The following is a 64,532-nucleotide window of genomic DNA, read 5'->3' on the forward strand; positions in this document are numbered from 1 at the left end:
ATCTCGACAGGCACACAACCCCTTATCACTACAGCCGGAGAAGCAACGGCTACAAAATCATGTTCCTCCACACGATCCACAGGCACTATAAATTCGGCTGGGTCGTCAACATTTTCATCTATTCCAATCATATTTATCGTGGCCCCATCATGGGTCGGGAGTGGATTGTTAACCACATTTGGTGTTGGTGGTTTGACCGTGATCTGTTTTGCTTCAATAAGATCCTCAACCTTATGCTTCAATGCGTAACAATGATCAGTGGAATGGCCTTTTACCCCCGAATGATATGCACATGTTTTAGTGGGATCAAAGCTTCTGGGTAATGGATCTGGAATTCTACCTTCCACAGGATATACTAAGCCTGAAGCTTGCAGTCTTTCGAAAATAACGCTCAGTGGTTCTCCCAATGGTGTGAAATTGCGAAACGGTTTATTTGGGCGAGGTTCGGATGCATTGTTTGGATGATGAGGTTGTGATGGTGGAGCTGGATATGTTGGTGGTCGTGGAGCTCGATATGCTGGTTGTGTGTTGTAAACGGGGTAGGATATTTCTGGTGATTGAGGTTGGTAAGATGACAAAGTTTGGTCGTATGGATATGGAGAATATTGGAAATACTGTGAGTGAGGAGCGTTAGGCTGGTATCGTGGTGGTTGTTGATGGCGGTACGAGGTGTTTCCCAAAGCCATTACCGAGGCTGCTTCCTTTTCTTTTTTCTTTCCGTTTCCGAGAGTACCTGTTTGTATAGCCCTACTAGTGGACTGCAAAGCCGCAAGACTTGTTATTCTCCCTGTCTTAATGCCATCTTCGATCATGTCCCCAGCTTTGATCACTTCTGCAAAAGTTTTTCCACCCATTGTCACCAAACGTTCATAGTATTCCGGTTCTAGTGCTTGAATGAACAAAATAACCATTTCGGTCTCCTCCATGGGTGGGTGTACCCTAGATGTTTCTTCTCTCCACCGTATAGCATATTCTCGAAATGATTCGATCGACTTTTTCTGCAACTTTGTAATTGAGATTCTATCAGGAGCGATCTCAACATGAAACTTGTAGTGATCCACAAAAGCATTTGCCAAATCATCCCAAGTACGCCATTTGGTTGTATCTTGCTTGGAATACCATTCCAAGGCTTTTCCACTCAAACTTTGATTGAATAGTTTGACTCTTATCCCTTCATTCTTTCCTACGCCAATCAACTTTTCACAATAAACTTTCAAATGAAAGAAAGGGTTTCCCGACCCATCAAACTTCTCAAATTTTGGGATCTTGTAACCTGGTGGCAATTCTACCTCAGGAAATGCACATAATTCTTCATATCTCACGCTTTGATTACTACCCAGTCCACGCAAACTTCTCATGGCATCTTCCAAACTTTTGAGCTTTCTATTTATCATTTCATCATTAACTGACCGTGCCTCATTTTCAACTTCGACATAATGATCAACATCTGGGCGACATTGTCCTTGAATCTGTGTCATGGGTGGAGCTGTGGTATAAGTATACACTGGCGGAACTTGATGTGTGTCATGTGCTGGCGGTATGAATTGAGCTTTTGAAGAGGTGGTTGTAAATAAAAAGGGAGCATTTTGAGTGAGGTGTTCGGAACGAACTGGCTGAGAAGTGGTGAAATAATTTGCTTGGTTAAATTCGTCCAAATTTGGGAATGGAGGTGGCACAGGCAAAGTCTGACGAACTCCCTGGGACGGAGTCATATGTGGCGGTGTTTGAGAAAATGACCGGTTATGAAGTACCATATGACTTAGTTCGGCAACTCGTCGCTCCAGACGAGCAATGGTCTCCAAATGTGTTTCTGGTTCATTAGAGGATGTGGGATCACTCGTGATTGGTAAACTAAGAGATGGCTCAGATGAAGTGGTTGCATTGATCAAACTTTGCTCCATTTTAGAACGAGTCCTTTTAGTTAACCAGGCGATTAGTGATGAGTCAGAGTCTGATTTCTTGGCTCTAGACCGCGTGAAATATGGATGTTCCGCCAGTTCCCCTTTAGCACAAGTCAACCTTTTTTGAAAATAAATTTTAAAAAGAAAAAAGATAAAACAAGAAAAAGAAAAAAGAAAATGAGTCAGTATACGGTAAGGACATATTATTGCATATAAACACATTATTGCACATAATACATCGCGTTTTATAATGCAAGGGACCTCTTTATGCCAGAGGTAGGCCTAACGAATATTTGAAGGACAAACATGTTTTTATGTATCATCCGCAACTCCTCCTAACGGTAATTTACAGAAAATAAAAAAAATATTACATGCCAAATTGATAATACATCTCAAAATTAGTCTAAGATATAATACTTCAACTCCACTAATTTCTTTGGTTGTCTTCGACCTCCGGTATTAATTGAATGCTCCACGCAACCTGCGACAAAAGGTTAGTTTCCTCGAAATATTTGTCTATAGAGTACTAGGTCCACATATTCTACATATTTGTCCTTCAAATAATGCACATAAATAATGAGAGCGTCACTTAGAGTCATAGACCCATTTGGACATTTGGTAAGGTTGACTAATGAACTTAATACACCAAGGGTATTAAGCCTCCTAGGTTTAAAATGATGCATGTCCTTACAGGGTTTTGGCTTCGCTCTACCCTAAGTAGACTAAGAATGGGTTTACTAGACGCAAGGTTCCCAAGCGGACTGCTCGAGTGAGAAGGCTACGCGGTCCCCGTTACTCGGGCACCCCGCGCATACGCCAACTCTCCTAAAATTTGGATTGTACGAAAGAAATTTGCGGGTGCGCAAAACACACCTCGCGTGTACGTGTGATAGTGTGAGTTTCCAGAAGTGGAAGAAATATGAACGGAATGCCAATTTAAGGAAAGCAGTAATGTACATATTACATAGAAAAAATGCACATAAGGAATGAAATACAAACATTTAGAAGTATATAAAGCAACAATATAAGGAAAAAAAAGCAAAACAAACAAAATGTCCACAAATTAGTTATTAACCTAAGTTGTTATGGTTAGAGCCTAAAGTCCCCAGCAGAGTCGCCAAGCTGTCACACCCCATTTTAACCGGGTTGATTTTAGGGTATGACGTATTGGTGATTCCTGTTTATTTTTATTTGAGGAGTCGCCACCTAATTAATTTAACGGTGAATTAGGACACCTAGGGGTTAATTAAGGCAAAGTTAAAACTAAACCTCAATTAATAGTCTGCTTAACCAGTGTGATTCTAGGTAAGGGTTCTATATTATCCTAAAGGAAAGGTGTTAGGCATCCTTTAGAATCCGTTAACTACGGTTATCCGACCAAACTTAGGTTAATTAATTGAGAGTAAATATAATGTTTAAATTCGTAAATGTTGCTAAAATTTTAAAAGGAAAATAATATTAGTGAAAATAAGATTTACAGAAAATATAATATAAAAGAAAACTTAAAATGCCATTTTTTTTAAAAAAATAGGACTTATAAAGGTTGTTAAGGCTTCCAATGAAAGTATGACAATGCTATTTAAAATATAATAACTTTTTAAGAGAAGATTTAGTAGATGTGAACTTTAGATAGAAATTATATTATGTAAAAAAAGAAGCCTCGACTTGTTTTTAATATGATGAAAAGGGGGCATGAGTTTTCTCTTTTTATTAACCTATTTACCTATATTCGGCTAGGAATATGTATAATTGAATTAATCATAAAAATAATATTTATAAAATATACTTGAGTTTATATTTGCGTATTAGTGACGCTTTAGAAAATGTATATGATAGTAAGAATAAAATATGATTCCATTAACTCAAAATACATCGTTATGCTATTTGCAAATTAATAAGTAAAATAAATATTAGATGCTATAAATAGTTTTGACATAAAAGAAAAATGAAGCTTATGGAATTAACTGGTCTTTCTTAAGTTAACTACCCTTTCACTAAAAACTAAGTCTCATATTAATCTAGTAAGGTTCATTTGGCTAAGAAAACAAACAAGTAAAGTGTTAGTTGCGCAAATACAAATCAAATACATGAAATGAAATAAAGGAGCAAATGATATTAAAATGGGCTCAGCCCATTTTAGGACTGGTGAGAAACTGTTCACGCTATTGGGCCTTAGCCCAGAATTTCCGTTTCTTTTGTTTTGCTGCGGACTGGCTGGACGCGGAAAAGATTTCGTTAGGCTTTTAGCCCAACACCGGATGTGGAAGAAGAACGAGCCTCCTCGAACTCGTATATGATGGTCATGCATAAAAACGAAAGAGAATGAGGATTAGTATCTAACCGATGAATAAGTTAGAACATATCAAATATGAATTCAAAAGAAATATGTGAGTTATGTATATACTGTGTATATCTTATGAAAAAGCATATAAAATCTTAAACCAATGCCGAGAATAAACATACTTTAGCAGTGCAAGGAAAAGGAAAAAAAAAAAAAAAAAAAAACTTATATTCTCCCCAGGTTCCCAGAAAGACACCTCAGAGCAACCACATCTTTATTTTAACTAATCTTTCAAGTGGGCTTGAACATGTTATTATCAGTTTAATAAGCCTCTTACTTCCAAAATCCATCTTAAGTAAAACATAATAGCACATTTGTCAAGCAGAAGAAAAACAACCAATCATTAAGCCAATTGAACCTTATGCTTAAAAATGCACTAACTAAACATACATCTGACCTTCTTTTGTGATAAAAGTAAGTCATTGAATCATACTGAATTCTATCAAGGCAGTAACTGCAGTAAAGTCTTAACATACGGAACATGATCAGACCAACTAACTAGCAATGACCATATGCTAAACCAAACACAAATGAAGCAAACAGCCATAAAGCAGATAAGCAGAGGTTGAATAGAACTTGACAGAAATGGGAAGGAAGGTATTCACTTACTGGAAATGAATTGAGCTAAACTATCATACCCACACATGCTTGAACAGATAAACAAACTAACATAGAAAACATATCTAAATAGACCTGAATCGAACATAACATATAAACACAAGGACATATTTAACAAGGGGGCATCATTCATCTGGCATAGCTACCATATAGACTTACTTAACCATACCAGCTTGCACATAGAAGAACATTTAATTGAGGGAGAGTGGATCAAACAGCATATGACCAAACACTTGTGAGTAAGAGATCGAATGCGAACAACCAAACAAGACAACACAAGCATGATAAGATTAACTGCATCAATACACCTGGCAGATTTCTAAATCATCCTTTGAACATAGCTACAGACAAAACATAATCGATAAATCCTTGGTTTATAGTCTAACTCAGATACTATCAAACAACCATACTCTCCCGGAATATGCTTAACCAAACTAAAAAATACTTATAGAGAATATTCAAGGCTCGAACAGGTTGAGCTGGACTCTTTTCAACATAATAGATGTATCAAAGTAGTCTAAAATTGGTACTCAGGATAAAATGGACTGAACTAAGCCACATTGGACATGAGTATTTAAACAGTTCACCCCTAACACGAAACCAAACTAATCACAAATAGGAACATGTGTAATGCTACCAAATTAAACCAAAACAGAATGCAAGCCAACTGAGACGACAATGTTGAATGAATACATCAGCACCTACTGAACTATGAGACCAAAATTAATTGACCAAAGGAAGCTACTCACATGCTTAGACAAACTAAACTGAATTGTCATACTTAACCATACAAACAGACCAACACAGAAAACCTGCAAACCAACTTATATGTCTAACAAAATCAGCTCATCTAAACTGAAGTATTCTAATCTCAAAGTAACAAACCAAAATAACACAACGAATAGCGAAAATAAAAAAAATAAAAATAGCGAATCACCTTCTTCGGGCGCAGCGAACAGAGTGCGGGGCCTTCGATTCACGCTCGAACACTTCAATTCGATGACGCGAGACTCGAATTCGCGACCAACACAGAGTAGACAAAAAAAATTGTTTGAGTATTTTTTTTCGATTCGGTGTTTCGTGATATTGTGACAGCTAAAAGAAATTACTTTGCAAGGGATTCCTTGAACCGAAAATCAGTTATTGAGGAAACTTTCTGAATCAAAGGTTTCGTTCTTTTGGGGGGTTTCCGATCAAGCTCCCCAAAAAAAGCCAAAAAATCCCCCCCCCCCCCCCCCTCTAATGGATCCTGAAACCACACTTATAGACTGATTTTTGTTTGAGTTTCAGAGGAGAGGGAACAAAGGAGAGTGGAGCGCAGAGGCCCTGGCATAGGGAACAGGAAGGAATGGGAAGTAGCAGTGGCGACAGAGGGGAGTGGGGGTAGCAGCGAGCATGGGGGACAAACGGAGGTGGGGATGGCAGAGGAGCGTGGTGGGAAGATGAAAGTGGTGACGACAGAGGAGAGTGGGGGTGTCAGAGGCGTGGGATGGAGATGGAGGGAGAAGAGAGACGAAAGGGAAGAGAGAGAAGGGGGCGGGGGAGGCGGATGGTGGAAGGTGAGAGAGAAATGAGGGGAAACCCTAAAAGGTTCCCCTTATTTTCAATGAAATGGGTCAGACCCGGTTCATTTACAGACCGGGTCAATTTTTACACCGGGTATTAAAAATGGGCTAATGAATTAAAAATATGGACTGGTCTAAAAATTGAGATAAAAAATATGATCCAGTCGAAAAAATGTTAGGAGTTAATCGGACTTTGATTTGAGGTCCGGTAAGTCAAAATACGGACCAAGTGCAAGAAATAGTTTGGCTTTTAAATTTGAATAAAAGACCCATTTTAATTAATGATATACCGAGGGTGACAAAATATTACTTAATACCAAAAATGTGTGATTATTAGACTCGGGTAATAAGATCATATGGTGTTATAATAGCCGTGTAATAATATATCTTATTTTTTCTTCGAAAATCCGCACTAAAATAAATACTTTTTATTTAATTATGCAAAGATAAATGCGATGCGTGCGCGTAAGCTGATAAAATGCCGAAATGCTAAAAATTGTGAATAATAATAATAATAATAATAATAATAAAATAAAATACGGTAAATAATAATAATTGATAGAATGATACAATGGCGGTATTGATAAGAGGCTAATAATTATAGTAAACATAATATTTATTTATTTTTTCAAAAAATATTAGAAGCTTAAAAATAGGTATTTTGGCAGAGAGACGGGACAAAATTGGGTGTCAACAAGTATCATAAAGGACAAAACATTAGTACAGAACACACGTTAGCTAAATACGGAAAAATGAACAATACCGACAAATCAGGGTTTGCATCTACTTTCTTGTTTAGATCCCCAATAGCTTTAAGCATCTCTCCAAACTTTGAATCAACATGAAGCCGAAATGCCTCTAACTCCTTTTTCAAAACAACATTGCTAGATTCACCATCACCACGACTACTCTGACCTATATCTCCCATTGGCGCTTGCGTGCAAAAGAATCCATCGCTAAAACGTTGACTTTGAGAAGGCTTAGGGGAAATTTCAAATGGTAATCCTTCTTAGTCTAATACCAACCTCTCGTCCTCGGTTGGAAAGACATTCCTCAACTGCAATTACAATTAACAAAAAAACTAAAAATCTTCACAAAATTATAGCATCAAAACTAACAAATATCTAACATGTACAGAACTAGAATACCTGATCAGGCTGTAAGCCAAATGTCCGCAAACACACATAATCATGGCTTAAACTCTTATCTATTTTCCAGTTTAGAATACGAGGGGTCAAGCCAAATTCATGCTCGGCAAAAAAACTTCCCAAAGTTGGGCAACTCTCGTACATCCAGATCTGTAATGAAAGAGGAAATCCACCATGTCGATAATATGAAGGCTTTGTCCTAAACTTGTTCGAGCACGATTCAATAGCTGCCTTAAACACGTCTATCCCCTATGGATAGTTATAGAACTCACCACTCTCAACCAAATCAAAATATCCCATATCAACAACTTTGGTCTTCAACGTAGCAAACAAGAACGTGTTTACAAAGTACAAAATTGCAATCTTCGCCGAGTCAGCATCGGACCTCCAACTTTTTTTTTATTAAAACATTGCTCAAGCTGAGCCCATGTCACATTGGCTGAACTCTTAAAGAACTTTTTCACCAACCAATTGGGCGCTGATTTGATCGTGATAGATGTACTGCCTTTACATTTTAACCCCGTAACAAGATCAAACTCACCGAACCCAAAACACAGCTTGGTACCACTCACCATAAAGTAAAATGCATCATCTTCCAAGCAATGCATCAGTTATATCCCGTATTTTTTAACGTCAGATTATTTGCTGAGGTGGGGCCCACACATCGAGATTTTTTTGGGACATCTGAAAAGTCATATGAATCACATATGTGAAGTTAAACACAACTCAAGAAGGACCCTTGGGCCAAATCAAAGTGGAAGTCCTCCAAACGAATATTTTTAAGAAAACGTTTTCGGGTGATCTGACTTCTAGGGGCAAAAACGGTATTATACGTTTGGAATTTGGAAAATACCAAGAAATAGAAGTTGTAGATAATTGAATTAGCTTTCCAACCATAGGTCGTGGGTTCCCAGGTGACATCGGTACAAGGAGATATGGACGTTTTAAGGTCGAAAGGTCAGTGGGCTAGGCCCAACTCGGGATCAACCGAGTTGGCCCAAAAAAATAAAAAACGAATTAAGGCCCAAAGGAGAGGGGTGGCCGGCCATCTTATGGCCCAAGCCCACAAAATTAATAAATTTCCCATGTGATAATTAATATAAAGGATCATTAAATTGTCTTGAAACATTTAGAAGTTTCAAGACAATTGAGAAAGAGAGAAACAAGAGAAAGAAGAGCAAGAATAAGAAGGCCATTTTCGGCCAAGCTCTAGACCAAAATTTTTTTTTTTTTCAAAAATCATTTTATACCAATTAAAGGGTCCTTTACAACTTGGTGTAATTATTTTGGAAGAAAGAACACTTGTTTCTTCAAGTTGACAACTTGGTCAAGTGAAGAAGATTGTAGAAAAAGGTAAGAATTAATCTCTTTTTATTATGTTATGAAGGTTGGTTTATGTTGTAGTATGTAGAAATGAGTAGAATTTATGGAAATATGGAAGTTTACAAAGTGGGTGTGCATATATGTAAGTGGACATATATGTATATTGTTGTATAAATAATATGAGTTGAATTTTATGTTGTATTCTAGTTGTGGTTATGGTGAAATTTATATTGGAAATGGAAGAAAATGGTTCAAGTTGGCATGAAAAATTATTGGGAATAGTTATAGGAAATTATATGATTTTAATGAAGTTTTTATGTAATTATAGAAGTGGAGTTTTAAATGTGAATTATTATGTTAGTTGGTGAATTTGGAAGGATAATAGTCCATATTGGCATGAAAGATTGGTTGTTAAGTGGTTATGAGAAGTTTTGTGATTTTATGGTAGATTTATGTAATTATGAAAATGAAATTATTAAGGTGCAAATTATGATTATGGTTGATGAAATTGGAAGATGGAAATATGTTATGAATATGTAGATTGAAGATTTGAAGTTTTGGATGGATTATGGTTTTGGTGGAAAGTTTGTATATTTTGTGTATCTTGTGAATACTTGGTAGAAATGATATGAAATGCTTCCGAATTAGATTGTAATGATCTTGATTAGTAATGAATGTAAAAACATTGAGATTGGTTTGGAAATGTGAAGTTGGAACGAAAGCTATTGCATTATGTTGGAAAGAAGACTAGTTGTGTTATATTGTGTTTTGTAGTCATGGTTGTTGTCATTGTGTTGATAGTTTGGCCGGGTTGAATTCCCGGATTGTTGTTGATTAAAAAATTGGCTAAGTTGAATTTTGGGGAAGGTGTATTTATAGGGGAGATGCTGCCCAAATTTTTGTAGACAAGTATTGGTTAAGATTGAAATCTTAAAGCCTTACAATTAACATTTGGTAATTGTGACCAAATTGTAGATTTTGGCGAACTTGAAACTTGATTTTGGAGACGTGTATGAATCAGAAAAGGTATGTAAGGATTCACCCTTCCTTCTATGGCATGTCTTAAACGTAATAAGTTGGATACGAGCCTCGGGGACAACTATATTCTCCGAAATCCGCACCCAAAGTTTCCCCTTTTTCATTCAGTAGAATTGAATTAAATATTGTATGAAATGTTGAAAAATTGCCTAAACATCTAGAACTTGCACAAATAGGACCCGACTACCTTAAAACTCTCACAAGTGACGTCATGAAATGTAACGTATGTAAATCGTGTACGCCACCTCATTTGACCCGAGGTGGGCCCGTTATTCCCGGATTTTCTTAATTGTTTCGTTTATCGAACGATAAGTATATGTACATGTATATGGGGAAGATTGGGAAAGAGAAGGCGCTATAGACGCATAGCCACCTGATCAGTTGGAGTATGGTACATGATATCGTCCCGGACGCGGGATATATGGTTAAATGGATCGGAGCCGACGCCTCGGCAATATGATATGTTCTATGTTATATATATATATGAAAAGAAATGTTTTCCAAGAAAGCAAAGTATTATATGTATATGGATCGGGCTGCACGTGCCGCAGCAATACGTTATAGTATATGCACATATGGATCGGGCTGCACGTTCCGCAGCGCTAAGCATGCATGGTATCCACCAACGTGCACTTATATGTACAGGTTGTGTTTCTACTTCATGACATGCGCTATATCTCTTTTATGTTATTATTCATGCCTTACATACTCGGTACATTACTCGTACTGACGTCCCTTCTTGTGGACGCTGTGTTTCATGCCGCGCAGGTCAACAGGTAGACAGATTTGACTCTTAGAAGCTCCATCAGCAGTACTGTGGCAGCGCTCCAGTTGTTCCGGAGCCTCAGTTTCTTGGTACTACTTTTGTGTACATATTCGGGCACGGTAGAACCGGTCCTTCTTGTATATGTAGATGTACTTTGTTTAGAGGCTCGTAGACAGATATGTACAGTCAGATGTTTTGTACTTTTGTGGTCCTCGTCGTTGTATAATGTGCTAGCAAAGTTTATAAGTCCATGTCTACAATTATGCCATTAATGTTAGCGTTAAGCAACAGAAAAAAAAAGATACGGTATAGTCTATACGGCCCACCTAGTAGTAAAAGTACGATACGAGATAAGGGGTGCTCGGTACAAGTATCGGGTACCCGTCGTGGCCCCTAGTTGGGTCGTGACAGGATCTCCCTCATCAACAGATTGTGCAACACTCGCCCTTGCACCATAATTGGAGGCATGTCCAAAAAATAACCAAAAAAGGTATCTCTAAACAGCGCAAGCTGCTTAGTCGACAACTTGTCATGAAAATCACCGACAATATTGCAGTTCGTGTTGTAGTCAATCTTTGGTTTATAGTCACTATCCATCTTTATATAAAAATCACCAACCTACAAACACAATGATTATCCAAAAAAAAAAAAAAAAACTACATCAAAAACAACAAAACTCATTACTCTATCATACACATATACCAATTATCATATACCAAGTACTCTATGATGCCTAAATAATATATAAATATACTAACCGGGTATCATAGTGGGACAACTAAAAATAACTTAACTACTAAATCCTCTATGATACTATCAGAGTATCACAGAAGAGAAAAAGCTGCATTACTTCAAAAACACCCAGTACTCTGTGATGCCTAAATGGTATATAAATATACTAACAGGGTATCATAGAGGGACGGCTAAAAATAACTAAAACTACTAAATCCTCTATGATACTATCAGAGTATCACAGAAGAGAAAAGGCTGCATTACTTCAAAAACGCACATAGTATTCACGTATAACTTTCGTTTCACCATAAATTTGCATAAAAGTATAGAAAATCAAAGGTAAAAAAAAGATAAAAAAATAAGTTACCTTAATATCATCAACAATATCAGGGGTTGCAGGGGCTGTATCGGGTGTTGTTTCAGGAATTGATTCACAAGGAATATCTTGTGATTCAACAGTCTTTTTCGTTTTCTTCCTCACATTCTCATCAACTGAACCATCATGCACTACTTGTTCCTTCCATTTGCTTTTAACATTCTCAACATTTTTATTCGCCACTGCTTCATCATCATCCCCGAGTGTTGAGATTTTGGGTCACCCTGATTCAGTTTAGGGCTACCCACATAAACTATCGGTGAGTCACCAAGGTGCAATGAAAAATTTGGGGTCGACATCCTTGAAGAAATAAAGTCTTCTATACCTACACCTTCGTCTAAAGATTCAACAACATCAGTAAGAACAAGACGATGACCCCTCCATTGAGGTTAACATGCTTACGACCCATAAAAAACAACCAACAAAAACCACAAAAAAAAAAAAAAAAATACACGAAAAGAGAGCAAAAAAACATGGGAAAAAAATAATGATCTTGAATTTTTTTAGAAACAACTGTTGCTAAAAACTCTGTAAAACTAGGAACTTAAATGAAATAAACCATTAAATAAAAACAAAAAAGAAGGATAGGAATCAATGTACCCGTTAATGGAAGTTATCTGATGCAATCAACTCTCATTTTTTTCAATTTCAAAACTCCACCCTGAAAAAAACGAGCATCAAGAGACGTAGCAAAGTGAAGAATAGCGATTAGGACCTAGTTGGGTTATTTGGGCCGCAATACAAACGACTTAGTTGGGCCTCATAGGAGCGAATTAGGAGGGGGGCACGTTTGGGTAATATTTTTCAAATGGGCTAGGCATAAGTGAAGAATACTTTCAGAAGGGGTATGAGCTCGTAATAAAATTGGGTTGGACGGGCAATAGGTGATGTTTTCCCAAAATATAAATATGATAATTCTTAAGGGGTTAACGCTTTATCCAATAAGAAAATTGAGTAATCCGCCCCATATCGATAAGTCGTTAACTATAAAATTTTAATCTGGTTACCAATCGTTAATACGGTAACCCAATACTAATAAGCCAATTTTACGGTTGGGTTATCAATAACGGTTCGATTTTGACAGCCCTAAACAAGTAGTAATAAATAAAATGATAATATTGTTATATTACCCATAACTATTGTAAGTATCTAATAGTTGGAAAATGAATTGGAAATAATTAAAGCATTAACAATAAGAGTAAAATAGATATATAATTATAAATTATATTTTAATTTTTCAAAGTTGGACGAGTACAAATGGATTTCTATTTTTAGTTTTAATACAACAGACAAGTAAAAGTGGACAGATGTATTATAGTACTCCCTCCATCTCAATATATGTGATATAATTTGATTAGGCATGACTTAAAAAAGAAATAAAAGATTATTAAAACTTATGATCTAAAACAAGCCATATATATTTATGTGTCTCAGAATAATTTTATTAAGAGTAAAGAGTGAAGTTTAAAGTTAAATTATTTCTAAATATAGAATTGTATTTCCTCCATCCATATTACCTGTCCACTTTCTCTTTTACACGCCTTTTAAGAACTCATAGATAAAAGTATATTTTTACTACATTACCCTTATCTCTTTCCAATTATTGCACTCTAATTAAAATTTGTTAGGGAAAAGAGCCTGATTTACCCCTCTACTATTGGAAATAGTCCACATTTACCCCCGTTATACTTTCGGCACAAATTTGCCCCTACCGTTACCTAAGTAGCAGTATTTGCCCCTATTTTTAACACCAGTCCACCGTGGCAATTGTAATATTTTTACGGTGGAAAATAAAGTCCCACACCCTTTTAATTTAGCCCGACTCAACCCGATCCATATCCTCTCTCCATTTCTTTCTTCTACCTCCGACCAAAGACACCTCTAACCACCATTGAAGCCACACAATTACTCCAAAATGTAAACCCATTTTGCAAAACACCCAATTTCTCACCGTCAGAAAATAGTGTTGTGCGGCAGTGGTAGTGACAGTGAGGGAGTTTGGTGGCGAAGCGATGGTGTGGTGGAGGTTGTTGGGTGGCAGATCGGGTGTAGTGTTCTCCTGCGTTATGAGTTCGCCAGAGTGGGAGCTTGTGACAGTGATAAGGGGGAGGATAAAGAGGATGATGATGGAGATGAGTAGTGTTTGGAATTGGGTTGAGATGGAAGAGAGAGGGGGAAAATGTTGTTTGGTTGTCTTGGGGTGGTGGTGCCGCGAGACAGTGGTGTGGTGTATCTAAAAGGTGAGAGAAAAAAGACGGGGCAATGATGTGTGGTGGTTGAATCAGATTTGCAGAAATTGTGTGGCTTCAATGGTGGTTGGAGGTAGAAGAAAGAAATATAGAGGGGAGAGGGTGGTGAGGTGGCATGTCACGTGGCATGCCACCTCATTCAAATGTCAGGCCACGTGAAATTTTAATGGCCAGCATAGAGCATAGTTAAAAATAGGGGCAAATATTGCTACTTAGGTAACGGTAGGAGCAAATTTGTGCCGAAAGTATAACGGGGGTAAATGTGGACTATTTTCAACAGTAGAGGGGTAAATCAGGGCCTTTTCCCTATTTGTTATTTTAAAAAATAATTAATACCAAGGAAAAAGTAAGAAAAACTTAATTAATTCTATCTTGATTTTGTAAATAGATAAGTATTTTGACATAAATATTTATAGTAATGTGGACAATAGAAAGGAGGGATTTTTTTCTTTTTCTTTCTCATTTCTTACTACCAAGGAAAGTATAAGATTAGTATATTTGCCAATTTATTTCTCCCTCAGGTTTCCACATAAACAATTCAACGTGCTAGCCCGCAAATTCATGATCGCTTCCTTTTTCCGGTAAGTCAAGATTCCCTCTCTCCAGATCCACTCCACACAGATTAAACATTCAACAAACAAATCATTAACACAAAGCAAAAATTACAAATTATAAGCCATTCAATTCATTATACATTTCGAACAGAAAAAAAGAAAAAAGAAAAATGAAGGACGACGAATCAACACATTCATCGAAGAAGGAAACATTATCTGATTGGACACTATTTGGAAGAGGTGGATACAAGTTTTATGCATTGGCGGGTATACTTTTATTAGCATTTTGGTCAATGTTTACTGGTACTGTTACTCTCCGTTGGTCTGCTGGTAACCTTAACACTCTCTCCGATCTCTTCGATTTTCCTCTCTCCGATGATCTCGACATCCTCGTAAGTTAAAGTTGTACTTGTAAATTTTTGATAATTAATTTTTAAAAAACAAACTGTAATCAAGCTGTGTAATTACACTTGTGCAACCAAACAATACGCTTGTAATCACACTGTAATAACAAATAGATCTTCGTAATTACTCTCCGTTGGTCTGCTGGTAACCTTAGTAGTCTTTCTCCGATGATCTCGACATCCTCGTACGTTATTACAATGCTGTATACTTTTTTACCTTTGTTTCTCAGCTCAACTAATAGTTGTTATCGCATAAACTCTTTTTTTTTTTGTTTTGTTAAAAAGATCAAATCAAGAAGAATAATGACTTTTTGAGATAATAACTATTAGTTGAGTGACCGAGAAATTAACCCGTAAATAAGCTCATCCATTATTGTTCAATTTACTCCGTCTGTTTTCTGTCCCAATTTATGCGATACAGTTTGTATTTTGGGAGTCAAACTTATTTATTTTGACCCCCATAAGTTTTCTTGAAAAATAATTTACATTTATAGAAACAGGTACTATAAGTCACAATAATTAACAATTTAAAATATTTAAAGGGCATACGAATAAATCGCGGTTAAAATTTTTGTCGTTTGACTCTAGAAAAAACTAAAAGTATCACATAAATTGGGACAGAGGGTGTAAATGTTTTTTGCACTTTTCGTATCTCTAGATTTAAAGTAAGTAAAGTTTGACTATGCTATTACCATTTTGATATGAGTAGGATTGTGAGTTTGAATTTAAAAGGGAGGAATTAGTAGGCGTTTGGCCATAGATTTCAAATAATTTTCACTTTGAAATTTATGGAGCTGGAGTTGAAGATGGAGTTGTGTTTGGTTATACCTCTTTGCCTTTCTGTACATAAGTTCATTGATTGTTGTTCAATTTACTCCATCTGTGCTAAAATGTTTTTCGCACTTTTACTATTTTGATATGAGAAGAATTGTAAACTTTGAATTTAAAAGGGAGGAATTAGTCTAGTTCGATTTAGAATTGACTATCAATAAGCTAGAAGTGGCGAATAAATTTGGAAGGAGTGGGTACATTGTAAGTGTTTGATTGATTCTTTGAGAAAATCATATATGCTTTTACCATTTTGTAAGTTTGAATTTAAAAAGGGAGGAATTAGTCTTATTCGATTTAGCTCCAAAATTAGTTAAAATTGACTGTCGATAAGCTAAAAGTGGAAGATATTTGGATGGAGTGGGTACATTGTAAGTGTTTGATTGATTATTTGAGAAAATCATCATCTTTTTCTAGGAAATGGAAGAGAGGGAAAAGTTGGTGAAGCATATGTGGGATGTGTATACTAATAGTCCTCGGATCAGATTGCCTAAGTTTTGGCAGGAGGCATTTGAGGCTGCCTATGAGGAATTAAGCAATGACGTTGCTGAAGTTCGAGAGGCTGCTATCTCCGAGATCTCTAAGATGTCTCTCCGATTTGTTCATATTGAGCTGCCACCTCCACGTTCGCTGGTTAGTTCTCTCTCTCTTTTAAATCCAGTCATTTGGGTGCCTCTTGTTCACTGAAAGTTGTTTCCTTTTTGTTATGATTTCTGAGCATGCTACTTTGAATAGTTAGTAACAGTAGGGTGTAATAAGTTTCAACAAGAATCATTTTGTGAAAGATAACATCGAATATACATGATATACAAGTAGCCTCGCAGGATAACAATTAGATCTTGTAAGATTTTGAGTGCATAGGTGATTGAGCATTAGGTGCAATGCAAGTATCCAATATAATATAGCTAAAGATTTTCAAGGCTTAATTAGGAAATTGTTCAGGTAAGCTGCATCTGCACTATTGGACCTTCCCTTGTGGGGCTGTGGTGGAACTTGATCTTTTGTGCTCTTACACTTGAAGAAAATCGTTAGAGTCTTACTACTATTTATTTGAACACTGTTCTCAATTTGCTTCACAAATTTAACCTTGTCTTGAATGTATTGACTTGTTATGTTGATTATTATTTTCTTTTATGAAGTAATGAAGAACTTGTTATTTCAATTGCCCATTTACTTGGGATGCTTGTAATGTAGAAAAGTGGATTTTCCATCGGAAAGAACTTCCTCTATCCAAAGTTGTATAATTTGGTGACTTTTCATGGCGGTTAAGCGAATAACGTATTAATGAGTTAGTATCATATTTTGTTAGGGGTTAGTATGTTAATTAGAAGATTCAAATCTGCTTTAAAGATAGCATATAGATTCAAATTAGTAGATATCAATGTCACTATATGTTAATTTGGCTTTCAAGATGATAGATTTTGCCACATAGAGAAAGACGAAAAAATGTCAGGACAGACCAAAGGTGAAAGTCAATCAAAGTGAGAAGGATGTAGTAATATTCTTCTTCTTACATATCAATGACAATGCGTAAGAACAGTATACATCTCGATATATCACTTTTCCCATAAAGATTATTTTGAAGGAATAGGAGTGAAAGGAAAGGAATGAGAAGGAAAGATATTGTACCTTTAGTACCGATCGACATGGCCTCTTACCAGTTTTACCAAAAGCGAAAAGCGTAAAAAAGCTCTGAGGTCCATTGGGGCTTTAAGAGCAAAGCGGAAATAGGGTCCATTCGTATTTTTATTATCATATCTAGTTGACCCCTTTGTAACTCATTCAGCTCCAGTTATCTTCTAAACTTCCAAAAGAGAGCTGCTACACTCTCATTCTTCTGCTTGACAGAAGTGACTAAAAGTTTGTATCATCCTCCTACAGAAACTTATCCTGATGCCGATATCAACTGTGTCTATGTGGGTGCTATCCGTGATGCTGGTGGTCATAAGCCCCATCCCTCTACAATTAATTAACAGTCTTGATGAGCATGTAAACATGATTGATATGTAAGAAGAAGAATATTACTACATCCTTCTCACTTTGATTGACTTTCACCTTTGGCCTGTCTTGAAAATTTTTTTAGTGGTGGAAGAACAAATAGAGGGAAGGGGTAAAAAGGGTTTGGGGTGCTGAGGTGGCATGCCACGTGGCGTTCACCTCATCAAATGTCAGTGCCACGTAGGATTGGATGTTCACCTCGGACAACTTCAACGGAGGAGGGGTATATTTGAACCAATAGTATAATGCCTGGGGTATATTTGGACCCAAAGTATAATGAGGGGTATGTTTGTCCCTTTTCCAATAGTACAGGGGTATATTTGACCCTTTTTCGATAGAATAACCACGTGGATCTCAGGTTCCATCTCATTATAATACTAAGTAAGTCCATCTGCTCTAGTCTTGGTGGACAAGATTACCGCACTACTTGTGGATTTTAGCAGACTATCCAATGGATTACTCGAGGTGTGCCCAAGGTTTTGCCCGGACAGCTCTATACTTAACAAAAAATTCAACTGCTTAGTCCTTTCCCATCTCAACTTGAGAAATTTGTTCCTATGTTGCATGTTTACCCCTATATCCAAATTCTATTAGGGGACAGGACAGTTATGTGGATAATGAAAATCAGGACCTAGGATATGCTGTAACCGTGATAATGGACTAAAGACATTCTTTTCTCCTCTTCCATTTCTTAGGTGGTTAAGATTGTGAAGCTAATTATTCTCTGTCATAACTTCTTTTCATGCTTGCTTACATTTTCCATCAAATTCTTTTGTAACTTTCTTCGTTTAGTTGAGATTTCTGAAATCCTTCATCATCTACAAACTTTATTAGTTCCATCTTTTAGTTCTTGAAGAGTAATTCAGAGTTTGTCCAGTGACATTGAGTGGGTGTGGGTTCAGTACCCGTTATGGTCAATCGATTTTGGGTACTTTGACCTAAAATCGATCGAAAAAGTCAAGACAGATACAAAGATTTTCAAAATCAAAACAAAAGCTACGGTGAAATCATAATTTAGGCATATGTTATTTTATCGTTAAAAGATATTTGTGTTAAAAAGTCCGCTACCAGAATGTGCTTTAAGGATATTTACCGGTCAACATCACTGCTGAATGTGCAATGAACTCAAGAAGCCTACCGTGGACATTATATCATTTGTAATAGCCGTGCTACACTAGATATTTGAATTATTTTTAGCCGAATCCCCGCTAATGCTACCGTCGCAAGCAACCTCTCAAAGCCCCTTTAGAGATAGGGGCGAGCAAAAGAGCGCCACCCGTGTCCATACCTGGGTCAGTACCCCCGAATCTTAAAATTTAGATCACGAAGGATCCGAGCTATAGATCCACACCGGAATCCGAGCAACTTAGGCCAGCAGTAACCTTTATGCTTTGTTGTGGAATCTGGATCTTGATTTTATTTGACTTAATGATCTGCAAACATTAGCAGTTTTGGATTTATTAAACTTAAAATTATCCTCTAGCTGTTCCTGTGCAAAAGCTGTGAGATCTTTAGTTGTATGCTTATCACTTCTATATTTCAGTCTTCTTTTCATTAGAGAGCTCGCAACCACATTTGTTCTCCGTGTGAGAATCTAAAGGAGTTAAATAAGTCCAATAGCAGCCACTATACTTCCGCAGAATCTTTCTTGGAGTTGCTACACTGGGCTTCTACTAAGTTAACTATTCAAGATCTAAAAGCAAGCAAATAGTCCATTCAGAGGAGTTATTATGAACTTCAAGGGAAAAATGCATCATTGCCACAGTTGTGATCTTTTAAGGATGATACTACTTTCAGGGAGAAACGATCAGGAATTCAGTAATGTAAAGGTGTATGATCCACTTGTTACTTGAGGTTTTTTTTTTTAGTTAAGATTTTGTCAGCTGCTCGTAGTTCTCTCCATAGTCCGTTCGTCCTGCCCTCTTTCACCCTTATAATTTTGCAATTGCTCCTTGAACATTTTCAGTCATTGTAATTGACATGCATGATTGATCTTTCCATGAATCATTTCAGGGAGTAAGAGAATTAAGTCAAAAACAAGCTGAGAACAAACAGAGGACTGCAACAGGAAGTAACTTATGACAAGAACATCAAGGATCCAAATTTGCACGGTTTCCACTTATTTATACAAGACGAATGAAAACATGCACTAACCTGCTCCCTGGTATTTGACTAAAGGGCATATTTGGGAAAATATTACATTCAGGTTCCTCGCATTTTTGCAACAGGAATGAACATAATTAACTTTTTGTTACTTCTGCTTCTTTTTTCCCTCTATCTCATCTCCCCATTTAAAGCTCATACAAGTTCAACAGTATCATTACTTAATTGCTTCATGCAAAGAGATTGGAAATTTACTCTTTGAGGTTTTTTACACTGGAAGAACCCTTACTAATTTTTACACTTGATGCCCATTATACAAGCTTGCACGGGAATAGAAAGATTATATATTTATATTGAGTTCGCATGGTAATTAACCTTTTTTTTTGTTAGTCTCTCAAGTGATTTTATGCAGCACACGGCCTTATTTTAGGTGTTAATATTTCTTCCTGTATAATTATGTTTCCTTTCAGATTCCACGTTAGAATCTGTTGATGTCCTTGCTATAAGATCTTAAACTTTTCTTAACAGCAAGCTGCTCTTGGTTCATTTTGTTTTTTTCGCCATTCTGCATTATATGCTAGCTATCTGCTGGCTTTACAAATCTCTTTTCTTAATGTCACCTTGAGTATCTTGATCAGATTTCTAGTGGTTGGTTTCAGTTTGAATTTAAACATCTATGTACTGGTAAAGCTCTTCAATCAACTTACCCTCTATAAGTATCTCTATGGATATGGTCTCATGCTCTTAATTGATAGGATTTAAGTTAATACAAGGCTTCAAAAAAAAAAAAAAAAAAAGGATTTAAGTTAATACAAGGACATTATAAAGGGTTCTATACCTGTACTAGCCAAGATCAAGGCATGTCCTTTTTATAACTGTGGTGTTCGGGTCAACTTATGCACATCTTGTGGAAAGAAATTACTTATTGTTTTTGCTTCCGTTGGGAATTAAACCCGAGATCTTATGGGTTTTAACTCACTTCATTGACCACTAAGTCATGCCCTTGAGTTAGATCGCGGTATGTTTGGACGAGATAACCAAGCATGAGTTGGCATGTGCTTCATAGAAGCTTAATGAGTATTTCTTCACTACATCATCATTGTGTGTAGCTGTCTAGTGAAGTAGAAGTAGTGCAAAAGGCAGATTGATTATCTCTGTCAAAGACAGATAGTTACTGCAGGAAAAGGGGAGAAAAGGAGGGAAATGCTCATGGATGCATGATATTGTTTTTGTTCCCTTGGATTCTCTACTATATTTTGGGAAGTTTCTTCCTTGAATTGACTTTTCAATGGGCCATCCTGTATAAAGCTTTCATCGCAATGATAATACTTTGCTCTTTTTCTCAAAGTGGTAAGTCTAACTATGATGGTACAAATGGCAGCATGATGCCGACAAATGATTGCTTTTTCCCTCTCATATGCCTTCATCAACAATGTGTACCTAATTAATTATTGTTATCCTTGGGGATCAATTTTTTCCCTTGTTTGAAATAAATTCTCTTTGTTAAGGGGATAAACGATGCTTAAGTATTGGTAAAAAAATTACCCGCATCAACTGTCTACATCAAACTATATGAAATTACCGACACATTGCACATATTATGATTTGATGTAAATCTTTACCGTACGTATTGCTAATTTATTGTAACGACTAATAGTAAAGGTGTTTTACCATCACACTAGACTCACTACACTAGTCTGTTATGAACTCCACTTTTTATGCACTTGCTCCCCTCTCTTACTAGAAAAAAAGGTGAAAACCAAAGGCAAAAAGACCTTATCACGCTGCCCCCCATGCGGGATAAAGCTAAGGTACCGCAAGGAAAAATTATACTCTATATACAAAATTAAAAATATTTATTATGTGTATATCATAAATGTTGAATTCCCTTAAATTTTTCATGCGTTTATTTCATTATATTTGAATCGCCTCTTTAAAAATTCGGGTTCCACCACCGGCCCCACCTCAACACCAACCTCCGATTTCCTTGTAGAATCTATTACACATCTCACTCACTATTCTCTCTAGTCTCAACATTAATCACTTTACACTTTTCACACTTTTTGTCATTAAAGGCAAAGTGGAGAGTTTTCTCCACCATATCATTCATATATACATACAGAGATCAGAAGGAGACACAAATTAAAAAAAGAATGGCAAAACGTTTCAAACTTAGAATTTCCAAAGCTGTCTCAAGCTCCTTCCAATCTTGCCGTTCTAAGGACCCTTCAACTCTTCCTCAAGATCCTGTCCCTTCATTCTTCCCATCATCATCCCTTAATAACACAAATACACAACTCATTATCCCACTCCCTCCATCCAAACCCCATCATGGCTCCTCCATCAAACACCATGTCTCGGCGGCTATGCTGACTGCCGGCTGCCCATGTCGCTCAAGGACCAGAGAAGCATACACATCCGATGATAGCGATATCAGGTCATACTTTCTTTTTTAGTCAGTCACAAAAAGAATGTTTGAAAAAAAGAATTAACTTAATTTTTTTTATTTTATATTTAATGAAATGATTTTTAACCACACAAATGTTTATGACTTTTTCTAGACCAGAAGCTTCAAATGACTCTAAATTGTATAGGGAGTACATAGATTTGTGGAGCAGTTTATTTCTTTGAATCTGCTTATTGTGCTTTGTAGACACGAGGATAGTTTATTTTTGATTTCTTTTGGGAGATTTTGGTTGTTTGTCCCTCTCCTTTGCAACTTTTTGTCGATGAATTGAGGTAGGGGTCTATGCCAAACTCCCCATCACCAGGGGAGGTGAGAGCCCCTATTGTTGTTTGTTGGATTGATTTTTTTTTTTTAAAAAATAGAAGCTTCAAATTTCTATATTTCTCAAATCACGTGTCTAATCAAATATAACTACATAAATTAAGACAGAGGAAGTAATATGTAACGAGATTGTCCCCAAAAAATGGATTTTAAGACTTTACATACTCCTATTAAAAAGACTTGTTGTTTTCAAGTTTTATTTAAAGTTTATAAAACTTTAAGAACATCTTTCAAAAAATTTGATGATATTCTGGATAAACTTAGCCTTCTAACTCTATGGAGTGACTAAATCACTTTGTACCCGTATACAGCAGACTTTGTTGTCTGTATGAACTTGTCTGTATTTTTCAAGCAGTATACATGGCAATATAGTACCTCTTTAAGAAAATTAAAATTGTTGTCGTGCCTCAAACTCTTTAATTTCTTCTTACTACATTCGTTTTTATATTTATTTTTCTAACAGGCCACCTTCACAAGAATTCAAGTGGAAAAAAGAAGAAGACAAGTTGCGACATGTTTTTAAGACGACCTACGATGATGAGACAGAACAACAACCTCGTAGGAAAACATCTTACTCCTCTTCTGCCTCCGACGATTCAGACAACGACGAGGTTTTAGCCTTTCCTTCCGTAACAGAGAAAAACAAACGCCAAGGCACTAGAAAGAAAAGAATTAGTAGTAAAACAAGATTCCTTACGATGATGAGCAATACGTCCTCAGCTGATGAAAGTGGAATTTTTAGTAGTGAAGCTAATTGGGATGATATAGATATTAATGATGAAGAAGATGAGACTGAGACATTAGTGTCTTCTTGTAAAAGCTTAGACTTTTCGAATGATTCGTCCTCGGATTTAAACCAAGAGTTGGAGACAATATCTGAGACTACCACGACAAGGCGTCAAAAAAAGAGTGGCACTTGCAAGAGAAGATTAGTCAGGAACACAAGATCCAGCGCTTCAAGGGGCATCAACAATATTGGTACGTAGTAGTGTTGAATTATGTAATAGATTTACTTATCTAAAACTTTGAACTGTCCTGAGTATATTTTTAGCGTTCGTTTAGTAAGATGCGGAAGTCATTTTATGTCTATCCAAAAAAAAAAAAAAAAAAAAAAAAAGTCATTTAATGAAAAATAGTTAAAGTCATTTAATGAAAAATATTTTTTCAAAAAAAAAAAAAAAAGAAATGTTCGTACATCAAAAATTAATACTACTAATGTTAGCAAATTAGATAGTGTTTTGATGAGACTTTTGAATACTAAAGATCGAAAATAATAATTAAGTGTCATTGGAGCAAGTAAGATTAAGTTAAATGTTAAAAATTGTATGAAATGTGCTAAATTTTATGACCATTTCATCTAAAGAGTTAAATTGCTAGAGGGATTATATTTTAATCATCTAATTATATTATATCTAAACATACACCTCTTCACGTATGAGCTTGATTCCTTTTCACATCGGTCAAATAAGTGCATTTTCTTTTTGCTTTTTGAGTGGCTGTAAGGTATGAACTTACAGCCTTTTAGCTGCTTTGGTACTATATTGAAATCTATGTTCATCTCAGGTAAAAACTTAAAATATTACAAAAAATATATTTTAATTACTTAATTATATTGTATCTCAACAGATTGAACACCTAAAACTATTTTTCAGGTAGAAGATCATCAATTTCAACGATCTCATCATCGGACAGCGAGGTACCTCCGAGGTTGTCAGTGTTCAAGAAGTTGATACCATGTAGTGTGGACGGGAAAGTGAAGGAGAGTTTTGCCATAGTGAAGAAATCAGAGGACCCATATGAAGATTTCAAAAGGTCAATGATGGAAATGATTTTGGAGAAACAAATGTTTGAAAAAAATGATTTAGAGCAGCTTTTGCAGTGTTTCTTGTCATTAAATGCTAAGCATTATCATGGGGTGATCGTTGAGGCTTTCTCTGAGATTTGGAAGACATTATTTTCAGCTAAATCATAATTAATGAGAGTGCTAGGACCATAAGCAGAAACTTCCAGTAATTAGGATTTAGGAGTAATATTATTTCCTGTCGTGCCATCAATCAAGAATCTAGGCTTAATGTCTCTATTGGAGAACTAGCATTAGTTGCTTAAACAATGTATGTTAAACGTACGTGAACCAAATTCAAGGTTGAAATCTCAATTTTTTCCCACATTCGATGTTTGGTATCCGCTTTGGATCTGGTTACTTTGGATTCATGTTGGCAAAGTGTGTATAGCGCTTCTCGTACGAAACCAGAAACTTAGGTTTAAGAATACAAAAATATTTACCGTTCTACGACAATATTGTGGTATGCTATAATTAGTCAGAAATTTACTGATAGAGTAAAAATTCTTTATTATCTATCCTTTCCTTCCCCTAAAAGGAAAAAGAATCTCTTTACAATATGAGAATGACTAAAAGGTGAAATTCCAAAGTTACCTATTTTAACATTTTGGCTTTGTCTAGCACCGTAAACCAATTAATTATAAAATTAATGCTATAGGTTTTTATTAGATTTTATTACTAAACCTTGAGTAAATTAAAGTAGAAAATTACATTTTATTACTAGAAGGAAAAAGAGAGGAAATCGCAGAGCTTGGAGTGCAATACAATTATTGTTTTACATACAATTCTTACTAAATTTTCAACGTTACCGTTATAGCACTACAATTCACCTTTGTATGCTTTATATTATTTGGACCAAATTATGCATTTCGGAGTTTATTGTCAAAAGACCAAAAAAAGATTCTAATATTGGGATGAAGAAATTATTTTATACTAAAATGAAAATCAGTTCCAATTTTATCCGACGATATTTTCATTTCTTCGTTGCCTTGAGTAAAATAGATGCGTTGTGGCCTATTAAAAGAAGACATTAGCAACGTAACATTGACTGACCACTCGAAAGAAGCTGTTTTTTTTTTTTTTTTTTTTTTTTTTGTTGGATTTTCACTTGGGTCTGATATCTATATTGGGGCTGACTAAATTCGAATTCGCATCGAGAAATTCTACATGAAGATAAAGTGCTCGCCTTAACCAAGACGATTCTGTCCCCAGCAAGACTCAAATCTAAACTTCTGGATAAGGATAAAAAGTATTTACTAGTCTATCAAAACCCTTGTCGGTAAGAAGCTAATTTCACGCACAAACTACCAATCCATAGACTCATAAAATTACGGATCAGAAAATTTCAAGATTTTTCAGGTCATTTACTTCCACGGCGTCAATGCAATATTGTTGATTCAGCGCGTTTTCCACAAAATAAAAGATTCTTTCTGCTATGACTTTTTTTATTAATTTCATATAATAATGATATTTGGGACATATGTGCATATTTCAATTAATTTATGAGCTTGTTACTTTTCTTTTTAATATAGATATAGATGACTTTACTCATCAAGATTTGGACATATTACGTGTAATGTAATGTTTTCCATCTGTCCTTTGAGGTTTCTACACATCCTTACAAAAAGTATTTATTTAAATCACCTTTTATTTTTCTAAATAGTGCTTATTACTTAATTGATACTCCATTAATTAGAAAGCATGGGCAGTGTCACGCCCCGAACCATGGCCTGGACGTAACACGGCACTCGGTGCCTGACTGCATATGACCGAGCAAACCACATGGCTTGTTGAATCATCATGATACAAAACATAAGCGGAATATAAAGTGAATGCATGATGAGCCTTTATAAAACATGGTAAGTCATAATACTTAATAAAATACTTGTTTAAACATGAGTGAGCCAAAATGGCTATACGACTCCAAATGTCTGACATGACATAACTGACTTGTCTAGTCTATGAAACCTCTATCATGAGTCTGACTAGAAAACATACTTACTGGGACAAGGCCCGCAGCATACCTTTAGATGTAAAACTAAATAAAGAAATACAATGTCTAAACCCCGAATGAGATGGGGCTCACCAATAAGCTGGTATGTGCAAATCCTAATGAGCAGAAGCGTCGTTCTGTAAATCAGTACCTGCATCGTGAAATGCAGACCCCTGGGCAATAAAAGGGGACGTCAACACATTGAATGTATTGGTATGTAAAGCAACCGAAAGAAACAACATGGGACATGAAATAACATGATAAGAACTGAAACTGAAAACCTGGACATGAACATGAGCATGAGTACATATGTATATATATAACATAAGTAAAAACATGATAAGTAGGGAGAGCATTTCATAAACCGACATGTGATATCACCACGTGGATACGTGGAGTCTGGTACCTCGCCGGACCATCAGAGCCCTCATACCTTGCCAGGGTATAAGGTGGTAACGTGTCTGATGGATCCATTCAGTGAAAATTAAGGTATCGTCCTAACTGGGCGGAGCGATCCTTGTCCTATGGTGGCTACATAGTTTCAGGCTATCTGAGCCTTCTCGGTAATTCGTGCAACTCCCAAAAACATGAACATGACATAGTTGGCTAAGAAGCCCATGACTTTCGTGAATTTACTTGTACTTGTCTTGTAATCATGATTTCACGAAATAACTTGTAAACATGGTTTCATGAAATAGCTTGTAAACATGGTTTCATGAAATAGCTTGTAAACATATTCTTGATTCATGAGTAATAACAATAGTTCATAATCATATATATGTAATTGACTTGAAAACATGCTTGTAACTTGCAAAATAAAATCATTAAGTTTCATATGAACATAATGAGAACACATGAGGAAGAATTTATGATTCATGGATTAAGCTAGGGTTCCTAATAACCGTAATGGAAGATTAGGAATACAACAACGAATATAGATACAAAATTCATGTACATAAATACGGGCTACCAATATGTTGGGTTTAATGCCCTAAGATTTGAACTTCATGAATATCAAGGAAACGAAGCATGGGGAAGAACATAGAGATTCCCACATGTGGATGGAAGTTCTACATACCTTAATTGCTCCAAAACTTGAATTAAAGACTTGAATTTTGGAGAAGATTTCCTAAATCTTGATTCTTGAATCTTGAGATGGGTTTTCTTGAAAACCCTAGATTAGGAATGATGATTTCTTGTTTAGATTACAAGGATATATGTTAGAATTGAGTTGGAATAATTAGAATGGACTTACCTTAGTGTTCTTGATGTTGGAGGAGAGTAGGAAGTCGTTCTAGGGTTTGGGGGAGTGAAAAATAATGAGTTGAACTGATATGGACGAATATATAGTGTTCTGGAAAATTGCACTTTACGTCCAGCAAAATACTGGCCGTATTTCAGTTTACGGGTCGTATTTTGAGTTTACGGGTCGTATTTTGCAATACGGACTGCACTGCGTCTCTTCAGTAAAATGGTCATAACTCTTTGTACAGATGTCCGTTTGACCCCCGTAAGATACCGTTGGAAAGGTATTTCAAAGCTGTACAACTTTCATCAAGGAAGTTTTCCCAAATTCCAAATACATTTTGAAATACGGGCCGTAAAGTGAAATATGGTCCGTATTTAACCATATGACCTCAAAATGTCAAATTCCAGAATGTTCAGAAATTCTTGATTTCAGTTTATGATCACTGTTCATGGGCGTAAATTAAAATACGACCACTGTTCATGGGCGTAAACCACCATATCACAACTGAACAGGAAAATTTAAATTCGCACATTCTTTATCTGATTTTCTAAGTCTAGGATCGTGGTCAAAACTTTCGTTAAAGGTACGGGGTGTTACAGGCAGATGTGAAAAAAGTAATAAATGACGTTTTGTTTTTCTGAGCATGGCCTTATTGAACGGTACTTATTCAAAGTTAAGCAAGGGAAGTGCTTATTCTCCAGTATATTTATTCGACACGAATCTTAATTAATTATGACTCGATAGTTTCAAATGAAGTTGCTCGGAATCTTCACTTTCGGTGCCCCATTCGTGTTGACACAACATGGGCGTGGATGTGGGTGTGGAATCTGTACCGAATTTGGTTAGCCGATTTTGAGTATTTTGATCAAAAGCGACGGAGAAATTCAGAACAAATACAATGATTTATGTAATCAAAATAAATGCTAAGGTGAAATTGAAGAAAATGAAATAGCTTGTATATAGAAAGATTTATGTTAGTCTTTTCCTTTTATCACCTATATTCTCCTCTTGATTAATAGTTTCTCCATAGAATTCCTTGTGAGCTTTCCACATAATGTCTCATAATTTAGACATATAATTCTACTTTTAGATATTTGAATTATTTTTAGCCGAATTCCACACCTGTATCTATACTTGGATCCGTACCCCAAATCTTAAAATTTAGATCATGAAGGATCCGACCTCTAGATCCGCCCCTGTATCGGACACCCGACCCTAGTCCGAGCTACTTAGGTTTCAACCCAAAATAAAATAAAAATAAAATTAAAAAAGAGAGACATTTTGTTAAGATCCACTCACATTGATCCCAATGGAAGAATGAAAAGAACCGTGTCCCTTTGATCATTGCCTAGACAAACCACGGCCACATAACACTGGATAACAATTCAATGGCCTATACCAAACCATTATCACCACAAACTCAAACGTAAAATAAAAATATTGAAAGTACACCATTTTTGTTCTATGTTCATTCTGATTCTTGAAATGAAGAGGTAAATTATACACGGGTACTTGATTGTTAGGAATTGAATTATTCTCATGTATTAAAATTAGTATAACTAAGTACATCACTTGGTTATCAGTTTGCAGTTTCGCATAACTAAAACATATGCTTATGATCAATTTATATATTATTTTATACAGATAAAAGATGAAATAACTAATACATGAATTAGTAATACATGAATATTGCATAATTAAACTCTACATAACTAATCCTTACTTAATGAATCTCTTATTAATATCTGCATAATTTTAACCAACAACCAAATGACCCCTAATGCAACAACAACAATTACACACCATGCAAATTGAGGTCATGAATTACTCCATATGTCATTTCATTTAAGCTCATCTCAGTTCAATAACTCTTAACCGAAACATTGATCCGATGGAAGTGGGCCCGGAATTGAACCTTGGTCCAAGAACTGCAACCCAAACACAACCAAAATAGCCAACAATGAGAGGTATGACAACCCTTCAACAGCACCTAACAACCCAAATGGTCCATTGGGCAGACCTGACCCAGTTTTCGACTTAGTAAACAATGACCAAGCCACAATACCTACCACAACTAAATAACTAACACCTTCAAGTGCACCAATTGAACCACCAGGTCCAGGTGGCAGTCCACACCCTGTTGTTTTTAGAGTGTAAAGTGACCATCCAATTATTGGTGTGGATATAAGTCCACCAGCTATGGCAATTTTATCGATTGGGTTATCGGTTTCGGTTTCGTTTGTTTGTTTAGCCATTGATTGGACTTTAAGTTGTGCATGGGAGTGAGTTGTTTTGGGAGTGTAGTAGTATTTTTGTGATGGAAGCCATTTGGGAGATGAAGGAGCTAGGAAGACTAACATTTTAGAGTGAGGAGGGGAAGAAAGCTGATCTTTTTGAGTTCGTGTAGGTGTGTGAAATAACACAAGGCACTCAAGTATTTGGTCCCCATCAGTATAAATTTAGTATAATATATCCGGCAAAATGTTTTTTTAGCCATCTGGTTATCGAAATTTACTTACCCAATTAATTCAGATTCATGTCGTGAGTGCTCCCTATTATGAGTTTCTCCCTTCTCAAGTCTCGAATGCGAGACCTCTGATTAAGAATGATATTTTTTGTTACTTAATCAATTCATTTTTATCATTTTATATGTTTAGTTGTGTAAATTTTATTAATTCAAGCATCCAGATGGAAAGACGTACAAGATTAAATTCACTTTTTTCATGGGAGAATTATTGTTGTGGGGTAATCAAAGTGTTGGTGACGAATCAATTCAAATCATAATCAAATCTATCATAAGTTCAAAATTAAGCTCAAAAGCTCTTGAATTTATTATTGAAAATAAGAATGAGAGGATTCACAGAAATTGTAACTGAGTGGTAAGTTTGTTATGGAAGCCATTTGGGAGATGATGGAGCTAGAGAGACAAACATTTTAGAGACTTCAAAAGTGAAAAAAGCTAATCCGCAAAATAATACAAGGCACTCAGGCATTTGGTCGTATAATGACAAATTTTCTGGGACATCCCAGTCAATGTATCCGCATTTTTTAACGATTTGGTTCTTTGAACTTATCGGCCCGATTAATTCAGATTCATATTGTATAGAGCTAATAAAGGTGAGAGCATTCTCTATTAAGGGCCGTTTATACAAACCAGGTTGATTTGAAATTGAAATTTGTTTGGACATGCAATTTGAATTTCTTAAGTTGTGTTTTTTTCCCCATAAATATGAAAACCCACAATTTGTGAAAGACTATCAAAACTTCCCCAACTCTTATATAATATTGTCAATGATCAAATCATAGTTCATGAACAAGATATCGGAATATCCTAAGACACTACATTAATAAATTATATATTTCCATATTTCTTTTATAAATAGATGCTTGCGATTAGATGTTATTACAAACTTTCAAATACACACAATTTTTTACAAAGATCCACTTTCAAAACATCAACAATAGTAGTAACTGACTATTCATTAATATAATCCTTCCACATGGTATACAGACAATCTCTTCACGTTGAGTATGAGGTTTTTTTTTTTTTTAACGAAATATAAACGTGTTTTTATAAAATATAAACGGTCAAGTTCTACATTTAAAATTTTTTGAAATCACGATTTGAAAGTCCAAATCCTAGTTTTTGGAGAACTTGGGATTTGAAATTATGGTTTGAAATTGAAGTGGAAATTTTATGCAAATTTCATAAACAAACACAACTTTGAAATCAGACTCCCAAATTCTATGGTCAAATGCCTACTAAGTTTCTCTATTCTAAGGGAACGCAAAACCTTTGGTTAAGAGTGACATTTTCTGTTACTTAATCAATTCATTATATCATTTTATACGATAATTATTTTGGGACGGAGGGAGTATTTGTTTGTATTCTCAAATCAAATATGCCGATTTCTCCAAGGAGTAAGGACAAACTAGAGTTACAAGTAAGCAACCTTAGTCTAACTAGAAAAAATGACAATTGTAAGGTCATTAAAAATTAAGGTCTCCTCACATTCGTCCCAAAGTAGAGGTGTTTAAAAGCCAAATATTTTGAGTGACAGGAAGAGAGAAAGGGACTTTCTCCCTTCGAAGGGAAAATCACATTGTTGCCTCAATAAGATTTCTCTCTCTCTCTCTTTCCCTTTGAGAACCCTTCATTCTCGGTCTTCATTCAGGTACATGTTTTCTATTTTTGTCTTTCATTTTCCTTTTCCATTTTACTACAAAAACTCCATAACCAACTTCATAAATTTCAACGATTGAATATGGCAAACCTTCAATAATCCTAATGCATATTATATATATGCATTGTTATGTTTGAAGGATCTTGACTTGATTCAATTCGTTATTCTTACATGCACATTATAATAAGCAAGTCGTCACATTTCTCTTTCACGATAAAATAATGTCAAGGTAATCTTTTTTCTTCTTTGCATGGCAATCTTTTAGGGACATTAAGGAGTTGTTGAGACAAACAATTAAACAATAAAGGTTGATTTTCCGGCTTTGCGTGTATCTTCACGCTCAATCTTGGCCGGAAATTAAACATTGGTAAACATGGAAAATTCTCCTTCACCTTCTCCTCCTTCTCCTAATTCTTCTTCTTCGTCTTCTTCTCCTCCTCCTTCTTCGCCTTCGCCTCCTTCTCCTGATTCTTCTCCTCCTCCTTCTCCTCCCGAATCTTCTCCACCTCCGCCTTCTTCTTCTCCTCCACCGTCTCCTTCTTCTTCACCTCCACCATCGAAATCGGATTCTCCTCCTCCTCCATCCCCCGAATCATCACCACCACCGAAATCCGATTCATCTCCTCCTCCTCCATCCCCTGATCAATCACCCCCACCAAAATCTGACTCTCCTTCTCCTGCATCACCACCTCCTACTAAAGAATCTCCTCCTACATCCCCACCACCCACGGAGTCTTCTCCTCCACCACCAAAGTCAGATTCTTCACCTTCTTCTGACAAGACTAATACACAATCACCACCACCCTCCTCCTCCTCCTCCTCCTCATCATCATCACCCCCACCACCAACCACAAACACAAAACCCCCTCCTTCCAAAAATGCCTCCCCTAACGAACCTAATTCCCCGCCATCACCTACAACATTCTCTCCACCGGCTCCTGTTTCTCCGAATTCACCTCTATCTCCGACTGAAAAGGCGTTACCTCCTCCTTCACGAGATGCACCATCGAATAATAAATCACCTGGCTCCTCGGGAAACAATAACCCATCACCGTCTTACAATTCATCTTCATCTTCCGGAAATGTGGTAATAATAGCTGCAGTAGCTGTGACAGGCCTATTGATTCTTGCCGTTGTCATTGTCTGCCTATTATGGAGTAGACGGAAGAAGAAACAACCCTACTATATGGATCCCGCACATATTCCACCACCAACAGGTATGTTAATTATTAGCTCAATCTCCCATTTTCATATACCTAGGTAGTTGCTCACATGTATATATCCATAAAGATATAAATCTTGGACTCGTCTCTGTAATTATATGTTTCCATAAGGATATTATATGGCTCTTTTCTTAAGCATTGAACGTAATATATATTTGCTTCGGATTGTTAATTATAAATTGGGGGTTTATTAATGTTGTCTTGTTGTATGTAACACCTAAAAAATAAGGCAGATCATCGCTAAAATATGTTGAATTATATTGATAATACAACACATATTTACACTGTCAATTATAAGTGAAATTAGTAGTATACATTCACTTAAAAAAAAAAAAAAAACTGAAATTGCATACAAGTTTCGTCGCTAATCCGTTACTAATAGCTAAAGATGTTTTTGATAATTTGTCACTAACGATGAATTTTACTGTTTAGCTACAGTATTTGTCTGTCACTAATTCCTATTTTTTAGTAGTAATTGTACGAGATTTTCGTTCGGAATAACAACTGCATATTGTTGGCATTAGTGTAGGTGGTGATCCTTACTACAATACACCCAATTATTCAACCAGCCCTCTACCCACTACGGACCACATTGTTAAGTTAGCTCCACCACCAGGTGTAATGGGAACTCCTCTAGAAGGACAACGTGGGTGGGCCCCGCCACCCCCGCCTCCAGCTGCTAATACGAGCAGTGAATTTAGCTCAGGTTATTCAGGCCATGCGCCTGGAGGGCCAGTCACAGTACCTCTATCCCCTAATTATGGTGGACTCTCAAAAATTCAGTTCACTTATGAGGACTTAGCAGCCGCGACTGGTGGATTTTCGCAAGCCAATTTGTTAGGTCAAGGAGGGTTCGGGTTCGTACACAAAGGTATTTTGACCGATGGAAGTGTTGTCGCGGTGAAAAGTTTGAAGTCCGGGAGTGGACAAGGCGAACGAGAATTTCAAGCTGAAGTTGAAATTATTAGTCGAGTTCATCATAGACACCTTGTTTCCCTTGTTGGATTTTGCATTGCCGATGGACAACGTATGTTGGTCTATGAATTTGTTCCCAACGGAACTTTGGAGCACCACCTTCATGGTACGTATAAACTTTCTCTATTAGTCTAACACTTGTGTACTTATTTAGCTACAACATTTTGTTTCGAATAACTTATTATGACTAGTTAAAGGATTACTATTCTATAGTAACTTCAAACGTGTGGCAAATATTATGATTAACTATACAAAATTGTATTGTAGCTATTTAGGTAATGTTTTGTACAATGGTTAGCGATTATAGCACAAATGAGGAATTAGATTGGGCTATAAATTTTGTAGCTAAGAATTTTCTCGAAATAGTAATTAGCCATGGAATTCTAATTTTATGGCTATCTAGGTGCTAGACAATTTTCATAGTTGTACCTGAATATGTGTAGCCGTATATGCATAATGTTTTAGTGTTGTTCAGAAAAAAATGATAAGCTTTTTCTATTTGGAAACTCTTGAATTTAAATTTCTATGCTTTCTTTACTGACACGCTATATGCATATGTTATAGTTAAACCATGTTTAAAATGCAGAGGTAAAGGTCTGCGTACATTCTAACCTTCCCAGACCTCACTTTTGGGATTACATTGAGTATGTTGTTGTATGTTTAAGATGATAATTTTCAATTTGTTTTTATATGTGCTAGAAGTCTCTTTCTTTTCTTAATTTTCGTGATTTGTCAAACACAATCATATGAAATGAAACGGAAAATGCCTAACTGATTGTCTACCCCGGAAGAAACGAAATGCCTTATTTAACTATAAATTGCTAAGAATAACTCTTAATTAGCACAAAAAGATTAATTGTTGAATTACACTTTAGAGCCGTTTAAGATGTGATTGCTAATGGAAAAATTGGAATTGTGTGGTGTGGTTTGCAGGTAAAGGTCAACCTGTCATGGACTGGGGATTTAGGCTTAAAATTGCTTTGGGATCAGCCAAGGGACTTGCTTACCTTCACGAAGATTGTATGGACATTTTTCTTTCTATCCATCCATTTTGAATTAACTGAATTTCATCCACTATAACAATAATATTACAAAATTATCTTTTATTACATTTAAACAGTCCAACTTTTATTCGTTATAACAGTAAAATTACAAAACCGTCTTCTTTGTAACTATTATTTTTTTCTCTGTTTTTGCTGTATAAGCAGGCCATCCTCGCATTATCCACCGTGACATCAAGGGTGCAAATATTCTACTGGATAACAATTATGAAGCCATGGTACAATGGAGATTTCATAACTGTCATATATTCTTTTTGTTTTTGAGTTATGCAATACCTCCATTATATTTCTATTTAAAGGGTTGATTAACCTTCATATTGAACTAAGATTTACAAGAGTGTTTATGGTTTAACAGGTGGCAGATTTTGGGTTGGCTAAACTTACAGAAGACAACAATACTCACGTTTCCACTCGTGTTATGGGAACTTTTGGGTGAGTCGAACATATTTTTTTCTTTATTTATATGTAATAAGGGGCGAAGCTATAATATTACGTACGAGTTCGCACGAATCCAATAAATTTTGTGACATTTAAACAGCCTTTCAATTTAATGTCCAAACACGACTTTAGTCTGCTGCAATTTAATTATTTAAAGTCAGGTTACATTGCTAATCTTGAGCAAAATGTTGAATATTGTGTTTATAACCCACTTCGCTTTTACTTTTTTCTGAGGCCTTTGTGGAAAAGCTAGTAGAACTCATTTATCCATCTCATAATTCTTCATAACAAATTAATAAATTCACAATTAGTTAATAAATTTGTTATGTAACAGGTACTTAGCTCCTGAATATGCATCAAGTGGCAAGTTAACTGAGAAGTCTGATGTGTTTTCATTTGGAGTCATGCTATTGGAACTGATAACAGGGAGGAGACCTTTGGATACTACCAATAAACTCATGGATGACAGCCTTGTAGACTGGGTAAATGTTTCTTGATATTAATAAGTTCCTAATTCCCCTGCTTTATAAATGATTATATTTTATATCAAGATTTAAAGTGTCGATTCAGAATTTTGAGTTTGTTAGTTTTTTATTCCAGAAAAGGCAGCTTAATGGGTTCTAGATAGATTATTTATACAATTAAGTGGGTTTCCTAACACAAATAGAGAGTTCAGGCCATAGCTAATCCATAATTTGAACTCTAGCTCCGCCCTTGCTTAGACTTTCTTCTTTTCTTTCTCTCATTGATCTAGAATATATGAAGGTTTGGCGGTAATATGCCCATTAGAAATGTTCTTCTAGTTATATGACTTATTTTACAAAAGATCTTTATTTTAAACGTTCAAGATCGTGATATAAAATAAAGGATAATTTTATGAGATTATTTTCTTTTATTCAAACTGTAACTGATTATTTTGTACTATGTCCTTCATGAACAGGCTAGACCTTTTCTTACAAAAGCACTGGAGGAGAATAAATACGGTGAATTGGTAGACCCGCGACTTGAAGGAAAATATGATCCTGATGAGCTACAACGGATGGTAGCGTGTGCTGCTGCTAGCGTTCGCCATTCTGCCAGAAGACGTCCAAAAATGAGCCAGGCAAGTCCTCAAAACTCTATATATATCATAACAGTAAAATGATTTTTCTTATTCACATTAAAGTAACTAAACTTAGCTCATTATATCAATAAAATCATATTAGCATTTACTATTACATTTAAGTAACTGAACTATACTGAATTATTTTCTTCTTTTATAGTAGTCTGTTATTTCCTGTGCTTTGATTATTCTATGTTATCTGTGTCGCTTGCGTTACTTCATTTCCATATCGCTTTGAATCTCTTAGCCGTATCTGACCTCTTTTTATGTTTTTATTGAGTCGAGGGTCTCTCGGAAACAGCCATCCTACCTTGGTAGGAGTAAGGTCTGCGTACACTCTACCCTCCCCAGACCCCACGTTGTGGGATTTCACTGGGTTGTTGTTGTTGTTGTATAGTAGTCCTTCATTTTATAAAATATGGGCAGCAAGTTTGACATGGTGATTTTTTTTTTTTGGTCATTTGTATTTTCTATGCCAGAAATTTGACTTTTTCGCCATTTGTACTTTCTGAACATTGCACACATAGTTCAATTACTTTAATGTGACGGAAAATAGCATCGTGCTTTCACTATAACAATGAGTAACATTCAGAAGATAATTTTGCGACTTTACTGTTATAGTAGATAAAGTGCTGGTGATCCTATTACATTTGCTTATAGACATTATTATGATTTATCAGATTGTACGTGCCTTGGACGGCGATTCATCTTTGGAGGACTTGAATGAGAAACCTGGCAAGAACAACACAGCTAATTTTGGCGCGAATGGGCCTGCCTCTGATATCTACGACACTCGTGCATATAATGCTGACATGATGAAATTCAGGCAAATGGTGATGACTAGCCAAGAATTCAATAGCAGTGAATATGGTGCTACAAGTGATTATGGACTTCATCCTTCTGATACTAGCAGTGAATTTAGCAGTGACTATAATCATTCTGGGGCCCACAAGCAAACAACAAAATGAATTGGATCTAACAGAAATATATGTGTTGCTCAGACTCTGTAAAAAAAAAAAAAAGGAAAGAAATTGTCGCACCTATGTCAGATGTGACATGCACACTATGGCATTATTTGAAGAGTTCAAGCATAACATAGGGAAATATAATTTATTTGGAAAGGAGAAAAGGAGAGAAGACTGAAGTATGGAATAAATCACTATGTGATTTTGCTAAGTCCTATATATGTAGGAAGCTAATGAAATATAATTACTGATTTAGTTTCAATTACTCCTATTAGATACTTGTATAAGCCTTCAATGTGCATATGACTATTGTAATATTATGCACGCAACAGGAAAAAAGATAAAAAAGATTGTTATACTTTTAACTGTATAAGTTTATTACAATTTACAATACTTTATTGTTATCTGATACTACCAAACTTTAATTAAAGAACATGAGGTTTTAATAGAAAAGAATCCTCTGACTATCAGCTGAAGTACCACACTCTTATTTTGTGTTAGTCAGAGTCTCACAGAAATTAACCTCCTACTAATTCGTGATGAAAAACAGGGGATGATGTACAGTTTCTGGTTCAGTTGAATTCAGTAGCTTTGACCTAAATATTGTACTTGTCTTAAAATTTTATATTAAATGTGTATAAATTATTTTAAGAATCCGGTTACTCAAAAAAACTAGAATTCTGATAAACTTTAAATCCTGAATTCGACTATGACTATTTAATTAGTGGTGATATTAACCGAGAAAAGTCATGAACATTTTGTCTCTTGGTCTGCCTTTTTTTCCTTTTTTCTATCAACATGAGAGAACTGCTATGTATGTTCCTTGAAAGCTGTATTTTGAATAGAGGCGAATCCAGAACTAAAGTCAATGAAAATGAGTGTGATCTCATTAATTTATATGTATACATCTTAATGCTTTTGTATACGTATATACTTAGTTCGAGCGAAAGCAATGAGTTCACTTGAATCAAGAATTTATCATAGATTCATTTATGATTCGGTTGTGGATAGTGCTAGGACACTATAGCCACTGTATTGCAGACTCATTATTGATGATTATTCAAGTAGTACTTCTATCAGCAATGTTTTTGATTCACTCTGTTCTCACTGCACAAATATGAAGCTAAAACTGAATTTGTATGGGATGAATGATCTTACATGTATAGTAGAACGATCCCGTTTCTGCACTTGAGGAAGGGGATGAAAGAGATTAATTCCGTGATTATTCTCATTGATTGAGTTGGTAAATATACCATAGTTACAGTGTCCTATTAGGATACAAAATATACTAACTTAAAATAGAAGATTTACAAAATATTCTTTTACTACATATTTACAATATTTATCACACCCCCGCAGTCGAAACGGGAGGTTTACGAACGCTGAGACTGTCCCGAAAATCCTCAAATAAGACCTGTGGCAGTCCTTTAGTGAAAATATCGGCGAGCTGATATCGGGACGGAACATGGAGGACACGTACGTGTCCGCGCGCCACCTTCTCACGAACAAAATGGATATCCATCTCAATGTGCTTGGTGCGCTGATGTTGAACTGGATTTCCTGACAGGTAAATGGCACTGGAATTATCACAATAAACCAAAGTAGCCTTAGGGACCGGACAATGTAGTTCCAAGAGGAGGTTACGTATCCAGCATGATTCAGAGACAACATTAGCAACCCCCCTATATTCTGCTTCTGCACTGGAGCGGGATAGAGTAGGTTGGCGCTTGGATAACCAAGATATCAAATTATCTCCCAAAAACACGCAGTAACCCGACGTTGAACGTCGTGTGTCTGGACATCCTCCCCAATCAGCATCAGTATAGGAAACCAAATTAGTGACCGAAGATGGGTAGAGATGCAGACCATGATCAAGAGTACCCTGAATATACCGAATGATCCGCTTAAGAGCAAGCAGATGCGTATCTCGTGGAGCATGCATATGAAGACAAATCTGCTGTACGGCATAAGAGATATCCGGTATAGTGAACGTAAGATACTGAAGAGCGCCTGCAAGACTCCGGAAATGAGTGGGATCTTCACAAAGATCGCCCGAAGAGGCACTGACCTTCGGTTTAGTGTCAACCGGAGTGGAAGAAGGCTTACACGATGACATGCCTGCACGTTCAATAATCTCTGAAGCATAACTTCGTTGTGAGAGAAACATACCACCCTTATGACGAGTCACCGCAATGCCAAGAAAATAATTCAAAGGACCTAGGTCCTTCATAGCAAATTTTGAGCCAAGAAGATCCATAATCGAACAACGGAGAGTATCTGAAGAAGCAGTAAGAATAATATCATCCACATAAAGTAAAATGTAAGCCAAGTCATGCCCTTTGCGGAAGATGAACAAGGAGTTGTCAGACCTGCTATTAGCAAAACCAATGGAAGAAACAAAGTCAGCAAATCTTTTATACCAAGCCCTTGGTGCTTGTTTAAGCCCATATAAGGACTTGCGCAACAAACACACGTAATCGGGATGAGATGGGTCACGAAAACCCATTGGCTGATGCATATATACTGTCTCCTTGAGCTCGCTATGAAGAAAAGCATTTTTGACATCCAACTGATGAATGGGCCAATGCTTAGATAGAGCTAGACTTAAGACAATGCGAATCGTTGTTGGCTTTACGACTGGACTGAAAGTCTCACCACAATCAATACCAACTTGCTGTGTTTTTCCATCACCTACAAGACGGGCTTTATGCCTCTCAAAATCACCATTAGACTTTTCTTTATGAGTAAAAATCCATATAGACCGAATAACATTCACATTAGGTGGGAGGGGTACCAAATCCCACGTCTTATTTTTAATAAGAGCATCATATTCATCATCCATGGCCAATTTCCAATTCGGGTCACGTAGCGCATCCAATGGATTACGAGGTATGGGGGACCTGGTAACCGTAGTATGTAGATTAAATGGGTGCTTGGGATTAAAAATCCCGCGCTGACTACGAGTGACCATGCGTGTTTGGGTAGGGGGCTGCTGGACAGGAGGAGAAATGGTGGAGTTTGGTGGGTTGGCGGCAAGCTGGTGGGGCAGAGGTGATGACTGGTCCAGTGAAGACGAGGGCAGACGTTGCTGCCCAGCAGAAGGAGGCGTGGGCAGCTGGCCCACACCAGGCGGAAAACCACTGGGCAGTGGCGGGGAAGGACACGGCAGCGGTGGAGGTGGGCTGGTGGCGAGATGATGGATCAAGTACGGGGAAAGGCCATCATCAAGAAAGTCATACGTGGTGGGAGTTGGAGTGTGGATTTTAGAAAACGGAAATTGAGTCTCATCAAATAACACGTGACGACAAATAATGATTTTATTTTTGGATAAATCAAAACATTTGTAGCCACGATGGCTTGATGGATATCCCAAAAAGACACATGGAGTTGACCGAGGTTGCAATTTGTGAATAGTAGTAGACAGAAAAAGGGGATAACATAAACACCCAAAGACCCGGAGATGAGAATAAGATGGTTTCCGTTGGTAAAGGACTTCTAAAGGGGATTTGTGACCCAATAACTTGCTTGGTAAAATATTGAGGAGATAAGTCGTCATTTGCAATGCATGATGCCAAAAAAATGAAGGAATGGAGGCATGAGCAAGAAGAGTCCGGATGACATTATTTATTGAGCGAATTTTTCTTTCGGCTTTCCCATTTTGAGAGGATGTATGAGGACATGAAAGACGGAAAGACATCCCATTGGAGGCACAAAATTTTCCGAATTGACCATTATCATATTCCCTTCCATTATCGCATTGGACATTTTTAATATGACGTTCAAATTGAGTAAGAATGTGGGCCTTAAAATCTATAAATTTCGAGTAAACATCAGATTTTCTAGCCAGAGGGAAAGTCCACAAATAGTTGGTAAAATCATCCAAGAACAAAACATAATAACGATGTCCCATAGAACTCAAAATGGGAGAAGTCCACAAATCACTATGAATAATGTCAAATGGAAATAAAGTTTCGGAAACAAAACTAGCAAAGGGCAACTTAACATGTTTACCAAGAACGCAAGAATGACAAATACTAGATGAACTAGAACTATTACATTCAATGCTTTTATTATGCCTAAGAAAATCCAAAATAGAAGCTCACGGGTGGCCCAAACGATCATGCCAACGTGTAGAAGACAAGGCAGCAAAGGTTGATGGTGAATTGGTGGGATATTTGAAGGTGGACAATGGATAAAGAGCACCCTTACTATGACATCTCATGAGAGTCATCCCCGTCCGAAAATCCTTCACAGAAAACCCATAAGGATCAAATTCAACACTTACAGAGTTATCAGTAGTAAATTTACGAACCGATATTAAATTCTTTATGAGTTTTGGTGCATGGAGGACATTGTTTAAAAATAAAGGAGGGTTCGGGGGAGGCAATTTAGCATGACCATAACCGCGAATTGAAATTGAATTACCATCACCAACAACAATGCCAGTATTACGATTGCTCAAATTAAAATAAGACGAGAGAGTACCTTTTGTGGATGTCATATGGGATGTGGCGCCGGTATCCATATACCAATTTGGATCGGGTTGGCTCAACGTCATCGTGTGCACGGCCGATTCAATATCAGTCGGAGTCCATTACGGCGTTGGGCCCGCGGCTGCATACGCCTGCTGCTGTGGCCGCGAGCCCAAAATACCAGGTTGGGCCAGCGACCTGGGGCCAGAAGAAGAGGCCTGCGGCTGCCATTGCTGCTATGGCCGAGCCCACTGCGTGGTGGGATACGGGCAAGGGGGAGCCCATTAAGGCATCCATCCCCACTGCCACGGGGAGGAGGACTGCTGCCACTGCTGCTGGTCGCCTGAGATACGACCTCCATGGCGTCGGCTGCCACTGCCGCCGCCAGAACCACGGCCACTGCCGTTATTTTTCCCGCCGCTAGAGCCACGATTTTTGTTGTTATTTTTGCCCCAATGATGGTGAGAACGACCTGAATTTTCCAGAGAAGTAGAGTCATCAAACTCACGTTTGGAATTAGCCACCATAGCCGTGGGCGAGTCATCATGCATTTCAGCCAACACCTTTTCCTCAAGGCACAAACTTGGCCGAGCTTCGGAGAATGGTGGAAGAGGCTTACTTTGGCGGATGTAGGGGCCCACATTCTTGTACGCCTTGGTGAGTCCAGCCACCAGTTGGAGAACGAGGCGGTTGTTGGTCACCGGAGCCCCCACGCTCTTGAGTTGATCGGCCAAGGTCTTGAGACGTTGACAATACGCCGAAGCGTTTGGAAAATCCCGCATCTTGACATGAGAGAAATCATGTTCCAATGCAATGGCACGGGAGTTTTTGTTGTCTTGAAAAAAATTACGGAGGCGATCCCAGGCCTCCTTTGCCGATAGATCTTCTTCGATGATCGTATGCAATAAGTCAGTGGAGATGGTTGCATACACCCATTGAAGTACCGTGGCATCCAAAGTGGACCACAACTCCTTTTCGTCGTCGGTGGTGGGAGCCTTCTCCTTTCCGGTTGGCAGAATGTGGGAAAGGACACGGTGAGACCGGGCATGAAGCTTGAATAATTCAGCCCAAGCCGAATAATGATCCGTTTCCATCTCAAGAATGATAGGAATGTGATTCTTGATGTTGGAGACAGCCAAAACAGGATGGAACTTGGTGTCTGCCATTGATGGAAGGCAAGAAGATGGACGGAAAAACAAAGAAGAGGACGTCGGAAACTTAGGGCAGCGGAAGAGGAAAAGAAACCCTAGTATCTGATACCATGAAAGAGATTAATTCCGTGATTATTCTCATTGATTGAGTTGCTAAATATACCATAGTTACAGCGTCCTATTAGGATACAAAATATACTAACCTAAAATAGAAGATTTACAAAATATTCTTTTACTACATATTTACAATATTTATCAGGGGAGTCAAAAAAAATGTAAAACAAGCTCCCTAAGGTCGCACCCGACGGAATCGCTTGACAACTAACTAAATACCCGAAGTTAGCTTGTGTGCGCATAGCCTTATCTTACATATAAGTAATGACAACATGTCTGAAAAACAAAGATAATGGCTGCAAGCTCTAGGAGAGGGATGATACATGATGTAAAAATGTGAAATTCTTTTTAGGGAAAAGGGTCAAAAACCTCTAAGTATGATTTATAGATTGAATTTGCCCTCCGTTAGAGTTAGGGGTCAAATTTGCCCCTCCCGTTAGCATACTTGTTAAAATTGCGCTTATTATGGATGGAAGTATGACTGTGACTCTTTATCAGTCCACATAGGCGCCACGTGTATAAATAAATTTGTTTTTCCTTCAAAACTTAATGTAAAAACCATACCAATTAAATTTTGACATGTATTTTCTTTTTTTTTTATAAAAAAAGAATACAATACCTAATCTTCTTCTCCACTAACCCTCTGTTTGGATGGTTGTTTCCCGTGGTTCATTAATGCACAGTATGGTATGGCATAGTGTGGTGTTGTATTGTATTGTATTGTATTGTATTAATGAACACAATGTTTGGATAGACTATATCTTTTGTTGTGGTTTAATAACATTTGTATTGTTTGGTTTGACTGTATGGTACTGTATAATAACTTGTAAGTTTACTAAAATACCCTTAACTCTTAATTAGAAATATATATATATATATATATATATATATATATATATATATATATATATATATATATATATGAAACTCAGGTAAAGAATAAAATAGGAACTTTAAAAAATAAATAGGTAGTGGGTAGGGGTGGGTGGTGTGAGGTACGTGGTTGTGGGATGAGAGTGGAGGTAGTGGGTGGTAGGGTGGGGGTGAGTGGTTGTGGGGGTGGGCTGGGTGGTGATGAGGGGTAGTGGGTGGGGGTGGTGGAGGGGTGGGTGGTGTGGGATGAGGGTGGGGGTGAGTTGTTATGAGGAGGGGTTGGGGGGTGGTGAGGGGTAGTGGGTGGTGGTTGGGGTGGGTGGCAGAGGAGTGGGGTAGTTGGGGGTGGAGGTGGGTGGTAGGGCGGGGTGGGTGGTGTGGGATAAGAGTGGGGGTGAGTTGTTGTGAGGTAGGTTTGGGCGGTGGTGAGGGGTAGTGGGTGGTAGAGGAGTGGGGTAGTTGGGGTGGAGGTGGGTGGTAGGGCGGGGTGGGGGTGAGTGGCGGGCGGTGGGGGTGGAGGTGGGGGTGAGTGGTAGGGTGGGGCAGGGGTGGGGGTGAGTGGTAGCGTGGGGGTGGGATGGGTTGAATGGTGGAGGGTGGGGTATAATGGAGAAATTAAATACGTAACTACGGAAAAACCACCAAATCCATAGTTTCAAAAATTAGGACTTTTCATGGTTATATAACCATGGAATGAACCACGAGTTTTACAACACCATACCACATAATTTTAAGAACAATGGAAACAAACATGGTTTCATAGAAAACCATACATTAATGAACCACGGGAAACCACCATCCAAAGAGGGGTAAACCACCACTTTCCCTTCTTTTCCTCTGCCACTATCATCACCGTCCACCGCCCTCTACCGTCGTCCACCGCTGCCGGTTAATCTACTAAAAATAACCCATTACTTTTCAACTTTTTTACCCAAACCCATTACTTTCTAATTTTTTACCCAAACCTATTACTTCTCCATCTAGACTCCTGCTATAGTGAAAAACCATTAATGAAAAGCTGAAACATCAGAAATCAGTGTTGAGTCAACTAGAACTAAGTGAAGGCGGAAGGCCGTGGCCGGATCTGTAAATGGGTATCTATAATGTACTTCATCCACACTGTTAGTGGATCCCCCTTCAATGAGCTAATTGAGATTTCCTATGAGTGTTCCACACTCCTTGTTATCTCTTGATTGGCTAATTATACGTAACATGAGTCAGTTACGCTTCACTAGCTACTACCAGGGTTTGTAGTGGCAAGCTTGGTGACACCGTATGACAAACAAAAGCTGGTCCCTACTCTGTTGTCTTGTTCATAAAGCTCCATTTTTTTCTTTCCATTCTACACTATATTAAGCTTAGGCAAAATTCCATCCTTGCTATTTCACATTTTAAAATTTCAAAGCCATGATGCTTACTGAAAAGTCGGAAAGTAATGGGTTATTTTTAGTAAATTAATCTGCGGCGGTGAACGATGGTCGAGGGCGGTGGACGGCGATGACAGTGGCGGAGGAGAAGAAGGGAAAGTGATGGTATAATGGAGAAGAAGATTAGGTATATATTGTATTCTTTTTTGATAAAAAAAGAAAATACATGTCAAAATTTAATTGGTATGTTTTTACACTAAGATTTAAAGGAAAAACAAATTTATTTATACACGTGGCGCCTATGTGGACTGACAAGGAGTCTCAGTCATACTTCCATCCATAATAAGGGCAATTTTAACAAGTATGCTAACGGGAGGGGCAAATTTGACCCTTAACTCTAATGGAGGTTAAATTTAATCTATAAACTATACTTGAAGGGTAAATTTGATCCTATTCCCTTCTTTTAATCATTCAACTATTGTGAGGTACTTGTAAAAAGTAAAAAATACATACGGGGTCTATTAATCTAAACATTATCAGGTTGTCCACAAAGCATTTGTGTAATTTCGTGATTATGAAAGGAAAGGAAAAAACATTCCGTTACCGGGAATCGAACCCGGGTCTCCTGGGTGAAAGCCAGATATCCTAACCGCTGGACGATAACGGATGGTTGATATCCTTAATAGCATAGGCTTTCTTTAATAGAGTAAGTGAAAGGATAGGTGGTCAGAGTGGAAGTCCATATAGCGATAGTAAATTACAATCAGCTCATTTTCTTTTCCTGGGGAACATAGTTCTCCTAACATTACTAAGAGCCTGTTTGGATGGGCTTATTTTAAGCAGCTTATAAGCTATAAACAGTTTATAAACAAAAAAAAAATAAGTTGGGTTGTTTGCATTTTATAAGCTACTTTAGATAAGCTAAGTCAAAAGGGCCAAATTATTTTTTTGAACTTATTTTAAGCATAAAATGACTTTAAGCTGGTCAGCCAAACACTCAAAATAGCTGAAAACAACTTATAAGCATCTTATAAGTCAATCCAAACGGGCTCTAACAAACACTTCAATTCAAAGACCGAGGCACTATCTATTACTCCCTTCGTCCTAATTTAAGTATTTTACTTTTCTTTTTGAACTTTTTCAAAAAGAATGTCTCTTTCGACATTTAATAAGTTGGCAATTCAAATATCCTACTCCCTCCGTCTCAAATTATTTATCGTGATTACTAAAAATAATTGTCTCAGATTATTTGTCGTTTTAGAACTTCAAGGCAAAATTAATTCATTTTTTCCATTTTACCCTTAATAGAATTTTGTCATTAATGTAAATGACAGACATAAATAGAATAAATATTTAATGGAGAGAGATTATAACTTAGACATAAATAAGGGTAAAGTAGTCAAAACTCCCCCATAATTAATATTTCTTAAGGAGCGGGTAAAAGAAAAAAGCGACAAATAATTTGAGACGGAGGGAATGCATGACAAGTTTAAAACCTTTCTTAAGGAGCGTGTAAAAGAAAAAAGCGACAAATAATTTGAGGCTGAGGGAAATACATGACAAGTTTAAAATCACAAGATTTGAAGGACATTTTAGTACATGACATACATTTTTAATTTAGAACCACAAGAATCCAAAGTCTCCTTTTATTCTTTAAGTGTTGTGATCAGTCAAACTAGAACACTTAAATTGAAACAGAGGGAGTAATTATAAATCAAAATATTATTTGAGACAGAAAAAAGGGTTCACAAGGGACAATGGGCTCCGAGTTATAACTCCCAGTCTTAATCGGATTTAGCACAAGGATTTCCAAATATTAATATCCCAAACCAAATCCAAACAGAATGGAAATCCATACTCCATATATCTTAATTTCCTAATTACAATTAGTTTTTTTCAATCTAATGGTAAATATTGATACAATTACAATCAGCCCAAAAAAAAAAAAAAAAAAAAAAAGAGCGGGTGGGCAACAACCAAAAAACAAAAAAAAAAAAAAAAAAAAAAAAAAAAAAAAGAAGAAGCTCTCATGATTATTTTAGGGCACATAGTTCTCCTAATATTACAAACACTTCAAGTCACTACGAAAAGATCGAAAAAAAAAAAAAAAACTCCATCTATTAGACCCAATAATGACGTTGGAAAAGAGAATGTAAATCAGAATATTATTTTGAAACTGACAAAAAAGAAACTTAAAACAATGGACTCCCAGTAATGTTCCAAGCATTAAATGTTATTCCCAGTCTTTAATCCGATTTGCACATGGATTTCCAAATATTAATATCCCAAACCAGATCCAAACAGAATACGGAAAGAGATATCAAATTAGTAAAGTCCTAATTTGATTTTTATTTGGATTACAAGCTTCAATTCCCCCTATATATAACACCAAATACAACATCACATTCACTAACTAGCTACACCATCACTACCACTACTAAGTTGAAAAATAACACATTATAACCAAAGATTTTGAAAAAACCAAAATCGTGTATAATTTTCTTTTTCATTCAAAGGGAAAAGAACTATGACTTCTATGGAACCCCAAGCAATCGCAATCTTTGTTCTCAATGCTACAAAGCTTTCTTGAAAGAACAAGCCGCCAAGGATGCTTTAGCTTTACCTGAAAAGATATCTTCTCTTACTATTAAAACAGTAAAAGATGATTTGTCGACAATGAAGACGAAAACACAGAGATGCATTGTTTGCAAGAAGAAAGTGGGATTAATAGGGTTCAGTTGTAAGTGTGGTGAAATTTTTTGCAGGAGTCATAGGTATCCAGAGGAACATGCATGCATGTTCGATTTCAAGTCTATAGGCCGTGCGATTTTGGTTAAGGAAAATCCTCTCTGCAAAGCTGATAAACTTGAGCATAGGATCTAAGATGTTGTTATTGGCTAATCGCTATTGTTGCTGACTATGTACCAAGTTATTGATTTGGTCTTTTCAAGTTTGTCTTTTAGTCTAGCCGTGTCCTTTGTTTTGATTAATGCTACCAATTAATATGAAATTGCACTTTCCGTTTGAAACTTTTGACTCATATGTTTCTATTAATCTCTATATATAATATAAAGCTAGGCATAGACAAGGTGATGTGACACCTCTTTATGGCCACCATTGCTATTTATCTTTTTTGTCAATTTTTTAAGCTTTTACCTCATTTTGTTTTATTAAAAAAATCTAATATATTCATTGGAGAAAACCCATAATTCAATACAAGCATAAAAAGAGTAGTTATTGCAATTAAATGCTCATTTATCTGTAAAGATAGCTAAACATTCATCCGCAAAGAAAACGTTAACTATATATTGATGTGGTATTCATAATTTGGAAAGTGAAATTATTGTCTTAATTCTTTGTAATGCGAGAGCTAATCAAAGATTATAATTTCTATTAAATTCCCTAAACATTATGTTTAATTAATTTTTTATTAGTGTGTATAGTAATGTGCAAAGGGTAGGAGATAAAAAAAGGGAAACTTACAAAAATAATAGTAAATACACAACTATTTAAAGTACCTACAACTATTTTTTTAATTTACAAAATCTACCCTATAAATGACAAAAGGAAAAATCTTTAGATATGGTCAATTTAGTATAAATATGGTAACAAATTTATACAGGTTATATTTTTTCCTTAATTTGTCCCTACAAATTCTCCTTTCCTACCTTGCATTAATAATAGAATTAATAATATGATGAAGGCAATAATATTAAGTATAAGTGACATAAATAATATACATAAATTTTTAGATATGGTCAATTTAGTATAAATATGGTAACCAATTTATACAGGTTATATTTTTTCCTTTATTTGTCCTCACAAATTCTTCTTTCCTACCTATCATTAATAATAGAATTAATAATATGATGAAAGAAATAATATTAAGTATAATTGACATAAATCTTTATATATGGTCAATTTAGTATAAATATGGTAACCAATTTATACAGGTTATATTTTTCCCTTTATTTGTCCCTACAAATTCTCTTTTCCTACCTACCATTAATAATATGATGAAGGCAACAATATTAAGTATACTTGACATAAACAATATACATATACCATATATACTAAACATGTACCTTTAAGTCGTCTTTTGAAGGTTTTTTCACTTTCCCCTGAACTTAGCCTTCAAACATAGATAGTGTTAATATAACATATATTAAAAATAATATACTACATACTATATTTATGCATATATGTGCATGAGTGCATCGATATATTATATACCATATATCATATCCAGGTATATTTTCATGTACTTTTCTTATACCATATACAATATCTCCATATACCATATACTATATGAGGTATATTTTCATATACCATATAACACATACCATATCAGGTATATTTTGATGTACTTTATTATACCATATACCATATCTTTTCATGTACTTTTCTTAATATTAATATATTTAAATAAATTTCTTTAAGTCACAAAAAAAAAAAATTGCATTCATCAAGTGAAAATAAAAAAAGAAGAATAAAGAGGAGGAAATGAAACAAAAAATATTTTTAAAACGGTTTGAAAGAAAGAGAAAGTAAAAAGTGAATATATGTATTAATGGTAGTAACTCTTAAAATTGAGTATTACTGATATTTTAGGAATGTAAGAAGTTGTATTTTTGTAATTAAAAAGTTAAATTTTTGAATAAGTTGTATTTATGCAATTTTTATAAAGTAGTTGTAATCTTTTTAATTACCATTTAAAAAAATTGTATTTGCGTGAGTTTTCCATAAAAAAACGTTATGGGCCTTCTTGCTTCCCTTTAATTTTTTTTTTTATTAATGTGTATTAATATACTAAAGATATGAGATAAAAGGACAAGAACCAACCTTTCTCTCATACTACCGAGCTATTCATATGTGAATTGTGATTTATGATCATCCATTTAGCTTCAACGTGCATTAGGAAATTCTCCAGCATGATGAGGTCCATTGTACCATTTTTCTGTTTTACTTTTCACAGTAACAATTTTTTTTATGAGATTCATGTGTTAGTGAATATATCTTTGACCTTATTTCTGTGTTATTTTCACAGAAAATTCAAATGGAACCATTACTTTACGGGCAAAGGTTTGTCAATGTTTTTGTTGAAAAGTTTACATTCTTACGTCCCATAATTTCTTACTCAATATTTGAAATTTTGGTGATTCGCGCTATGCCATTTCCATCGAGGAGCTTGGTACACTTGGTACCATCTACCTCAATGTTGAATGCATTTCATCTAAGGTAATTTTGAACAGTCTCTAAATTCATAATTTTATTCTACTGTATGATTTTTTTTTTAGAATGATAATTTATTGATTAGATTTGTTCTGAGAAACCAATAAAATCCTTTTTGCATTAGCTTTACTTGATTGCTCTACTAATTTAGGTTCTTTAATATTTTATTTAGCAAACAAAAACTATATGTAGTTATTCCTTGATTCTTGTTCTAATTTACATCTTATCTTTTCTTTTTCTTTTCTTTTTTTGGTTGTTGACAAAGATAGAAATCTTTTTTTATTTTTATGTAAATATAAGGGAGAGACGAAAGGAAAATAAGTGAGGGAATTACAAGAGAATCAACTCCTGACCAATAAGGTGAAAGTCCAGGTAACCAACAATTAGACTAATAAGATCATCCACAGTAATCAGAATCTCACACTATATTACCCCTCTATTTAACTTTTTCATCTTCTTATTATTTTTATCTGCTTGATTATACCCAATATATATAGGTCAGCTTAGTGCACTAAGCCTTTGCTATGCGCGAAATCGGGGAAGGGCCAAACCATAAAAGGGTCTATTGTGTCCCAACCTTACCCTGCAGTTTCACAAGAGGTTGTTTCAGTACAACGTAAACTTATAATAAATCACTTACTTTTATTATATGGACTTCTATTACAGTGTAGCTGAATGTATATTCTGCTCGATATCAACTTATAGTTTGAGAACCGTGAAAGTTAATCATCATTATAAGCTATATTGAAAACGGAATAAAGTACAAAATAATGAGATGCAAAACAACAGAACTGATTGGTAATTTTGAGGCAAATCATAAAGGGATCGACAATTGACATCGCGAAATCATATGAGTAATCATCGGGTTCTGGTCTTTGCACTTTTCATTCCCTTGAAATGTGAATGAACATGTAATTTAGTGGCCATTGTTTTGCGCATCCAAAATACACATTGATTTAACACTTTTTTAAAATTTATCTTTTGAAAGACAAACTAATGATAACTTACTTCAAGTTTTAGAAGTTATACTTTGTGATTATTTAATATTTAGATAACTGAAATTTAATAGTATTATAGATTTAAGGAAGTTTTACAACCGCGCGATGCGCGGCTAAATTTATTAGTATCATGCATAATATTCTTGAATACAAGGGCGAAGCCTTCAGGAAATTAAACCAAATTAATGAACTTGGAAATGAGTGGTCTTGAACTTTTAATCCCGCTTGTCTTATGGTCAAACCTTCAAAGTCAAAAGTCAAAAGTGTTGCTCATGGGGCAAAACTTGTTAAACTTGTAGTATAGTTAATTGGCACCAATGAAATTACATCATCAGTATAACAAACAAACAATAATCACAACAACAACAATTACACCTCAATCTCGAGTAAGTTGAACTCGACTATACGAATCCTACTGTTCATATTGCTGTTTCAAGCAGACCCTTGGCTCAAAAGAAATGTAACCGTCACAATTCAATATTATTAAAGGAATTATTTGAAGGAAGGGACAAGATATAGCAAACAAAATCCTAATACGAGCATTGTATCTATAAGTTAAGCTTTCAGTTCAAAATATACTGCAGCTCACACTATATAATCAGTGTGTTATATTTCTTACTCATTCACAGGCTAGCTCGTGTAACAAATCAAAAAATTTCCACATTTACCAGTGTTCACAAGGGTGTCAGGGAAAGCAGAGCTACAAGAATTATCCACTGGCAGCAGGGGCCAAGCTACTTTGTGCATTTTGTGCGTTCGGCCGAACACAGTAACTTTAACTGTATTTGCATTAAGAAATCCATTGAATATGTACAAATTATTAATTAAGAACACAACAACGTAAAAGAGCTAAAATCCGGAATTCATAAGCTTCAAATTCTAGCTCCGCCTCTGATGAGTAGACTATCTATTGAATAATATCAACAGTAACTCAAGGTAGCCTACATCCAATATTTTACTGGTCAAGTCCATCTTCATCAATTCCAGTATTTGTCATGGAGTGATTTAAGATCAAACATTATGATCATCAAACTTGAGGAACGGCAAATTTTCCAACTCTGGGAGATAGAATGGATTGTGCATCCACTATAGTCAATATTTTGGGTACAGACATGCCTCCTGAGATGACAATTTCTGTAACATTTAAAATTAAAGTTAGCCACTATATCATCCTGGCCCCTGGGGAGGGAGTCGTAAATGTTTGGTACGACAGAGGTCATTTTTTAGAAAAAAATATTTTCTATGAGAAAGTCATTTTCTGGTGTTTGATTACCATAAAACATTTTCCATCAAAAGGAGAATGAATACAAAAGTCATCTTCCTTGCGATTATTTTTACTTTCAACTTCCTATTACTTGCTCGGGCTATAACACTTCAACGTTATTAATAATCTGTAGCACTCAAAATGTTTCATCAAAACGCCCTCCGACTTGCTAATATATTAGTAACTAATCTTTAACAAATGTTTTTTTCCGAAAAAATATTTTGAAGGAAAATGTTTTCTAATTTCCATGAAAGTGACTTGTGTTGTACCAAACACACGTGAATGCCTGTGAAAGCTGAAGTTTAAGCTCTTACCTATTCCCTCTCTAACAGAGAGATTTGGCCTCATAATGTCCTTAGAATTGAGAAGGAATACATCTCCAAGGTAAAGGTGATTAGTAGGCACGTAAACACAACAGAGTTCCTCGGCACCTGTGCTCTTACGAAGAATAATGATTGAAGTAATGAAGCCAAATGCGTATTCTCCAAGGCGCGGATGCCTTATAATGGCCACTTCTTTAAAGGCATGTGTATCCTCATCTGAAACAATTCATATGCTAAATTTTGTTTAGTACAGTATTTAGAATGTTGAGAATCAATTTTCGATTAGAAAAGGTTAATGAATGACCTGGTGAAATTGCTCTACTAATTTGCTTGGAAGCAGTGTATATATAACTCATTAGGGGCATTTTTTTGATGAATTTCTCCTAAACTAAGAAGAGAAGCACCTAACCATGAGGACATGGACACTCCAACCAATAATATGAAAATTAAGGATGTCACAAATCCAAGTCCTGTGAATGTTAGAAATTGTCATGACAAACTACTTGTTCATAAAACATAAAAAAAAACTATTCAACAATCAACATGACCTTTTTCCCCCTCAAAACAAGTACTCCCTCTGTACAAATGTATGTGTCACTATTTTCTTATCAATTAGTAGAGGAAAAAAGATATTTATATATATTCGGAAGAAATTTAACTTTAAGCTTCTCATTTTACCTTTAATGAGAAATTTTTATAGCCATATACAAATGTTATGACAAGATTATGACCATACATTTCAGAAGTCTTTTCTTTCTTTCTTTCTTTCTTTCTTAAAGTATGTCATATAATTAGAATGGAGAGGGCGCAAGTACTGTGTGCGTGCGCAATGTACAAAAAAGGATAGGAAATTAATACTTACCGAATACATCGATTCCAAGATGAATATAGATTGGAGAAAAGAAGCCATCCACAAAATTAATGAGCTTCCAAGTGAGGTAGAAAGTTATGGCTATGGGAAATAAAATGACACTGCAAAACAATGTTAAAATTACTTTAATCTCAAACTCAAAATTGCACGTTCCAAATGTATGTTACATTTTCTATGAAGAGCAACAAAACAAAAAATATAGAGATATTTCTTAAGAGAAAAAGGAAACTAACCATCCGCTCATAAACTTTTTTGTTACCCAGCTGTGAATATCTTTGCCAAACGCCTACAAAAGTGAAAACTAAACACAAATTTAACTAAACACAAATTTAGTAGAAAACCAATTGACAACATGTTAGAGTTCAGCACAATGAAGAAAAAGCAATCACCCAATTTATTATTAGCTTCTATACTTAACATTATTGCTCACCTAAAAAATAACTACAAATAGTCATTCATAAAAAAGTAAAACTAGTAACCTGAAAAGCAAGATAATTATAACAGGTTAAACAACCGTGTCTATAAGTCAAATCCTATTAACAGTGATATATGTTAATTCAAGTGCTCCTTCCTTTTTTCTTTGTCCCCCATCCCAAGCTAGTTCTATAGTTTTCTAACTACATAGTTTTTTTACCTTCCGAGGTAGAGGTAAGGTCTGCCACTACAAAAAACTGGGTAATTTACGGAGATTGAATGTTCCAATTCGCGAGGGTTTTAGTCTCCTCTAGCAACTAGCGGAGGCTAAAATCCCCACATTATGGGATTTCACTCGGTATGTTGTTATTGTTGTATGTTCAACCGAAATCAATATTTTTTACATATAGTATAAGCATAATTATAAAGATAATACTACTAAAATTTTAATATATATTAAATTCTGAATCTATAATTTTAAAGATACAATCGGTTTAGTGCTAAAAATCACAAAGTCTGAACTCATTGAGTTTAATATTTAAATAGTAGATTTGCCTCTAAAAGTGAAACCCTACAATTTCTCATGCAACCTAAGCTTCTCACATATATAATGTGATATACACGGGCGGATGTAGAGTTTTGGTGCCGGTTCATCTAAATTCAGTATTTTCAATGTTGAACATACATTTATACGAAAGATTTATTAAAATTGTAATAAATGGTATATCTGAATCCATAATCTTAAATATGTTATGCGTTCAATGCTAAAACCTTGACAATTAAACATACAAAATTTAAATCATGAATCTGTCTATGGTGATAGAGAGAGAAAAAAGACCTCTTTGGCGGAGTGATGAGAGAAGGGCGAAGAAGGTGAGGGAGATTGATCAGAAGATTCAGAGCCGTTGATCTTTGTTACATCTAACGCTAAGGTTCCCACCGGAATCAGACGTTCCAGATCTCTATCCTTCTCTGATCTTCCCATGATCTCTTCCCTCAAGGAACTGGAAGTAATTGGGACTGTTAATACAAATTCTGAGCATAAGAAAAATGCAGTTATTGAATATTTCGTCCTAATGGAAAAATAAAGGAAAATGTATTGGGAAATTGGCAATTCTAACTTTAATTTAATAAATATTAGTAATTCTTGTAGGGATTATTGTTCCTTATTTTTTGACCAAACAAATATTAATGCAGGATTAAGATTTTGCTTGACATTTCAAATTTACTTTTTAACGTAGCTAAATTCTTATAGTACTAGGTTTAACCAAATTTAGATATTCTAAAAATGTGGCCAATCATAATAGAAACCGGTCGGATCAACGAGTTTGGGTTTAAAAGTGGGTGGGTTAATTTTTAAATTAAATAATATTTGTGGTTAATCATCGTGACTTTTTAAAATTGGAAAAGGTGACGGTGTTAGTTTAAGGGATATTCTTGAACAAAAAAACTTGATTGGATATTTTTAGACCAATATATAAATGTAGAGTATTTATAAGCCATTTTTCATACCCTAGATATATTTTTGACCCTTTTCAGTATTACTAGAAAATTCGATCTTCGTGCTACAACGAGTCAAGTTTTTAAAGTGCTGTTACTGACTATAAAAAGGCCTCTATAATCTTTGCCACCTTTACGAAAGATACCTAACAACTGTTACAATATTTTTTCTTCTCACAAATTTGTGTAATGATCGTCACTGCTCTATTTTCTATGCACTTTTCTATTCCCTCCGTCTCAATTTACGTGACATCATTTGATTTGACACAAAATTTAAGAAAAAAAGAAAGATTTTTGAAATTTGTAGTCTAAAATAAACCTTAGACATTTGTGTGGCTATAAATCGTTTTATTAAGGGTAAAAAGACAATTTTAAAGTTAAGTTATTTTTAATTATAGAAATGTGACATTCTTTTTTGAATAGACTAAAAATAAAAGCGTACCACATAAATTCGGAGAGAGAGTATATCATGCAACAACGGGAACATTTAACTGAGAGGAGGCACAATGTTTGCTCCATTTGCAAATCAATTTACAAGGGAGCCATATGTTGTTATAACTTATAACATATAGAGTCCGTTTGGATTGACTTATAAATTGTTTTCAGTTTTTTTGAGTGTTTGGCTAACCAGCTTAAAGTCATTTTGTGCATAAAATAAGCCTCAAAAAATAATTGGGCCCGTTTGGCTTTGCTTAATTAAAGTAGCTTATAAGTTGAAAACAACTTATTATAAGCCCAAAAAAAAAAAAAAGTTAGTCTACCCCAATTTTTTTTTTTTTTTGGCTTATAAGCTGTTTCCAGCTTATAAGTTGCTTATTTTAAGCCCATCCAAACAGGCTCATAATCTACCTTATATTATGGATTAATTTCGAATAACACTTATCATGAACAAATGCATATAGAACCTTTTAGATGACTAGTGTAAATTACTCAAATTTTTATTTCAAACAAAAGAGATGAGACAACATAATCAAATAGGAGGAGATGGAGGAACTAAACTGCTTAAAATAAATGTAAACATTACTATGGGTATTATCAATTTTAGTCTTCAATATCGCCATCCTTGAACAGGCCATCGTCTGTAAGGATCAGGAAGAAATGTAGGCTGCCTTATTTTCTTCTTTTCCACCACCAACACTTGATCACCTGGCTTTTGTGTAATTGTCTCACCTGCTCTTTCCCTGCACATAAAGTTTCAATTTTGTGCTTACAACATGAACCTAATATTTAATATTGTAACCGGATGGAACATATTTTAAACGGGGTTCAAATGAACCTAGTATTTTTTAACATGGCACATTGATGATATATATGTTAAAAGTGCTGAAAATTTTGTAAATATGTTCTAAACTATAATTTCAAAAATACATGCGAATCCTAAAGACTACCTTGAAATGATTTGCAAGGTATGATCGATTTAGTAAAAGAAACTTAGGCTATTCTCAAAAGTAAGAAAATAAAGTGGTTGAGAAATTTAGGCGAATTCTCAGAACTTATAACACTCCGTCCGGTCTTTTTAGATGGATCACTTTAATTAAAAAAAAAAAAGAATCAATATATTTGTTGTTTTAGAAAACTAAAAAGGTACTAATACATTTTTTTTCCAATTTCCCCTTGTGACTCCAAGAAGCATATAGTAGTAATTAGTTACTATTAATTACTCATCTAATGAAGAGATACAATGTAGGGGTTATTATCCAAATACTCTTGGGATTAATGCTATGGAATAATTTTCTTAATCGGTGGATTAAAACATCAAACGGCAGATATAAAGTATCGGAAGATTATCATTTACTCCCTTTGTTTCATTTTACAGCACACACTTTTAAATTTATTATCTAAAAAAGAATGACATTTTGCTATATGTAAAATAAAATTTCCGATTTTACTCTTAATTACATGATATGTTTCAAAAAGTATTTCTTTCTCTCTTAAGCTTCATGCCAAACACATCTCGCATAATTGGAACAGAGGAAGTAACTTCTTTTTTATTTGATTAATTTGATGTGTATTTTTGGTTTCTTTCTCTTTTTTCTAGGTAGTTGGAAGAAGGAAAACAAATACAAATACTCCCTTCGTCCCAATTTATGCGACACTTTCTGTTTCTATTGAGCGTCAATTTGACTAATTTTTTAAGCTAAATTGAATTAGATCAACTCAATATTTCAAAATTAAATTTAGATATTCAAAACACTATCGATAAATATTATAAGTTGCAATTCTTCTCATGTCAATATGATGAAAAAAATAAGATGCAGATCAAAGTTATAGTTTGAATCTGAAGAAACGAATAAATGCCACCTCAATTGAGACAGAAAGTGTAACTAAACGTACTGAAATAAAATATTAATCTCACCAGGATGAAGACTGCATCTTCTCCTTGTTAATCCCAGCCATCACTTCCATCGACTTTTCCCCAGCATCAACAACTTTTTCACTGATATTTTCATCCCCTATCGTTTTCTTGAAAGAAAATACCCTCATGAGAAATACCCATGCTTTATTCTTCTTCCTCTTGTGGCTTATTATGGAGGTGTCCTCATCAACAATTTCAACATTTCTCATAGACTTTGAAAGTCTCTCATAAGTAGTATCTCTAGAAATTCCACAAGGAATTAACTCTGAGGCTAATAACGTGCTTCTACTTCTTCCTAGCTTTCGGATCGACGATTTTGATCTCTCCAGCTTCAAGTTGATCAAATCCATGTTTAATCTTTAAGCTTGTTGCTTGTTCTACAATTGAACTTGTTTGTGTAATGGAAAAATGTTATATTGTTTAAAGTGGTTGGCAACAAACTAGCTAGTTTGTGTTTTGCATCTTTGACTTAATATGGTACGTAGTATCTGTACTGTACGTGCTCTTCTTTTTTATTGGAAATTTATTAAAGAAATAAAAAGTAGAGCGGACTAGACCAATATATCCTGAGGTGTGGTTTGATTCATATGCTAGCTATGCGAAATTATAATTTAGAGATTAGTTATGGTGGTGAACAATAATGAAAAGATAATTATGCGATGAAAAATAAAAATATAGGAACAATTGTCATATATGGAATAATAATACAAAGAATGAAAGAATGTTATGTACTTCCGAATTACTTATTTTAAAGATCTATCTGTCTTTAAGTACTTTGATCTTCATATTATCAGTACATGTATTCTTATTCCACATTTTAACTCGCATAAATAAAACATTAATTCCAGCTTAACTTAACAAGATATTATCTAATAATTGTCTAATATCGCCAACCAAACACACCGCATTAGTTATGGATGAATTATCTTTTCTTATACAACTAATCAAATAGCTCTATATATGGGATTATTTTGATAATCTCTTCAATAAAACTTGATATTGCTTTATGCAAATGCAAATTCAAGCATTACTAAAAAAACGCGAATTTCCTAAGGAAAGTTTATTTCTCTTTTAGTAATTCTCAACTACTTCCACCATCGGTTGTTTGAATATGATTTTTTTTTTCCATATAAAAGTCAGTGCACTGAAGACCCAATAATACTTTAAAATGACTAGAAGAAAAGCTGTATGGTTTAAGTTTGTGAATTGGGTAAAATGTACCTCTCAGTACCAATCAAGTGTACTTTAAAAATGGCTTAAATAAGGATCATTAACAGTATTCTATAGATCTGATGGCTGATTAGTTAGCTCGTGAACAAATCAGTGTGGGATGAATTAATTGGAATAAAAATAAGTGTAGTAGGTACTAGGTTGGGACATTATTTTCCACATTGGTAGGTTGGAACTTAGGGAGGAAATTCAGAGTTACTTTAAAATGGCTTAAGTAAGGATCATTAGTAGTATTCTATAGTTTAACAATTTTGGGAGTTTAATGCTCTCAGTCATCCGGCCCAAGTAAGCCCGTCAACCGGTCCGGTTTAACCGGTAACCGGACCGGTAAAACCGGAACCGGAATCGGTAGAACCGGTTCCAGTTAACCGTCTATTTCTTACCGGTCCGGTTTCGATTTTTTTGAAACCGGAACCGGTTAAACCGGTAAAATCGGAACCAGACCGGTTAAATTATTTTTTTTTTCTTTTTTTTAATATAGTCGTTGGGGCTGGGCTCAGCTGTCCGTTATTGGACCGTTGGCAACGGTCCATTTGCAAAAATGGTCGTTGCCAAACGACCATAAACTCATTTCCCCCCCAACCCCCCAAACTTTTTTTTAACACTTTAACCCATTCCCCACCCCTATATAAACCCTTCTTCATTTTCATTTTAATCCACACCAATTCACTCTTCTCTTTCTCTCAAATCTCAATCTCTCAATTATAGTTACTTTGCAATAATTAGCCACTTTAAATTTCTCTCAAATAAATATTATAAAGTCTTATTACAGTTTCAATTATTAATTTTGCAATTATAATATTGTTGATGGAGTTAGTGATTTTGCAACAATCCAAAATAGCTTTGGTGGATTTGCAATTCTAGCCGCCTTCACTTTGTTGGAAATTAGTCCGGCAATTTGGTACCTTCGTTCCAACTCTATCTTTATTTTTCGCAATTTAATTTGTTGCAATTTATTTTCTTGTGATTTATTTGATTGTGATTTAAATTAATTCTATTTAATAATGGCAAAGAGATTTAGACGTGGTGCCGGTAGTAGTAGTGGTATTGTTAGGGGTGGGCTTAATGAGGAAACATTTGTGGAAGAAACACCTAATTTAGGTATTGATGTTGGTGGAAATAATCCACTTTTAAGTCATGAGGCAATGCAACAACATTTTACCGACACTTTTAATGAAATTGATGATGATGATGATGAAACACAACCCCCCGAAAATCCCACAGGAGATACATGTCCTGCACAATCACATACACAAGACAAACCGCCTAGAACTTGTAAGCCAACCGCTAAAATTTGGAAATTTATGACTAAGGATAGGGAAAACCAATCAGTTACATGTACCCTATGTGGACAAGTATTTGCTTTTAGGCAAGGAACTAGTAAGGATGGTGGAACGGGTACACTAAATGGTCATATGAGAAAAAAACATATGGATGTGTGGGGAGAGCTAACGGGTTCAAATATGGGGGGTATTCAAATGACGATAGACCCACGAACCGGTAGAAATTTTAAGTATGACAAGAAAAAAGAGCGTGTAGAAATAGCTAAAATGGTAGCTTATGATTGTTTACCATTTTCCTTTCCCTCGGGTTTGGGGTTTGTTACTTACATGCAACGTTGTTATAATCCGTTATTTGAGGGTATTCCTAGAAGTACTTGTAGAGCGGATGTTATAGATTTGTATAAAAAATATAGATTTTATTTGCGCCATGTATTTAATTCTTTAAATTGTAATGTTTCTCTTACCGCTGATTTGGGTCTTAGTCTTAACAAGTTAGATTTTTTTGCTATTACATGTCATTGGGTTGATGACAATTGGGTTATGCAAAAAATAATTATAGTTTTTTTATATGATGAAGGAAAAGGTCGTCACGATGGAAAAATTTTAGCGGATTCAATGTCTACTATTATGAGATTTTTTAATATTTATAGAAAAACACTTGGTATTGCTTTAGATAATGCTTCTAATAATACAAAGGCGATTGGTCTTTTAAAAAGAGAAATAAACCCTCCGCTAAGAAATATTTTTCATGTGAGATGTAGTTGTCACATTTTAAATTTAATTGTTAAAGATGGTCTTGTGTGTTTTGACGATTCTATTCAAAAAGTTAGAGATGCGGTTGCGTTTCTTTTTTGTAATGCTAATAGGGGAAGACTTAGAAATTTTAAGAATGCTTGTGTGGAAAATAACCTTAGACCAAGGAAAATTCAAGTAGAAATTGAGACTAGGTGGAACTACACTTACATTATGCTACAACAAGCATATGAGTATAGGATTCCCATACAACAAGTTCACAACAAATATAATATTAATAGTGTTGATTGGTTAAATTTTACGCATTGGGAAGATGTTAAAGAATGTGTTGAACTCTTAGAATTTTTTTATAATGCAACTCTTGCTTTTTCTAGACAATTCTATCCCACGGTAACCGGAATTTTAGCCTACTTAGCGAAAATAGCTAGAGTTTTACAAGAGTATAAATATAAACCCGGTTATCAAGCGGCTATTTTTGAAATGACAATCAAATTTAAGAAGTATTTTTTCCCATCCCAACTTTATTTATTTTAGGTTCCCTTTTAAATCCTTGTTTAAAAGTGTCTTATACTAATGCATTGGTTGGTCAAATTTATACATTTTTAGAAATTGAACAGGGAGTTCAACCATCTTTAGCTGAAGCCGAACTCGCTATTGATGACGAGTTTAGAAAAGTTTTTGCTCATTATTCTAATTTGGAAGAACGTGCTACACCTGTTGCTCCACGCCCTACTACTTCTCAAAGTAGCAAAAAGGGCTTGTCGGGTTTGTCGCATTTAAAAGTTTTACATTCACAGCCAACTTCTTCTTGTAATGCAAACTTTGATGAATATAACTTTTATTTGATGCAGCCAAATGTGGATATCAAGGAACTGGATGAATTGGACGTCTTAGCATGGTGGAAGAAGTACAAGGCAAGTCACCGATACTCTCAAGAATGACTCGAGATATCCTTAAGGTTCAAGTATCAACCGTGGCTTCGGAGAGCGCATTTAGCCAAGGAAGACAGCAAATTGGAGACCATAGACATTCATTATCCGGCTTTAGCTTGCAAGTACTAGTGTGCATTCGCGATTGGATTAGATCGGAGCGACGCAACCAAAACTTAGAAGCGGAGGAAGGCGAAGAGGAAGAAATTGAAGATTTGATAGCAAGTGGACCGGACCAAATGGAAGACTTTGAAGATATTTCCATGGCCGAATATGATATGGGGGAAATTAACGAAATGGTTCAGAATTGGTGAATTTATTATTCTGCTATTTCTTTACAACTCATGTATTATTTGCAAGTTAAAAAAAAACTACAACTTGCAAATAAATGTTATCCAAGAATGAATAAAATATATGGTTCATTGAGCTTTCTTCTATTTACTTGTGTTCATATTTTTACGTATATTAAGTTAGGAATATACCTAAAATATACTAAGAATATACTTATGATATACATCTACTTAAATTAAAAACTAGAAAGTTATATACTTGAAAAATAACTAAAATATACTTATAATATATAGTATACATATAACTTAAACACACACACATATATATATATAGATATATATGTTTAAGTTATATGTATACTATATATACTTATAACTTATATATATATATATATATATATATATATATATATATATATATATATATATATATATATATATATGTGTGTGTGTGTGTGTGTGTGTGTGTGTTTGTTTAAGTATACTATATATACTTATAACTTATATATTATAACTTAAGTTATTTATAGCTTAATTTCTTTCTAAGTTTATAAATTCGTATATATATATATATATATATATATATATATATATATATATATATATATATATATATTAAGTTATACATATATATAAGTTATATATAACTTAAACATATTTATATATATTAAGTTATATAACCTAAGTATATTGAAATATATAAGTATATTCTTACTATATTTTAGGTATATATATATATATATATATATATATGTTTAAGTATACTATATATACTTATAACTTATATATTATAACTTAAGTTATTTATAGCTTAATGTTTTTCTAAGTTTATAATTATATATATATATATATACACACACGTATATTCTGTATTGCTGACTTGCTGTTAGCCTGTTAGTCAGTAAATATTTAAACTTTACTTATAAACTTATACCTACAATATACTAATAAATACTATAATATATATATATATATATATATATAAAATACAAAAAACAAAAAAAAAGGGTTTTGGACTGTTTGAACCGGACCGGTTCCGGTTTGGGGTTTCAAACCGGTAAACCGGAACCGGTGGCCGGTTCCGGTTTTTTAACCGGTAACCGATTACCGGTCCGGTCCGGTTTGAACCGGTTGACGGGTTTAGGCCCAAGCTTATAATCAAAATGGATCATGTTTTAATCTTTACCTGAATTAACTCATGATATAGTGGTATATAGTTTGAAAGTTATGTCACTTTTCATGTTTCTCTTCTTCAACTCAGTCGACTCTGGATTCTTAGTTGACAAACTCTATTTGTTGTTCACTACTAAAAAACATTACTATTTTCCAATTGAAAAATATTCACTGGTG

General features: G+C 35.3%; 5 protein-coding genes, 1 non-coding gene and 1 pseudogene across 7 annotated transcripts; 3 read left to right on the top strand and 4 right to left on the bottom strand.

Moving 5' to 3' along the window:
• The first annotated feature begins 14,516 nt into the window (after positions 1-14,516).
• LOC132617914 (uncharacterized) lies at positions 14,517-20,314 on the top strand. Of its 2 annotated transcripts, XR_009573867.1 has the most exons (4): positions 14,517-15,003; positions 16,261-16,476; positions 19,385-19,670; positions 19,855-20,314. XR_009573867.1 is itself a non-coding variant. In XM_060332980.1 (3 exons), the coding sequence occupies exons 1-3, from the start codon at positions 14,782-14,784 to the stop codon at positions 19,921-19,923; spliced, it is 507 nt and encodes a 168-aa protein (XP_060188963.1). In that variant the 5' UTR covers positions 14,521-14,781; the 3' UTR covers positions 19,924-20,314. The 2 variants fall into 2 exon arrangements, 1 of the variants encoding a protein (XP_060188963.1); XM_060332980.1 differs by lacking the exon at positions 19,385-19,670 and having other exon boundaries at positions 14,521-15,003.
• A 1,571-nt stretch (positions 20,315-21,885) lies between these two features.
• LOC132617913 (transcription repressor OFP7-like) lies at positions 21,886-24,899 on the top strand. The gene is made up of 3 exons (XM_060332979.1): positions 21,886-22,381; positions 23,196-23,710; positions 24,385-24,899. The coding sequence occupies exons 1-3, from the start codon at positions 22,098-22,100 to the stop codon at positions 24,702-24,704; spliced, it is 1,119 nt and encodes a 372-aa protein (XP_060188962.1). The 5' UTR covers positions 21,886-22,097; the 3' UTR covers positions 24,705-24,899.
• A 4,525-nt stretch (positions 24,900-29,424) lies between these two features.
• Positions 29,425-30,251, bottom strand: LOC132617123 (uncharacterized). The gene has a single exon (XM_060332045.1). The coding sequence runs from the start codon at positions 30,172-30,174 to the stop codon at positions 29,686-29,688; it is 489 nt and encodes a 162-aa protein (XP_060188028.1). The 5' UTR covers positions 30,175-30,251; the 3' UTR covers positions 29,425-29,685.
• Positions 30,252-31,873: 1,622 nt separating this feature from the next.
• LOC132617594 (proline-rich receptor-like protein kinase PERK1) lies at positions 31,874-37,795 on the top strand. The gene is made up of 9 exons (XM_060332637.1): positions 31,874-31,989; positions 32,264-33,215; positions 33,751-34,302; positions 35,130-35,216; positions 35,405-35,475; positions 35,613-35,689; positions 36,030-36,177; positions 36,636-36,797; positions 37,478-37,795. Exons 2-9 carry the CDS (start codon positions 32,372-32,374, stop codon positions 37,763-37,765), a joined length of 2,229 nt encoding a protein of 742 aa, XP_060188620.1. The 5' UTR covers positions 31,874-31,989; positions 32,264-32,371; the 3' UTR covers positions 37,766-37,795.
• Positions 37,796-46,334: 8,539 nt separating this feature from the next.
• On the bottom strand, positions 46,335-46,406 carry TRNAE-UUC (transfer RNA glutamic acid (anticodon UUC)). The gene has a single exon. It is a non-coding gene; the product is annotated as a tRNA-Glu (tRNA).
• Positions 46,407-52,664: 6,258 nt separating this feature from the next.
• Positions 52,665-55,852, bottom strand: LOC132618240 (protein LIKE COV 3-like; annotated as a pseudogene).
• Positions 55,853-57,238: 1,386 nt separating this feature from the next.
• On the bottom strand, positions 57,239-59,255 carry LOC132618292 (uncharacterized). The gene is made up of 2 exons (XM_060333361.1): positions 58,698-59,255; positions 57,239-57,522 (listed from the first exon to the last, which is right to left on the bottom strand). Exons 1-2 carry the CDS (start codon positions 59,045-59,047, stop codon positions 57,390-57,392), a joined length of 483 nt encoding a protein of 160 aa, XP_060189344.1. The 5' UTR covers positions 59,048-59,255; the 3' UTR covers positions 57,239-57,389.
• Between the last annotated feature and the right edge of the window lie 5,277 nt (positions 59,256-64,532).

Source organism: Lycium barbarum, chromosome 11, assembly GCF_019175385.1.
Source record: "Lycium barbarum isolate Lr01 chromosome 11, ASM1917538v2, whole genome shotgun sequence".
Taxonomy (NCBI): domain Eukaryota; kingdom Viridiplantae; phylum Streptophyta; class Magnoliopsida; order Solanales; family Solanaceae; genus Lycium; species Lycium barbarum.

What these genes read in the sequence shown, in the direction of transcription:
- LOC132617913 (XM_060332979.1), top strand. Translation starts at nt 22,098, where the DNA reads ATGGCAAAACGTTTCAAACTTAGAATTTCCAAAGCTGTCTCAAGCTCC. An exon ending in TCCGATGATAGCGATATCAG is followed by an intron (nt 22,382 to 23,195) that starts GTCATACTTTCT and finishes TTTTTCTAACAG; the next exon opens with GCCACCTTCACAAGAATTCA. An exon ending in AAGGGGCATCAACAATATTG is followed by an intron (nt 23,711 to 24,384) that starts GTACGTAGTAGT and finishes ACTATTTTTCAG; the next exon opens with GTAGAAGATCATCAATTTCA.
- LOC132618292 (XM_060333361.1), bottom strand. Translation starts at nt 59,047, where the DNA reads ATGGATTTGATCAACTTGAAGCTGGAGAGATCAAAATCGTCGATCCGA. An exon ending in AAGATGCAGTCTTCATCCTG is followed by an intron (nt 57,523 to 58,697) that starts GTGAGATTAATA and finishes CTTTATGTGCAG; the next exon opens with GGAAAGAGCAGGTGAGACAA.
- LOC132617914 (XM_060332980.1), top strand. Translation starts at nt 14,782, where the DNA reads ATGAAGGACGACGAATCAACACATTCATCGAAGAAGGAAACATTATCT. An exon ending in CCGATGATCTCGACATCCTC is followed by an intron (nt 15,004 to 16,260) that starts GTAAGTTAAAGT and finishes ATCTTTTTCTAG; the next exon opens with GAAATGGAAGAGAGGGAAAA. An exon ending in TGCCACCTCCACGTTCGCTG is followed by an intron (nt 16,477 to 19,854) that starts GTTAGTTCTCTC and finishes GAATCATTTCAG; the next exon opens with GGAGTAAGAGAATTAAGTCA.
- LOC132617123 (XM_060332045.1), bottom strand. Translation starts at nt 30,174, where the DNA reads ATGTTAGTCTTCCTAGCTCCTTCATCTCCCAAATGGCTTCCATCACAA.
- LOC132617594 (XM_060332637.1), top strand. Translation starts at nt 32,372, where the DNA reads ATGGAAAATTCTCCTTCACCTTCTCCTCCTTCTCCTAATTCTTCTTCT. An exon ending in ATGACAGCCTTGTAGACTGG is followed by an intron (nt 36,178 to 36,635) that starts GTAAATGTTTCT and finishes CTTCATGAACAG; the next exon opens with GCTAGACCTTTTCTTACAAA. An exon ending in GACGTCCAAAAATGAGCCAG is followed by an intron (nt 36,798 to 37,477) that starts GCAAGTCCTCAA and finishes ATGATTTATCAG; the next exon opens with ATTGTACGTGCCTTGGACGG.